The following is a 72,089-nucleotide window of genomic DNA, read 5'->3' as shown; positions in this document are numbered from 1 at the left end:
TAACACTCTAAATATATTTCCACTTGTTTCCACACATAGTCATATACATGCACTCACAGACATGACAATGGATCTTTAAGATAGACAGAAAGCTTAACCCAGGTTGAAACTTGGCAGGTTTACAGTTATGCACATGCACAGCCTTAGAGATGAAAGCTATAGGACTAGATTGTTGTTTCAGATTTTTTTCAAGGTGGTTAAGAAGCTGTTTAAATCTACATGGAATTGTTTCTCCTCCTGGACTTAAATAACCCTATTCAGGCACTGGGGAGACAACCTTGCAGGAAAATCACAACTTTATTTCCTCCTGTTTTTCCTTTATCGGTGACCGTTTTCCCTCCTATTCAACTTTTCCATTGTCTTTATGCCAACGTGATCTAAGCTGACATTAAGAGTGACAAGAGGCAGGCAGATAAGAAAAGGGAAATAATGAGGTTGAGGTGTAAAATTAATCTCATGGATCCTACAAATAAACCCTTTACATAAAATTCCACAGACATAATTACACACACAGCACATCTCCTCTCATTTCCAGCCATCACCCCCACATTGTATTTGCATAAACATGAAGCTGGACATGAGCAGGACAATCCGGACAATGTGGAAGCAACTAACGGGGGGAATTTCCAACCTGGCGAGGCTGCTCAGCAAAGGCACTGATCCTGTGTTAGTGCTATAGTTTAATCAGTGGTTCTCAGCTTGTGTGCTTAAAGTCTGCTGAATCTCATATGCACCCACCTACCCACCCAGATATTGGTTCCTCTTCTCACATCAGTGTGATTCTTGCCATAGCTTCTGTCATGGGAATCACACTGTATCTGCAAAGTTCAGCCTATCTAGTAGGGGGCTACTCAGTCCCCCCCACCATATAGCTGAAATTGAGACCCTGATTATCAAAGACTCTTAGAGGTGCAGATTCTTCCGTTACAACAGGCAGAGAATTGATGCTGATTCTGGTCACCTGTTACTTGGGCTACTGGCCCCTGGTTCTGTTCCATTTTCAGTAACCAGATCACCATGACACACAAACTGATTTGTTTTCATACTTTCTAAATACATAAATCACATCCTACTATTGGCTGCTAGTTGTAGCTCACACTCCGAATTCCTCAGTTCAAAGAAGTACCTTCGGACAGTGGTTCCATCACACAAACCCATTCAGCATCCTTTGGGTCCAAGGCAGTCCCTCCTGCTTCAACAGCCCACCCTCCTAAGCACATTCTGCTGAAACACTGACTCTGCCTATTGCAGGCTGGGGAGACATCTATGGGATGTTCACTGCATTGCTGGCCAAGACCCTGAGCGCTTCCTCATTCTCTACATTCCACAATCTCAGCCTTGATTTATTTGCTGACCGAAAACTGCAGCACTTTACCTCACAAATCCTTAAGCCCCAGCATTTTCTTTTTTTGTACTCTTGCTTAAGACTGAAATTAATCAATGTAAAAGCTTAAATTGCCGTTAACAATTGATGTGCTTCAATGCCATGGCAAGAGGAGCATTATGAACACTGATTATGAATTACCATTAAAATTAATAAGTAATTTTAGATTTACAGTGTACACTGTGCATGGTGAGTAAGCTTCCCTTCTGGAAGTGTTTGTGAGCTATTGCAAATGTCATGCTAATCCATGGTTTAAGCTTCTGTTAGGCCCCAGAAAAGTTACTGCTGATGTATGACTACAGACAGGCTTGAATAGTGAATGAAAGGATGTAGCTGCTTTAGTTTAGTCTAGGCCTGATTAAACTCCCCGGAAATCCAGCTGTTTTGAAAGAACTGCAGTGGCTGACAAATAAGCCTGAATGCCATGGGATTATCTGGTGATCGTCAGACTCCATTAAAAACAACTTTGAATGATAGGGCACATTCTGTAGCAAAAAATGTCAACTAAATACAATGAAAAATGACCCCCACAATGTCAAAATACCAGGTTTCTATTGCATTGTGGGGAACATTTGGTCCCCACAATGTAATATAAACCTAATCACACAAGTCTACCTCTATCTTCTACAGATTCCTGAAGTGAACATATGTAATGCTGTTATTATGGCTTGGCATGAGGTTTGGCTATACAATCTATAGGGACACGGATTTAACTGCACCGCTCTAATTCTAAAACAGCATCATGTGAACTTTATTTATCATTAAATAAAACATAAATTAAAAAAAAAAATAGTCTCAAACTAAATACTCATACATCTATATGACATGTTTTTTATTAATATTATAAGAAAGAACTCCAGTGCATAGAGGTAAGGAGCATGCACTGATTACAGTGCATTGCCACACCCATCACAGGGATGAGAACCTGAGTGTGGCAGGCAATACCTCAGCACCACACTAGTCCGAATGGACCACTGTCAGTTTTCCAGTGGCTGGAGTGCCAATCCTGCCACCAACTCCCAAATTATTCCCTGTAAGTTGGAGGACGTCCTAATAGGGCTGGATGTAGATTAATGTCATACCCAGGACAAAGCAATTGCAGGTTATGGGCCTAATGGAGTAGAATCACTCCAGACACTCAAAGGATTTGAACCAGTAACTTTCCGATGGCCAACGCAGAACTCTAGCCTCAGAGCCACAACTTCACCAACAGAACTTGAACTTGAATTAAAAAAAAAACTGAAGCATCCCCGCTCAAAATCATAAAAAAATATTGGACAAGTGAAAACCAACTGGGGTGTGCTTATTTCTACATCTTGTCCAGTTCCTGACTGAACTTTTCAAACACATTAAAAATCAGCTATTTGTTTTTATTCCTTTCATTGCACTTAAAGTATGTGTTGTTTTTCTCCATTACTGCTGTGCCATCTGCAAATTTAACCAGTTTATTGTACAGTTGTGCTCAAAAGTTTACATACCCTGGCAGAATTTGTGATGTTTTGGCCATTTTTCAGAGAATATGAATGATAACACAATAACCTCTCTGTCACTCGTGGTTAGTGGTTGGATGGAGCCATTTATTATCAAACAATTGTGTTTGCCTTTTTTACATCATAATGACAACAGAAAAGATCCAAATGACCCCGATCAAAAGTTTACATACCCTGGAAATTTTGGCATGATAACATAGACACAGGTTGACACACACAGGTGTAAATGACTACTAAAGGTAACCATCCTCATCTGTTTGCTTGTAATTAGTGGGTGTGTATAAAAAGTCAGTGAGTTTCTAGGCTCCTGACATGAGTCATCCAGTGACAGTTTGCTGGATTACTTCTATCCCCTTTTTTGAATATGGGCGTTATATTAGCATGCTTCCAATCAGGAGGTACCACACCAGCAGATAAGGATTTCTGGAATAGTAAAGGTTGGCTAATAATATCCCTCATCTCTTTTAGAACTATAGGTAAGATGCCATCGGGGCCCTGCGATTTATTTATTTTGAGCTCAGCTAGGCTTGGTACCACATCAGCCTCAGTTATACATATATTGGTCATAGAGGACACTGTATTTGTACTAAATGGTGGTAAATTACTCGTGTTTTCTACTGTGAACACTCATGTAAAATAATCATTAAACTCATTTACTATATCAATTTCATTTTCAATTATAAGGCACTTACTATCCTACAAATTAGTGATTTCAGCTTTTAGAGTTCTTTTGGAGTTAAAGTATTGGAAGAAACTTCTAATGTCACCCTTAGCCTCCAATGCAATCTTCCTTTCTACATTCCTCTTAGCAAGTCAAATGTTATTTTTTAACTCAACTTATACATTTAGAAACTCCTGCAATGCAATGCAAGTTAAATATTACAAGACAAGGAAATTCTGTTTCATGACAGTGAGAGCCAAAGATGATGTTTACGCAAGGCCTTATTCTGCCTGGCTCTGCCCGCGATAATCTACCAACCGTTGTGTTTTCTGGAAACCAACAACACAGTGGGGTTGCCTGGAGACCCACGCGGAAGCATGTGGTGCCGTTTTCTCCACTTTTACAGAATGATTCAGCTTCACTTCCCTTCTCTCAGAACTAAATGCAACACTCCCTGTTGGAAGGCAGCCAAAACAAATAAGCAGGCAGAAATTTTGCTGCAAAGTATTTATGCAAAATGGGTTATTCTTGGAAAGTATTATTTATTACATGACCAATGTATGAATTTAACTTTTCCTCCAAAGTCTGTGTACTGAACAAAACTATTTGTAGTCATTGTCCTGGAAAGAGATGAAATTCTATGGATTTCTATAGTGGGTGGAAACAAGGATCAATTTAATTACAGCCAATCGGCCAGAACTTAACTCAGTCTAATGGAATTTGAGCAATTTCTCTGGACCGTACCCATCACTAGCAGGAAGCGAACAAGTAACTACAGATCAGGCCCATAGCTCTGCCACACCCACAGACTTCCAGTGGCATTTTTAGCCAAATAGTGCCAATCTGTGTTGCTGGCTAGTAGCTGTTATGGATCTAGCAAATGACTCCTAGAGCCATAACCGGCCTTGTGCTGTCCGCCCTGCTGGCCTTCCTGTATCTGACCCCCCCAGTGGTACTAATCTGTGCAGTGGTATTATTCTGCACATTCAGCCCTAGTTCTTACTTTCCTCTCATTTGTAGGTTGTGCAGCTAAAAACTACTTAGAGCAGGGAACATCAACTTTCTGAAACTGAGAGCTACTTCACGGGTACTGAGCCATATGAAGGGCTACCAGTTTGAAACACACTCCTAAACATATCTAAACTTCATGTATAATAAACATGTTTTAAATGCTTTTTTTTAATATTGTCATTTACCAATCTTTATAAATGCAAATGTGGTTAAAGAAGAATAGTAACAGGATAAAATTACATTTTAGACGCCGGTCACTGGTGAGTTTTCCATGGGCGACTGATGTGGTCCTTGTGGGCACCATGTTGGTGACCCCTAGGCTAGAGAGTGTCATCTTACCACCGGACATGGCAGCAAGCCTGCATACTTTAGAACAAGTCTGTGTATCAAAATTACTAGTAGATAATTAGGTGAAATTGCTAACTGCCTTAGCAATGCTTGATGTAAGGTTACCCGTGACAGTGTTTTGTCATTTTCCATTGTGGGTGGATTGATTCAGAGCAAGCAAAACAGCAGTTCCTTTTAGCCAGTTTTTCCATTCCCAGTTTTACTGCTGGATATTTAAATGAGCAGAGACCATTAATAAATCTTGATTATTAGGATATTAGCCTTCAGCTTTTCCTTGAGCAGTTCTGCTTTGCCACCAGCCTGCCCTGCGCCGCCTTCTGCGGCATCACAGTCCTTGGTGCATTGTTTCCGTTTTAAATGCACACACAAATATGGGTGAATAGCGGAACGTCCTGTGAAGGTCGTACAGCAGAATATGGTTCACGTGGGACTCATTCCGCAGGTCTGCCAGCCAAATTGCTATGGATATCTCCAATGGAATGGTTTGAAAAGCCTTAAACACTAATTAACCCAATGGTTTACATTTACATATTTAGCAAATGCTTTTGTTCTTAGGGATTTACAGGTGGGTGGCACGGTGGCGCTGCTGCCTCACAGCAGGAACATCCTGGGTTCAATCCCAGGGTCGGGCGTAACCCTGTTCTCTGTGTGGTGCGCATACTCTCTCTGTGTTTGCATGGGTTTCCGCCGGGGGCTCCAGTTACCTCCCACAGTCCATAAGTGTGCAGGGCAGGTTGGTTGCCGACTCTGAATTGGTCTTGTGTGTGTGTGAGTGAGTGTGTGGGTGTGTGTGCGCGCGCGTATGCCCTGCGGTGTGTTGGCATCTGCCCAGGGTTGGTTCCCACCTGTGCCCCTTGTTCCTAGAATAGGCTCCAGGTGACCCCCAGTTGGCATTAAGCAGTTATGGTAATGGATGGATTTACAGGTGAGGATCAGAGGGCAGATTGAGACAGTATCCATGGAGAAATTTGAGTTAAGGGCCAGAAAGAGCCTAATGGTGACATTACTCTGTCAGCCATGGGACCAGAAATCCTCTGATCACAGGCACACCCCAGCATAACACCCTATGATTATGAGATTATGCTTCATGTGCTCCTACAAGCATTCCTTCTAGCTTAACTTCTTGGTTGTGTGGCAGCCCAATAAAGTTAGATAGAGCTGCATGCAGCAGGCTGCTAATTTACGCTGCACTTGCTGCATGGACGATGCTGTTTCTCCACTTTCTCCCCCATCACTGATTCTCTCTGAAAAAAATCCCCCTACTGCGCTCCATATGCTTTTAAGTCACATATTCAAGCTATAAATCTGGAAAAGTGTTTACACTGAATGAGCTTCAGTTAAAAGACTAGTAGACCATCTAGGGCAGGGGTATCAAACTCCATTCCTGGAGGTCCAGAGCCCTGTGTAGCTTAGTTCTTTTCCAGTTCCACAACAAATGATTCAGCTCAAGAGCTGTGTGGTAATTAGCACAAGGAGTTGAATAAGGTGTACTGAATTTGAACGGAAACTCAAATGTGCAGGGCTGGAGTTTGACACCTCTGATCTAGGGGGATCTGAAAGGGTCAGAGGTACTTGCTCACAGCATCACATGGGATGAAATTACTACTACTGGTATTACTGCCAGTCAGATACAGCCACACAAAAAGCAGGGACCGGCCTATGGATAAGCACACGCCCACTTGTGTAAAATACACACACCCACGTTCATGAACAATGTGTCAGAGTAACAAGGGTCTACTACATCGAGCCATTTCGGACACTCGGAACCAAATGCCCAGTGACTGCCAGGGGCAGTATCACCCATACAAGTTACCAACAGTGATAATGGACTAAAGAACGGCTACACACAGAATGAGCTGCAGACACAGCTTCCCAGGCTGGGGGGTCCCAGTGTGTTTAATGGACTCTGTACACAGAGGCGTGCCCCCGCTCCAGTCAGCTTCCCATCAGGGCTTGCTCTGCTGTTGCTGCTTCTTCAGGTGAAGCTGGTAGCACTGCTCACAGGCGATGGACAGCCCCACCACCAGCGACACAAACTCCTCGAAGTTCACCTCCCCGTCGCCATTGGCATCCAGGTCCTTCATGATCTTGTCCACGGCAGCGGGGTCTTTCTGGGACTGGAGGGGTAGAGTGTTTGAGAGAGCAACTCAGTGCTGGCAGGACATTTCAGGCGTGCTGAACAGTGGACTGATGTGGGAATTGGGCCCCAGTGCACTGCACTGACCCCTGGGTTCCATATCGCAATGACCCAGGGTCACCACAAGGGGAAGTGTCACAGGACCAGTGCAGTATTTCAAAACACGTGGTGTCTGGCCAAAGACAAGAACCGGCCAAGACCAAGCGAGAACTCACCTTGAGGAACCCTGCCAGCTCGTTTTCCATAAGCGACCTGAGCTCCCGCTTGGACAGGGTGGTGCTGTTCCCTTCCTTGGAGGCATACCGGTGGAACACCATGATGAGCGACTGCATGGCCCCTTCCAGTTCAGACGGCATGGCTGCAGACTGTGGCAAAACTGTCAAAGAGGACAAGTGATCACTAAAACACCTGGGGACAGGGAGACCCTCGCCATTCCATAATCACCAAACTCATTGTTAATACTCTAATACAACATTACAGCAAATTACCAGTCTGTTCACTTTTAATCATAAATTTTTCAATACTTTATAAATTAGGGTTTAGTTATTGCTGACATTTCCAGGAGGGGATTTTCCCCCTTTATGGTTCCTCCCCAGGTATATTTATGTTGGGGAGTTTTTTTCCTTGCCATTATTTCCTCTGGCTGACTCACTGGGGGCTTCAGGCAGGGACAATGGAAAGTGTTTTGAGACAATGCAATATTGTCAAAATGTGCTTTACAAAAATAAATTGAATTGGAATTGAATAAACCACAACACAAGTACGTTTTTGGATTTGAGATGGCTTGGGATAGGGTTAGGACCCCCACAACACTGCATAGGACAACCAGATATAGAAAATGGATGGATGGATGGATGGATATTTATGCCAGAAAGGTTGTAGACACAGGCAATGGACTTGGAAGGATGCTTAACTTATTTTTTCTTTTGGTTTTTAATGTTAAAAGAAATCTTTGCTGTGCAATAAGCATTTTCTTAATTTTTCTTGTCAGGTCGCTTAACGCGACATGATATACTATTGATACATGATACCATGACATGATATACTATTTTGTTCGACACGAAGAAACACACAGGAATGCACACGGGGAGATATACCGAGAGGCACGCATCAGCCTGGATCACACCCTGAGTTACAGGGGGCGGCCGCTGTGGAAAGACGTCATGCGGGGGATTTTTTAAAGAACTTTTTAAAAGGGTACCAATCAAAAATAACTTTTGCGATTTTCACCTCAGCCTTGGTTAAGATATACACCAGTAAAATAACACACATATTTACATTTTAATGTTGTTATCATGGCATGTCATTAAAGTAACTTTAAAACAATCCCAGAAATTCGTCTACGAAGCAGTTCTTGAATGTAAGAAATGTAGCTACAGTACTGCAATGCTACGTGTTAAAAATGGTAAGACGACTTCGGAATGAGAGGTAGAGACACACAGGTCGATCTGAAATGAACAGACATCACCTGAGTGTGTTCATTTTAATTCAATAAAATGCCCATAGGCCTTTCCCCCTCTTCTTTCACACGTAAACGAGGACCGTAGGGCATATTAGTTACTTATCGCCACGTAACAATACAATCAGGATGGGTAAAGCAAGATCCACCTATTGTGACAAGAACGGCATCGCTGAAGTTTGAGTTAAGCATCTATGGCGTGTCTACATATAATTGAAAAGCAACGTAATAAAAAGCAGAGAAGTATAATAGCATACATAATATACTTGTCTTACCAGAGAGAAGGTGAAACGTTGCAGCAGAGAGGAGATGAACTGCGCAAAAGTTGTAACATCCAGGGGCGGGTATTTATAGGCGGACACCGCCCTGTCTCAGCTTAGTGAGTAAGGGAAGGGGGTTGAGCAAGACCCCGCTGATGTCATCGACGCCTACCTCAAGGGTGGGTGTTAACTGTGTGCTTAGGCTGTCGTTCTCCAGGACTTCAGAGTTAAAATAAACTTCAGACAAAGTCTAAGACATCCACACAATTGTGCTCAGAGCCCAAAAAAGTCCGTTCTCTGTCTAGCTTTATTTGACGCATCTATTTGCTTGTTTACTTGTTTCTGTGCTTCGGCCATAGAGAGGATTATTTGTTTCTCATATAACTGCAATGATGAGCGCTTAGGTAAAACCTTTTGAGACACTAGTTTATATTTGCTCCGGGCACCTGGTGAACAATGACTTCGCTGTAACTGGATAACCGTGCGTGAAAATACCTGCTTGATCATGTACTGGAGACTCAAGTAGAGCGTATACCAATTCACTCTCTGGACGCGCCAGATAACCATGTCTCTGATTACGTCAGTCGGTATTGAATGTAGCTGAAGTGATTAAAAACTGGTGTGAGCCTGTCGAAGACCTGTGTAGTCATGAGTACCACCGAACTCAGAACTCATTAGCGTGCCTATAGTCCACGGGCAGCTTTTAAAATTAATCAGAAAGCTTTCTCACATCCTCTTTCTACTTCTCAATTAATACCACTCCTAAGTAGAATTAACATTGCTGGTGCTCAGAATATTTACGCTTTTTATTCTAATTTGTGTTGTATCCAGATATATAGTGATTAGGGATTGATAATTAATCAAATTTTTAAATACTATAAATAATGAAATGAAATTATACCATTTCAAATATTCAATTATCAGTTACATAAAATGATGAAATGACTTTTTATTGTTTTCATGTTCAATATTCATGGCGTAGTCATGAATAGGGAATCTATAAAGTAAACCCGGTGACCAAAAAACTCCCCGAAGAAGAAGAAGACCCTTTTACGAAGTATTAATGTAGCTCTATTAATCATGACTATGTGAAACATCCATCCATCCATCCATCCATCCATCCATCTTCCAGCTGCTTATCCCAGGTCTCCGGGTTAAGTCAACCACACAATTTACTAATGAAATCTCGCGGCAGGTTAAATGCCATTGGACATATTAGATAATGTTTAGTGATAACTGACATTACTGTAAAATGAAGAGATTACGCATTTAATGGAAATTGTGGCTTTGATTTAAACTGCAGTTTAAAACTCAGATTAGTAGAAAAGCACGAAGCATATTATGAAGTGGCAATAGTATGATATAAAACATCAGTACATCAACTTACTAACAGTGAAAAATATCACTTGAAAAAAACAGGATATTAAATTAAAATACTCCAACTGATAGATAGTGGCATTGAATTATTTAACTTTGACAGTTTGCATTAAGTCTTATTATGAACAAACTATCTCTTGATAAAGTAATTAAAGCAATCGGTTCCGTAGATATAACTGTACTATACTTTATGTATAGAGATTTATTTTGGTTATATTACTATCATTCTATTGTTGAATTAAGACAACCAGATACAAATTGTGTGGCGCGGGGGGGGGGGTGGGGGTTGGGTTTGGGTTGAAATTCGAATTCAATCAATGATCCAGTGTCAAAGGTACCACAGAGAATGTAAACAAACACCAAAATAAATCTGACCTCCTGACCTAGATTACTTTTCAGGACATTACCAGTTCAGAGAGAATATGCAGATAATTTGAGTATAGCTTCCAAAAAATGCATCAAGTATTACAAACCTGCAGTCAGCTGAAAATCCTCAGAAAATTAAAATAAAATAGAAGACTTTTTAATGTTTGTTGTCATTTGCTGTAATTTAGCATATTCTTATCTTAAAGACAAGTACTCCTGTTCACTGATGTAATTGTCATGCAAGTAGAGTTCGTGTTATATGGTTTAAATCTACATCATTATCTCTTAATGATATACATGTACTGTTATTATCTCTGGAACAATTTCTTTGTATTACACTGGCTTTCATGATTAAATTGTGTATTATTTTGAGTCAGGTTATGATTAATGGAACAGAATTAATTTACCAAAAGACTGATCTGTTTTTCAATACTTTACAGGCATCAGTAAAATGTAATTTCATGAGTCCTTTGTCCTGGTTATTTTTCTATTTATTCCAGATATTTCATGCGACTTTATGGAGCTGTGATATTGTACTTTTATATATTTCAATCTAAAAACTGTGCAATTACGGAACATAAGAAAACAATGCAACAGAACTAGGTTTTTTGTTGTTTAAAATTAATTAAGATACACACACATGCACGTGCATTCACACACACACACACACACACACACACACACACACACACACACACACATACCTATCCTTATGGGGCCTGCTCATTCACATCTTTGGGAAAAATGCTAATGCTAACTATGACAACCTTAACCCCCACCCTGCCCTAACCATAACCATAAGTAACCAAGCAAAATACAAGTTTTTTTGTATTTTTAACTCTTTCATAGCCGATTTTTATAAAATAGAGTTTTCCCTTATGGGGACCAGGAAACTGGTCCCCATAAGGGAAAAAAACGGAAATTTATCACGTTATGTGGACATTGTGTCCCCATAAGGATAGGTATACCTGCTCACACACACACACACACACACACACACACACAGACACACACACCCCTGAAAGGGGATGATGAGATAGAGAGGAGCCCCTCTGTCTCATTAGCTTTACTGTCTGTGACCACTAGAGGATGATGAGCCCAGTAAGCCTGGCAATCCCAGCTCTTCAACGTATGTGATGTGCAGTCACAACGCATTACAAATTACAATGCATTCTATGTGTTTAGCAAATTAACCTACATTAGTGAAACTAATGCTAAATAAGGCAATACATTTCTATTAATCCCATTGCATTTTGGGAGGTTTGCAACCACAACTTAGTGGTTAGCCATGTAACCTTGTTCTTTCAGCAACTGGGGACCTATTCATGCCCCCAGCTCTCTGCATGTGGATAGAGAGATTGTGTGTAGGTGTGTGTATGGGTGCATTTGTGTCCCCATTACTTCCAGGATTTTCTCTATTTTGCTCCAGGCTAACTGTGACCCTGCATTAGAGAGGAGCTTCTGGAAAATGGGTGAACAATCTTTAAATAATCATCATATAGAATTTGAATAAATTTCACAATAGAATCAAAGTAACTTTTCAGACAGACGCTCTGAAATGCTGTCCAATGTCCATGTGCATAAATAACGCTCAAATATTTTTCAGAAAATGTGGTGGAGGACGATTCGGATAAATGAGGTTCTTCTAAACCCAAAATCAGACCTTTTAGCTTCCACTTCTCAAGTGGCAGTAATTGATACAGGCATATTTGAAATTCATATAGCATGCATGAAATTAAATCAGCATAAAATTTATCCCAAGATCTTAAAAAAACTGCTCTTATGCTGCCTTTAAAACTGAACAGTAGATGGCGCTTCTGATCTGCCTCTCCCTGAACATAAAACACCATGGTTAAACTGACACAGCCACTGAAATCCTACAGTACATGATAATTATTCTACAGATAATTACCCTTTAACCACCTCAGTGGTCTGTATCTTTGTCCTAGTTATAATCTCATTATCGCAGTCAGATTCATTCCCTTTGTTCCTGGGCCCTTTTTGTATTATCATTCACCTGTCCCACCCCCTTTCAGGCTTTATTTATCTGCAATATTTCTATTTTAAATATACCTTTGAAAATAGCATTATGGAACTGAAACAGAATGCATGATAATGATACACCATCACAGGACTATTTGTTAATAAAGCAGCTCTTTTGGCCACTATGTTTGTTATCAATATACAAAATGCAGTAAATGCTGTTTCAAGGGTTGAATAGCAGAACAGTTCTCACACACTTCAAAATTTCATGCTGAAAGGAAGGCATCCTCAGATCCAGTGGCTTGCCTGAAATACATTAGTGTCATGGACAGACAAGGAGAATTACTGGCATGGTGGAAGTGGCAGTTTATGAGAACAAGTTTGGGTAAAACACGTTTTACAGCCGCTACAAACTGACAGGCAGGGAAAAAGCAAGAATCATCATCAAGGTCCAAGCCTGGGTCATTCTGCAGGCAGAATGGCAAAGGATTGGCGAGGCAGACAGAACTGAAGTCAAGAGGCTCGAAAACCAAGAATCGGTAACACAGAAAACAATCAAAATCATAATCTACAAGGCAAGAACCAAAGGCAGGAAAAAGACCAAAAGCCAGAGATCAAACACAACATGACTGTTCAACTGCAAACCAAGTTATCAGTCGGGTGGGGAACCGAGACAACAATTAATAAGGTTGTTAAATGTCCATACAGGTAGGTGCTAATACTGATTGCCTGATAGTGATTAACATGATCTGCAGCTTGCAAGTAACGGAAACCAGAACTGTGTGAAATGTAGTTCACTTAGACCAAACTGTGACAGTATGGCAATTAATTTTTGAAAGACTTAAAAGTCAATAAAAAATAAACATGAGAATATGTTTGGCTTCAGTATTGGTAGGGATCAAATCAGCCCAGAACCCCCAACCCCAAAACACACACGGTACTCCCATAATTATTGGTAGGGATCAAATCAGCCCCGAACCCCCGACCCCTAAACACACACGGTACTCCCATAATTACTGGTAGGGATCAAATCAGCCCCGAACCCCCGACCCCTAAACACACACGGTACTCCCATAATTACTGGTAGGGATCAAATCAGCCCCGAACCCCCGACCCCTAAACACACACGGTACTCCCATAATTACTGGTAGGGATCAAATCAGCTCCGAACCCCCGACCCCTAAACACACACGGTACTCCCATAATTACTGGTAGGGACATTTCCTTAACATCCATACCCAAATCTATGCCCCTGAAAATAAGGTAAAATTTTTAAACTCAAAGTGAAAGGACTAGTAGATGAATGAGTTAGAAAAAGTACAGGAAGTTCACAGGTGTGTCAGCAAGTCATGACAACAGCATTGCGACATTACATGTATTAGGCTTATTGCTGTGAAATACTTTGCATATTTATTTAGATTTATCTTTTTGGAAAAATCATATAATAAAAACATATTATGCTACTTTAGTTAAGTAAAGTTTCTGTCAATAATCACAGATTCATGAGTTCATTGCCATGGTGAATCTGTATCTGTATGGCTTTAACTATTTTGGGACCGATATCATACGATACTGTGGAAAAAGGTACAGTCCTTTCCAATACATGTGTAACATTTCAAACTGAACTTCTACAATAATGTCACACAGCAGATACATATTGTATTGTAACTGTGTTATATTTTCTAAATGACATTCAAGAAATCGTGCCACCCAGAGCAGAATACGGGGCTGGGAGACACATGTACACACCTCCCGGTGCTAATGGTAACCAGGCTAATCAAGCCCCTCATGCCTGCTGCCAGAAACCCCAACTTAAAGAGAGTTTAGTCTTTTTCTGGACTATCATTTAACTCTCTGGAACTGTTTCCCTAATTCAATCTTTACTATGTTTGTTTCATATGTTACTACATATGATTTGCAGGTAATAATCAGGCTGCTTAATCTCACATACATCTATGCCAGGGATAGGCTACTTTATCCTTAAAGGACCAGTGGGCAGGTTTTCGTGGTAACCTTTTGGTCAGTTATTAAGACCCAGGTGTGAGGGCTCTTCAGCCCATCAGTTGCCTAATTAGTAATCTAATTAGGGAGTTGCTGCCAAAACTTGCTCATACAACAGTCCTTTCTAGATAAGATTGCCTAACCCTTTATATGCTGTTTTTGGTCTCATGTGGGCTCCTGCAGGCTCGTGTATCTATTCATACTGTCCTGGGTATTTACTGTATCATACTGCACTTGTCTACATAGCACTCCAGTCTATTTTTACCTCTTGTTTTTCTTATGTTATACACTGTTCTCCTGCAGGCAAACAGCTTTGTCTCATTCTATACTCACATATAGATTGGATAACAATAAAGGTGACTTGACTTGACCTGAAACAACATCTTTGTGCCAAGGGGAACATTCAAGTGTAGACATTTGAGAGCAGAGAACGAAATGAAGGCCAGGGAAACTAGAAAGCCTGTGTGTGACATGCTTCAGATGAGAGCTCACCACAGACATTTCCCACTGAGCAGACAGAGCACTGAGTGGTGAAAAAGTGCAAGAGCTGGAAGGAGCAAAGAGAAAGGCTAAGATTGTACAGGTAACAGTGTCATGCCCCAGCTAGATTATGAATAATATGACACCTCATCCCAGGAAGCATGATACTGTAGTATTCCGCGTGAATGCTGAAGAAATATTGGATAAGTCAGAATTATACCAAAAGATTCACAAATCTCAAAATTCAATATTTCAGTGTACACAGTGGCATCATTAATGCAAGAAATGAAATGAGAACCTTCACAGTATTTTACTGTAAACTGAAAAAAATTTGTTTCAATGCAGATTTTACTTTGTATTTTTTTACATGTATATTAAATACACCTAGTTTTTTTTTTTTTACCATAAATTAACACTGACTTAGCAGGTTATGCAGATAAAAAAGTCAAGCTGGTGTTTTGATAAATATATGCAAGTAATGGGATGGCTTAAGCTCACAGTTTTAACACAAAGTCCACGAGTCTTCCTAGTAGAGTGGATATGTGTGGGTTGTTGCCTTTTAGTTGATGACTAGACCAATTTTCTTTGGTGAGACTTTGCCCCGTCCAACCTTGGTGTGTAAAAATCAAGTTGCGTAACTCAGATTAACAACACAATAAAAGGTAGCAAATGCAAAGATGTGCAACAGCATATCATCAAAAAAGATTAAGAAAAACAATATAGGTACTACAATTATCAAACCTTTGGATAAACATGAGTATGCATGCTGCCTCTTCCTGAAATTGAACATTAAAGTTGCAGAATGTGAAAAATAAAAAGATGTTTGGCTGGATCCACCCACATATGACATGGCCCTCAAGACTGATCATCCAGTGCTGAAAACTGGTTCCTGCTGCTTCACCTGAAACTTAGAGAAGAATGTATGGATTTTTACTCCATGTTTAAACTCAAGTGTGCTCAGTGGTGAAAATATTTTGTCATGTGTAGTACTGGTTGAGAAACATTTTTTTTATCTATTATGAATATTCTGTCCATCTCTTTCTATAATACCCTGAATCAATATTTCTGTAACAGGCACTGTGTCTCATTTGAACTGCCCCAGAAACAACAGGTAGCACAAAGAATCACCATGGTACAATCGAAAATGTTTCGAAGTGCTTTTGTTATAGCTTTGTGTCTGTCCAAGTTGAAGTAGGGTGACCAGATAATCCCTGTCATCCCGGACAGGATTTGTAAACTGCCATTTTAATTAAAAGGATCTGGATTTCATGTAAGCACTGAATATGTGAGGCTTTTTTCAGAGAACCGTTGCATCCCTGGTCCACACTGTCATGCCCTGCATTCCTTTCCCCTCGTTAATCTTGCCTCTCGCTACAGCCCTTGTGTGGATCATCCCAGGTGCCTCTCGTCTGCTCCCTTATCAGTGATGTATATAGTGCCTCCCTGTCTTGAGCTCCCCAGTCCAGTCATTGAGTTACTGCCTGCATGTGCTCCCAAGTCTGCCCTGCATCCTTTATTCTCGCCTGATTTTCCATTTCTTGTTTTGATCCCTAGTGGTCCAGTTCCTTTCGATTGTTTTTGTTTAATAAAGGCCCTTTTGGTTTTCCCCATGTCTGCTTTTGCCTCCATCCTTGCCTGTGACGTGAAACACACATTAACTCGCCTGACTGCATTATGGTGAGGGGTTCTTTTTCAGTGGTTGGGTTTGGCACCTTAGTTCCAGTGAAAGGAATTCTTAAGGCTGCAACATTTGAAACCATTTTAGACAATTTCATGCTCCCAACTTTGTGAGAACAGTTTGGGGATGGTCCCTTCCTGTTCCAACATGACTGCGCACCACTGCATAAAGCAAGGTCCATAAGGACATGGATGAGCGAGTCTGATGTGGAGGAACTTGACTGGCCTGCACAGAGCCCTGACCTCAACCTGATAGAACACCCTTGGGATGAAATAGTGGAGACTTGTCCAACATCAGTGCCTGACCTCAGAAATGCAGTCCTGGAAGAATGGTCAAAAATTCCCATAAACACACTCCTAAACCTTGTGGACAATCTTCCCAGAAGAGCTGAAGCTGTTATAGCTGCAAAGGGTTTAAACTCCATATTAAAGCCTAAGTACTAAAAGTTGGATGTCATTATACTGTAGTTCATGTGTGGGCAAAGGCAGGTGTCCAAACACTTTTGGCAATATAGTGTATCAGGGTAGCTCATTAAAGCAAGAGCAGAGAGAGAACTTTGATGCACAACATGTGAAAAGGCAAACACAAAAAAGCTCAATAGGACATATATATAGCTCATATGACAAATTTGAATGAAAGAATAGATCCACACTTGGGTGTGGGAGATATGGAAGTGTCAAATCTGTGCCCTGAAGGGCAGAATACATCAGCAAATATGAAGACACACCAGCAGATGTGAAAACAAACCAGCAAATAGACAAATATGCCAGGAAATATGAAAAAGCTATGATATTAGCGACACTTGAAACGGAAAGAGTATGTACCTACTGATCATCACGTGCTTATTACTGATCACACAGGAATCTTATCAGCGGAGCGGAGTGGATGAGAATGGAAGCCATCATCCCAAGCAGGGATGTCACCGGGGATCGAAGTTCATGGTCCTGGGCGTAGAGCAGGAGGGCCGAGTAGGCTATTCCTCGCACAGTCCCTTGAAGCTCCAAATAGCAAGCTCGGTTTGGCTAGCATTCTCCGGTGTCGGTGTGGTAAAATCTGGGTAAGTTTTACTCAAGCACCACAGTAACATTAAACAACGTGGGTAGAATGTTCTTAAGCGACTCACTATCCGTTTATCAGTCATATTCCCCGTCACAAATCTAAAGCTGGTGTTTTACCAACTTTGCCTAACTTTTTTTTTCGATTACTGCCCACGCCTCCCTTCTCCCTGCCTCTCCCTACTTGCTACTCCCTCTCTCCTTCTGCTGATTGGATCATCCCTCCAGGTACAGTTTTTTTAACTAAATTATTTTTACATATAAACATAAATTAAATATTTTTTTAACAATATGATGCTGACACTTTAACAGTAATTAAACAGAATAAACATCAACTTAAATACATCAACTCCTGAAATCAGCCATCCAAGATCCCCATACTACAAAAGGATAAGCATTGCTCAAATATGATTCGAGTTACGGTTAGCTAAATGAAAGGCACACATCCAGGGATGCTATTACTAGTGATAGACAAAATGACACTTCATGAACCATTTGCTGTATTTTTGTCCCCACTAGATGGTGCTCTTGGTTTGCATTGGGGTAGGCTTTGTGGACAGAAAGCACCATCCAGTGGGGACAAAAAGAACAGGAAATGGTTCATGAAGCTTCATTTGGCCATTTATAGCTTGTACTGACACCAAGAAGGCCCCACTGAACAAATAAAATAAATACTTTGCAGTTTTTCCCCAACTGCTTAAACCTATATTTTGAAAAGTCAGCTAGATAATCAGTTGCTTTAAGTCAGTCCTGAAAATGATCACATTATACTGCCAAAATTATGAACTGTGAGCAGATCTTCAAACACAAATCCCATTTGGAAAGCACACTTTTCACCATACAACCAATCTGAAAACACTCCTCTCTAATTAAATACAAGGTGTCAAAACTCAAACGCAGTTAGCACTCGGCTAACTCAGAAAACACTGCGTGTCAAATTACTTCACACCTGAATCTAAACTACTGACTGCTTATACATGAATCTGTTTGTGTGTTTACTGTGGTTGTTTTTGAATAAACCTACAATGGATAATGGACAGTGAGCTGGAAGAGGAAAGGGAAGACAAAGAGAAAGGCAAAGAATTGCGATATTAAATGATATTCATACTACTGTGGTTAATCATGTGCTTGTCCATGATTTGAAAATGAAATAAGCTGGGTGACGATATACAGTTGCTTCCATAGTGTGTACCTTCAGAATAGAGAACAAATAAATCACTTTACTTTTATGGCATTTAGCAGACTTATGTTGCATAATTAAAGGGACAGTCTCCTTGGATCTGTAGAAAAACATCCATATTGCAAGTCCCTTTTGAAAGGAATTCAGACCGTATTAAAGATCCAGTGCCTGCAATATATACAATTAAGATCATTGCAATCTTATACAGTATATACCTGTAGTACCAGATCAGAAAATACAATAAAATACAATACTAATTTATTGCACAAAGTTCAAACTTTTTACTGTACATTGTGCTTATCTCAGTCATCCATCCATCCATCCATTTTCCAAACCGCTTATCCTACTGGGTCGCGGGGGGTCCGGAGCCTATCCCGGAATCAATGGGCACGAGGCAGGGAACAACCCAGGATGGGGGGCCAGCCCATCGCAGGGCACACTCACACACCATTCACTCACACATGCACACCTACGGGCAATTCAGCAACTCCAATTAGCCTCAGCATGTTTTTGGACTGTGGGGGGAAACCGGAGTACCCGGAGGAAACCCCACGACGACACGGGGAGAACATGCAAACTCCGCACACATGTGACCCAGGCGGAGACTCGAACCCGGGTCCCAGAGGTGTGAGGCGACAGTGCTAACCACTGCACCACCATGCCGCCCCCTTATCTCAGTCATTTCTTTGTAAAGAATTTGTGAGCCTGATGCCAATGACACTCCACATGAATACATCTTTCTTGATTAGGCTGAATTTAACCTTACTATAAAAGAAGAAGGACATTATTGGGTAGCATGCCATTGTGGAAATTCTTGGGCAGCAGGGAGGTCATGTGACCATGTGTGCAGCCATAAGTGAATATGGAGCTCTCCACCCCCATTCCATTCCGGGCCTTACAACATAGCACATCTGTTAAACTTCCTAGATCACCTTTTTGAGAACAAGTTGAACAATGACAATAAATCAAGGCTAGCATTGCAGAGTTGATTCTAAGTTGGCTTTGCTTTTGGGCTGGAAGTCTGGGATTTGCACAGATGAATGAGTTGTTATAATATTGTGTTTAAACTTCTGAGAGAATGAGAGAACATTCAGGAAAATGTGCTTAAACAGTTGGGAACACTGTAATAAGTGCATCTCTCAACAAGGTTGACATTCTCCCCGCAGACAGACACACTACTGATAGCTGTGCATAAGAAGTCATTAAATGCCTAGATCTTGGTCTTTATTCAGGACACCCACAATCCCAGACACTCAAATTACTCGCTCAGTCTCTCAAGAGCCCCAATCAGAGCCTCCATTGACTCCACTAAGATCACCGCATCGTTGACAAAGTCAAGATCGATAAATGTTTCTTTACCAACAGACGCCCCACAGCTGCTGAACCCCACGACCCTGCCAAACACCTAGGTCATACAAGCATACAACAGAATAGGAGCAAGAACACTGGCAAACCCTATAGAATCAACTGGGAACAACACACTGCACACTCCCTCCACTCTGCACAACACTCATAGTACCAGCGTACAGGCTGGCCATGACGTCCAGCAATTTCGGGGGGATCCCACAAAGTCTCAGGATGTCCCTCAGGGCAACTCGATCAACTGAGTGAAATGCTTTACGAAAATCAGCAAAGGCTGCAAAGAACCTCTGCCGATATTCATGCTTATGGTCTATGGTAGACTTCTTAGGCGTAAAACCAGACTGCTCCGGTGCAAGTGATCACAGATCCTGTGACCCACAGCGACCCACAGCCCCTGACCTTTCAGAAAGTAAAAGGAACATGAAGCCACTCTCACCCCAGTCTCCAGACCTATGGGGACCAATACAATCCTCATAGCCAGCCCTGTCCCTGCCAGTGGTTGCAATGAAGCCACCCATGACCAGAGGAGTGTCACCTTATGGGCACCCTTCAATCATCAATTGAAGTTGTGAGTAAAATGTCTCCCTCAACGAGACATCACTCACCGCGGTCAGAGCATACACTGAGACAAATGACAAGACACGCAAGGAGTATGCAGCAGGTGATGCCTAAGCACCACACCAGCCCCAGTCCCCAACAGGCCTGACCCTATTAGCTCTCCACTGATTTGAACTCATCCAGGGCTGAAGCTCCTGAAGGCTTTCCCCCATCCCCTTCATGGTGCGTGCAGCCTTCCTGCAGGCGGCTGCAGCAGAGCTACTCCTGCAGTGAGCAGAAGGGTACTGTGTCTGTTTAAATCAAATAGTTGTGAATTGTTTTACGGTGGCTGGAGTGTCAATCCCACCATCAACCCCCAAAACTTTTTTCCCTGCAAGTTGGAGGACCGCTTGCAATGCCGGATGCGATTTAAAGTTACACCCAGGACACTCCAAGACTTGCAAATGTTTAAATGCCATTGCTGTTTCAGGGTCTGAAGATGTCAGCTCTACTCCAGATGATCTTGAAACAGGGGTTGGATGCCAGACTCATCTGACTCTGTATGATTTGTTAGCCATAGAAACATGGAAGCCCGCTAAGCCATGTGCTGCCCCCAATAAACATACAAGTAATATATTCCACACGCATAAGTTTGTACAGGCTAGGCAAAATGCAAAGACCAGTGTTATAAATGCAAACAAATATGTTAACAGTACACCCACATGTGTGAACTTCTCCATCTTTCTTGGCAGGGAAACCAGTTGTTACAGGAGTAACGGAGGCTCTCTGGGAGTGGTTAAACAAGTGAGCAATTATAACAACACATCAGCAAATAAATAGATCTTGAAACAAATACGTCGATCTGCAGTTTACCTATAAAAAATATTCACTTATGTGCAATCAGATCAAAATTGTTGTAATGATAATGAAAACAGACACATCACTGTAACATAACATTACAGCTCAGAACAAAATAATGGCTTAACAGCTTTTCTTAGGTGCTGAACTGCATTTATCAATCCATCAGTGCGTGTTGTCAATTCTAAACACTTATGAGCAGAACAGCACACATTTTTGCAAAACAGTGAAAACTGTCTCATTGGTTTCACGTCAGTTGCCATTCCTAATGAACTTTTGCAAAACAATAGATAAAGTGCTTATTTCTTAGTACAAAAATCAAATGAAAGCATTTGATCAAGCAAACCTCAACAAAATGGCTGCAGCTGCTAATTCCCAATCCCAAAACACTTCCTCAAATTAGGCCAGCCTTGCAGTTGCTTAACTATTGCCTGCAAATCCAACTCTAAACCAATTACCAGATGCTAACACAATATAAAAAAGGGTTCTGGTTGTTATGTAGTTTGACTTTAAACAAATGTTCATGGGATGTACGGGCTGCTGTAATTGCACACCTCATAATATTCATTCAGGAAGTATATCAACTGTTGATAGGGGCTTTGAAGGTCACAACATAACCATGTAACATATACAGAGTGCCATTTAGAAGGATCAGTGACTGGAGGAAGGAGCTGAGACATCAGTATGTACAGGTAATGAGTCATCTTTTAGTCATAGCCATTCACTGTAAATTTCCTGTAATTCCATGCATGCAGAACCTGTGATTCTTTTCATATGGTCTTTCATGTGTTTACCTATAAAATGTTTGTTGTGATTTCAGAGGATCATGGAGGTGGAGTCCAGTGCTGAACCACCAATATTCCTGTACGTGGATGAAGCTCGTTTCAATCTGGCCAAAGCTAGAAGTCGTGGGAGGAACGTAGAAGGACACAGGGCAACAGCACCGATAGCAAGGCAGAGAGGTACAAACATTACTGTACATGTAGCTTTATCAGACAAGAGAAAAAGGGTAATGTTGTGTTACCTGGTGAATTTAAACATACTGGAAAATGATATAATGGAAACTGATATAAGTTGTATCTGATGTTTGGTAAAGTAAAATATGTCAGATTAAGTTGGATGTACAGCAACTATTTTCAGTAAATCGTTATTTGTATCTTTCCAGTCACAGAGCACTTCATTTTGAGACTTTTATAAGTGAGAGATGATCCTGTAACTTAATAATGCAGTTTGGGGGAAATGGTAAAGTTTACCAATTTCCTTTATTATGAAACCCAAAATTGCATTTTAGGAAAGTTGATTTTTGTTTGTATATGCTGTCAGTGATAGTTCTCGGTCATACTTGCATAAAAATCGGAAATTGCAATCGGTGCATCTCTACTCAGAAGTACGACATGGTTATTAATTGACTACCAATTAATAACCACACTTTATTTATAATACTAGGAATATATAGTTTAACAGACGTATTGTTCTGTTTTTTTCGGATATCATTCAGACTAATGTTGTAACGGCGGGCAGAACGAGACCCGACAACAACAAACGATAAACCGATTTCTTCAAGATAAAACAAACCTCTTTTTAATTAAGTCCTGAAAGATTTAACGAGCAACGAAACCAAATACAACACCGAAACACAGGGAGGTCAGACACCGGACTCTATACACATCTAAATACTAAAGACACGCGAAGATCATACAGCGTTCACACAAGACACAAACACACGCGCGACGATAGGGAAATACAACAGGAGCATTTACAAATACACACAAAGGGCTATTTATGTGTGCTCGCAGCATCCATCCGCGGAGACATCTTTCCGGCGCTACAGTATACAACCAGTCTGCACGCCACCACGGTGAACTGGTTAACTTTCTACTCATTACTGAAAGTGTTGAGGGATGGGTAATGTATCGACCGTTAAATTAACACAAATGAATAGGAAAAAGTATAACCCATAGGTGCCCAGTTTAGAAAAAAAGACGAAATAAGGGGTGGAAGGCGAAAAAGACAGAGGTACACATAATACAATATAATATTACAGTCCAAAAACATGCTGAGGCTAATTGGAGTTGCTAAATTGCCCATAGTGTATAGTGTGTGAGTGTGCTCTGCGATGGGCTGCCCCCCCCCCCCCCATCCTGGGTTGTTCCGTGCCTCGTGCCCATTGCTTCCGGGATAGGCTCCGGACCCCCCGCGACCCAGTAGGATAAGTGGTTTGGAAAATGGATGGATGGATGGAAAATGACAGTGCCGGATAGTGCAGTTTTGGTAGTGGAGGGGCGGGCGCTGGGTACACACGTTTTTCACTGGGGCGGGCGCTGAAGTTGTGGTTTGTCCAGGGCTCCGTGGCGCGCCGTACAAGATTGAAGAGGAAATGGACCGGCTCTTATTAAAACGTGGTACAATATGCCAGGGAGTAAAATAGTATTTTTAGTAGCAGAAAATAAGAATTAGCTCGTTATTGAATCAGTAACTAAAACCTCAGATCTGCAATTTTAAAAGAATGGATTAAACACATGAAAAATCAAATATCGCTTGTTAAATCACACTGTTTCCCCACATGAAAGGGAAAATATAATCATGCAACTAAGCGCAAAAAAGAAAAGGAGGAAAGAGCGAAACGTAACACGGAAATGCAGGCTCTCTGTTTCCCTCCTCCGGAGGGCATTGGAATCGCCGTGCCTGCGTGTAACACACCCCCTCGATAAGATCGGCCTTATTAGGGGGAAGGAGCGCTCCTGCCATGGCGCCCAGGAGCCAGCTGAAGGTAAGTGCGGACGCCGGACGCGCTGCACAACGGAGGATCGGCGGCCATGCGCGGAGCCTGCTCAGTTGGGACAGACGGAGAATGAATGTGCAGGCGCGGCGTCATTTTCAGCCCGCAATCTTTTCGGAATAAGTGCAGGCGGTGGGCCGGAGGTTGACATTGCTGAATGACAGCGAGATGGATATGGGAAACAGGTCGTGTCACTTTGATTCATTAATTTATAACAGATCGATGTTCTTTTCTTTACCTTTATTTTAATGTGTCCAAGTGTAGATGTGTGTTTCTGTGTCACTGCTACGTATTTATTTCGGGCGAAATGCTACTGCAATCAATAGGACGGTCGGGAATTTTAGCGTACGAACATCGTGCATCAGCTGTTGCATCCGAATCGGTAAGCCCATAACATTGAATACAGCTATTACTCGGAAAAAGACGTAATTATTTAGGAATGTCATCTCTCATCTGTCCTCTTAGAACGCCGGGTACTTTGATCAATGGGATGTTATCTACTGAGGAGCTTTACGGTCCTTACATTCGGCTTCTATAGTGTGAGGGCATCAGGGACACAATTCACAAACAAGACGGGCTCCTTGATCATTATTAGCCTCTGCTTTTCCTACACGACGTGTTAGTATTGAAGCCGGTGCACAGCCCGAACAGTGTGCAGTTGCAATACATATTCTGACAGCATTTACAATAGTTTTGCCTGGGTATTTTACATTTGTTTTTACAAGAGTAGTCCAGTCGTCATTCTGCAATAAAATGTAGTGTATGTTACTAATTTTCCCCAAAGCCTCAATTTTGAGGATGTTGAAATTGCTATTGTTTTTGAAAAAATAATTAACATACATCTTGCCGCTGTTAACTGAAGCTACAGTGGACACCTTTCTAGGTCTTTCTGCTGTTATAACTTTGAAGACAGTAGGGGAGGAGCTTGTCATGCAGACAACCTCATTTTCACGATCAGCCTACTTTACCATCACTCTGCCCCCCTCACCTCCATGTAGAGCAGGGCCACCATGTGGCACTTATTCGTGTCATGTTGGGCAGGGCCTCTGGTATTTATCTGTACTATGTAGAGCAGGGTCACCATGTGGTATTTATCGATACCATGTAGAGTGGTGCCACCTGGTGGTATTTATCTGTACCATGTAGGGCAGTGCCACCACATGGATTTTTTTCTGTACCATATAGAGCAGTGGTCACCAACCCTGCTCTGTCACCCTGCAGATCTTAGGTGCAGCCCTTAATTTAACACACCTGATACAAACAATCAGGCCCTTCAGCAGCATCTCAGTATTCAGCTATGTCGAAACTATGTATCAGGTGTGTTAAATTATCCACCTAAGCTCTGTAGGTAGGTAGATCTCAGGAATGTGGTTGGTATCCACTGATATAGAGCAAGATGACCATGTGGCATTTATAGTTAGGCCCATAGGTATTTGGACATTGTTGCAATTTTTGTAATTTTCCGTCTGCATACCATCACAATGTATTTGAAATTAAGCAGTCAAGGTGTGACAGAAGTATAGACGTTCAGCTTTAATTTAAGGGGTTAATCAAAGGATTTCCAAGTAGCTTTCAGAAATTACAGCCATTTTTCACAGTCCCTCCATTTTCAGATGCTCAAAAGTATTTGGTCATGTGACTGACAAGTAGTTTCATTGCCAGGTGTGGGCTGTTCCCTTGTTAGTATATAAAGGGTTTGGAGTTGATTCCAAGTACTGAATTTGCATTTGGTAGCTGTTCACTGGAACTCAACAGGAGGTCCAAAGAGATGTCCATGCAAGTGAAGGAGGTCATCATTAGGCTGCAAAAAACAAACCAATCAGAGAGATAGCTAAAACTCGTGGAGTGCCCAAATCAACAATTTGATATATTATTAAAAAGAAGAAAAGCACTGGTGAGCTTTGCAACGCCAAAAGGCCTGGGAGACCACAGAAGGCAACTAATGTGGATGATCGCGGAATTCATTCCTCGGTGAAGAAATACTCCTTTATAACATCTAGTTAGGTCGTGAGCACATATGAAGAGGCAGGTGCATCACTGTCAAAGTTTACAATCAAGAGACACATATTGGTGTCAGTGGTGGCCTGATGGTTAGGGAAGTGCTCTTGTAATTGAAAGATTGCTGGTTTGAATTCCCAACCAGCAAGGTACCGCCCACAAGCACTGCTCCCTGGGCACTGAATTAGCTGTCCCCTGCTGTGTCACAGTGTCACATATGGGTTAAATGCAGAGGACACATTTCGTTGCTGTGCACTGTGTGCTGTGGTTTGTCAACACTGATCAAAAATTCTAAAAAAAAAAAAAATTTAATACAAAGGGTTTACCACTAGAAGCAAACAACTAGTAACACTGAAAAACACGAAGGCCAGATTAGGCTTTTCCAGAAAACATCTTTAAAAAAAAAAAAAGCCGTGCACAGATGAAACCAAGATCAACTTGTACTAGAATAATGGGAAAATATGGAGATGGAAAGGGATAGCTCATGATCGTAAGCACACCACATTGCCTGTCAAACATGCTGGAGGCAGTGTTATAGTGGTACGGCATGGGCATGTATGGCTGCCAGTGGAACTGGGTCACTGGTGTTTGTTGATGATGTGAGTCCTGACAGAAGCAGCAGGATGAAATCTGAAGCACAGAGTACTGTACCCTCTGCCAAGATTCAGCCAAATGCTGCAAAACTTTACAGTACTAATGGATAATGACCCAAAACGTACTGCTCAAGCAGCCTAAGAGTTTCTCAAGGCAAAGAAATGGGATTTTCTTCAATGGCCGAGTCAGAGCATGAAGGCAGAATGACCAACATCGAGCAGCAATGAAGGCGGCAGCAGTGAAGGCCTGGCAAAGCATCTCAGGGCAGGAAAGTCAGTGTATGGTGATGTGCATGAGTTCCAGACTTCAGGGAGTCATTGACTGCAAAGGATTTTCATCCAAGTACTAAAACAATGCATATATTTTACTGTATATTATATTACTTTGTCAAATTACTATTCAGCCTCTGAAAATGGAGGGATTCTGTGAAAAATGGATGTAAAGTTTAATGCAATATTTTTGTTAAGCCCCTTAAATTAAAGCTGAAAATCTATACTTCCCTCACATCTTGATTGCTTCATTTCAGATCCATTGTGGTGGTATGCAGACAGAAAATTACAGAGGTCCATACAGTACTGTGCAAAAGTCTTGGGCAGTCTAAAGAAATGTTTAAAGCTGTTTATCTGGGTAGCAAGTCTACTTTGACCTACAACAAAAAACACAATTTAACATTAGAACATGTGCAAATTAAGAGTAACACAATAAAAATTAGTAGTAATTTCTTCTAAAAAGTTACTGATATCGAGTTGGATGGCTAGATGAACACCGCTTCAGTTCCCAAACTTCTCCTCAGGGGCACCTCAGCCGTTCCATGATTTTGTTAAATTTCACCAACAGCTCAATTAAATAATGAAATGTATTGGTTTAAAAAGTCAGTGAGAGATTGACTAGCTGAATGAGGTGTGCTAGTGGCCAAGTCAAAAAATACATGGCTGCACTGGACGGTCGCTACAAATACTAGGATGATTTTAACAGAGGTTCTGAAAAGGAAAAGCTGACACACTTTGACAGGCATAATATCATATAGTTTTACACCAACACGAGAATAATCTAAACATCATTTTCTTTGCCTGCCTAACACCTTTGCACAGTTCTGTTAGTATTAGGACACTGATGCAGTCTAACAGTATCTGTACCATGTAGAGCAGGGTTACCGCATGGCATTTGTCTGTACCATTTTCATATATATTTTTTTTTTTATCTTTCTGTGTTCCCCGTCTTCTCCCCCTTCTTGTGTCTCCCCGTTCCTCCCTCCCTCCCACTGTCTCCCCCGGGATCTTGTCCTCTCTCGCGACGCTCCATTGAGGCTAACACGAGGGCCTTGGAGCAGGAACTGCAGTGCCCGCTGTGTAAAGGCCTGGTAAAGCAGCCCATCCTGTTGCCCTGCCACCACAGCGTCTGCCTTCACTGCGCCTCTCAGCTGCTCATACAGAACGGATACCCGGCCCCAGACATGTCCCCCGAGCCCAATTCGCCCGCATCAACGCCCAACAGCCGCTCCCCACGCCTGGCCCGGCGGCCCATGCCCAAGTCGGACCGCGTTGAGCGAGTGCTCCGAACAGGTTTGCGTTTGTGTGTGTGACAGTACACCAGCAGATCTAAAAGTCAATGAAACTGCTCCATTATTCTGTTACTGTAAGGCAGTGGTTCTCAAACTCGGTCCTTGGGACCCACTGCCCTGCTTGTTTCCCAGCTATCCCTGCCCCACACACTGCTGATTACCTGGATCAGGGGTGTTCAGTCAATCAGAAGCTGAAAGACAGCTGGGACTTGTGTATGGGGCAGGGATAGCTGGAAAATAAGTAGGGCAGTGGGTCCCGAGGACCGAGTTTGAGAACCGCTGCCGTAAGGCATCTGTGTGAGATGTGAGAAGTTTGAGCTGCTGCTGAAGCCCAGCTGTCAGTCTGCCTCCTTGCTTGTGGTAGCCCTTACTGTCATCTTTTCAAAATCAGGTCTGGAATAAGCAACTGATCTATGAGCAGATTTCAGTGAGGGTGACTCAGGATGTCCCACGTGTCCCCCGCCCCCCTCCAGGCAGCGGGACATACCCGGGCCGGAGGCGGAAGGAGCCCCCACCCCCCGTGGTGCTGTTCCCCTGCCCGCCTTGCCAGAGGGATGTGGAGCTGGGGGAGCGAGGCCTGGCCGACTGCCTGCGCAACCTGGCTCTGGAGCGCATTGTGGAGAGGTACGCCCATCCCATGGCCCTACACTAAGTGTCTCTTTGAGCCAACTACTCAGAAACCCTTATTACAGGCCTGGACGGGGAATAAATATGGCTTTGGTATCCTCTAAGTGAAAGAGCCAAGAGATAAAAATACTTTTCATTTGTAAATACCCTTCCTGTTGATTGTAGCTAATCCTGTGTATATAATTTATATAAGAATGTTTTTTTTTTTTGTGCAAAAGGAACATGTCAATGTAATCATGCAATTAGATCTTTTGGGAAATGTGAGAATTGGAGTTTGCATCCATTATGTATGCCTGATTGCCCTGTATTGAGGAAAATAAAATTGTGTCCAATCCGGTTTTGAACCAATATGGGACGTGCTTTATCTCATAGTTTTGGGGAGCATGACTAATGCCCCCCCCAGCACATTTTATCGAAAGTGGCAACCTTAATGAGGATTGACAGTTTGATCGATGAGGTCCATCTCCCGTCAGCCAGACACAATGACATGCAAAGGGCATGAGATTCTGAAAAGGCTGGTTAATGTGATTTAATTCTTGTGTCGTCTGGAGCTGGAATGTAAGGGATGCCAATGGAGTGAAAACTCTGACATCAAAGGCATCTACATATACAGTATGCTTTCCTGCTTCTAGGATGTTCTGGCTTTTATTTCATGTTTTTATTGGAACATACAGTAAAAGTGTATAATGTGATGTAAGCTTCTCTTCACATTAAAAGGTAAATTAATCTAAATAAATAAATAGACAGATAAGTGAATAAGTATCTGATACATAAACATGTAAGTGGTAACTAAAATTAAGTAACAATGTAAGTGGTAACTAAAATTACCACAAAGCGTAGTTTTTGTCCATTAAATAAGCTACAGGAGAATAACTTTGGAACGGGAGACATATTGTGCATTATTATAAAGATAAAGGCACAAAGATGTATGCATATATAGGTTATTACCTGTGGAAATTAAAGATGCCACAGAACAAAAATCTGACGTTGTATAATTGAATAACCTTGGTGTTTGTGATGCTGTGCTCTCACACATGCCTGTTGTATTTCACCTGCCTCTTCCTTGTCATACAGTTAAACCTCGCGCTCCTGCGCAATGCAGGCGTATTATTAATTCATCCACTGCTGCTCAGTTTTCCGCAGTTTTTTACTCAGCGATTAATCACACTGAATTTCGGTGTTCTTACTTAGACGTGGAGGCAATGTCCTCTTGCTTTGATCCAGTCTGTCTAAATATATTGGATTCTGTGGCTCCGCTGAAGTTAAGGCTCTCCAAATGTAGATGTGAGCCCTGATTAAATGAAGCTATGCGCGTTGCCAGCCGCAAATGTAGGAGAACTGAGTGAAAGTGGAAGAAGGACAAGCTTCAGGTATCTTTTTAGATATTGAGAGACATCTGGCGCTGGTATCAGAGAACTGCGAAAGCTGCAAAAACCAAGTATTTTTCTGATATTTTTGCCTCTAGTGTACTGTTTAAAACCATAAATTCCCCACAATCAGTTTACATGGGAAATTTGACTGAAATGTGTGAGAACTTCTTGAATTTCTTTGTTAATGAGGTGTCGAGCACCAGGTCTCTCATGTGTCCCTCTTCCTATGACCCCTCTATCTATGTCACATGTCCAGCTGTCTTTGACCACTTTGAGCCTGTCACTTTATCATATCTGGAAAAAATTATTTGTCATATGAAGCCTGCAGGTTCTCCCGCTGATCCAATTCCACCACATCTTTTTAAGGAGGTTTTTTTTCCCACTTTTGCACCTTATGTACTCAGTATTGTAAATGGCAGTTTAACCAATGGGATTATACCTGTGAGTTTTAAGCACACTGTGGTTACACCTCTGATTAAAAAGCCTGGCCTTGACTCCCCTGTACTTTAGGCCAAACTCTAAGCTCCCTTTCCTCTCTGAAGTTTTGGAGAAAATAGTTTATTATCAGTTGAAATCATTTTTAGATGAGTACAATATTCTTGAAGTGTTTCAGTCTGGTTTTAAAAGCTGTTGTACTGAATCGGCACTGATAAAAGTTTTAAATTAGTTTTTTTGTAGCCACCAATTCTGGTTACTGTGTTGTTTTGGTACTGCTGGACCTAATAGCTGCCTTCGACACAGTGAACCATCAGATTCTCCTGTCTCACTTGTGCAATTGCGTGGGCATTCAGGGTGGTGTTTTAGAGTGGTTTAGGTCTTAATTAACTGAGAGTGGCGTCAAGTCCATATTGGTGCCACTGAGTCTTCTCCAGCACCTCTTATGTGTGGAGTGCCTCAAGGTTCAATTCTCGGGCCTCTTCTCTTTGTACGTACTTCCTCTGGGTTAAATTTTTCGTAAATATGACATTGCATTCCATTTTTAATGCCGATGACGGTCAAATCTATATGTGTGATGCCCGGCTTGTACGATCCTCGTGTGTGCCACGCCCCCTGATTATCCACGTGTGGTTCCCTGATCATACCCAGCTGTGTCTTGTTATTTTGCTTCGTTTGGTGTATTTAAGTCTAAGTCTTGCTTCTACCCCTTGTCTGTCATTGATGTTAGTCGGTGTCGAATGTTCCGTGTCCTGAGTTTCCCCATTAAATCCCCGTTTACCCTGTATCTTGGTTGTTTTGCCTGCTTTCGCTCGCTCTCCGAACCACCCGATCGCCCATCGACACATCCCGGGCATGACAATATGCCACTAAACCAAGGAAATGCATACTGTGTTAGTCAGTTACTGGGGTGTACTGCAGAAATTCAAGCATGGATGTCATTCAATTTTCTACATTTTAACGAAAACAAGTCTGAGGTTATGTTGTTTGGAACAAGTGGTGGTATGAGTGATAGAGTTAACATTGACTTGGGTTCATTAAGTCAATACTTGACACATACAGCAAAAAATTATTTGGGTGTCAGACTGGACAGTGAAATGAAATTTGATGTACAGATCGGCTCGGTGGGTAAAATCAGCTTTATTTTTTTAAATTGAGACAACTGTCCAGAGTAAAACCATTTTTCTCTCTGCATCATTGTGAGATCTTAATCCAGTCGTTTATTACAAATCATTTGGGTTACTGCAATGCACTTTATGTTGGGCTTAACCAGAGGTCACTTGACCGACTACAGCTGGTCCAAAATGCTGCTGCTCGGCATTTAACAGGTACAATAAGACACGAGCACATTCCTCCAGTGTCAGCACCATTGTACTGGCTTCCGGTACGTTTTCGTATTGATTTTAAAAAACTTTTATTTGTTTTTAAATGTCTTTATGGCCTTTTCCCACAGTATCTGTCCGAACTGCTTCAGCCGTATGGTCCCCCACGTGTTCTCAGCTCGGCAGATCATTCATTGTTAGTTGTCCCTAAGACAAGGATGAAGCTTAGGAGTGACGATACTTTTTCAGTAGTTGCTACAACATTATGGAATGAATTGCCCTTGAACCCCAGGCAGGCCGACTCCATTTCTGTTTGTAAGACCTCTCTTAAAACTCATTTTTTTTCTCTTTGGCTTTTAAATCTGTCTGAGATGTTGGCTTTTTGTTTTAGTGTTTTATTTGTTATTTCATTTTTATGCCTGTGTGTAGCACTTTGGTTAACTGTTGTTTTAAAGTGCTTTATAAATGAATTAAAGCTAAAATTATAGTTGAATAAGGAGAGTTCAGGGCATGGAACCGGAACCATGAATGTGAAACACTACTGGTCTCTCTTTCAAATATAAATCCTGCATATGTAAAAAAAAAAAAAAAAAAAAAAAAGGTGATACAACAGGCCGATTAAAAATCCTAGACTGTTACATAAATACACCCCCAAGCTTAACATATACTAGCCCACTTTCAAGCCCCATTGATCTGCACATCCTGCAACATACACTTTCTCTCTCGAGAAGGGCAGGCATGTGCGGTTACCACTAGTGCACCTGGCAAGGGAAAAATATATACTGACAGTCATTGATTTAAGGTTATTTATTACTAGTAGGCTAAGAAGATAAGTTCTGTTCAGGGGTATGTTTCTGAAAGACTCCCATTGGCAACTTCTGAGTTGGAACCATTCAGCTGCCTATGGTCCCAACAGCATAGTTGCTAACGTTAGCAGCTATGTTTTTGGGAAACGTACCCCAGGCTAGCAGTAAACAACATTACAAAGTCTGTGATACTGACAGTGACAAGTGGCTTATGTACTGCCTGTAGCCTACTTTTGGTTAGCTAAACAAATATATAAATTGGAAAAAGATCTTAAAATTGATTACACACAACACATTTACGAGCTGCTCAGCTTGCTGTTTGGAGTTCTTGATAAAAATTGCATGACTATCATGACTAAGCACTGTTAAATCTTTTGTTGACAGATGCAATGACTATGCTAACATGCCTAGGCTGAAATGGGAGTATTACAGTTACGTGTGGCAAAGCAGAAAGAGGACACTCTAAAATAACAATAAGAAGTACAGCATAGTACTTATGTGTGTGTATTTGTGTGAGGTACGATATATAATATGCATACCCTTAGCATAACATAACATTTCTGTGAAAAAGGCTGTGTCCAGATAACTGAGAGATGATTCACAATCTGGGCACCAGTTATATAAAAGGATGTTTGTTTTGCTTGATGTCTGTCAAACTTTGCTGAAACTGTTTGAAATAATCCAGAATCTATTTCCTTAATTTTTCATAAAAATTTATTTAAGAATAATTATTCTTATTTAAGTTAAGAATGGAGATGGGGTGTGTGAGGGTGTACCTCCACAGCACAGGTGCTGATGTTTCCCTGGCCTCAGGTACAGGAGCGCAATTCACATGTGCGGCGTGGTCGTCATGTGCCAGTTCTGCAAGCCGCCCCAGACCCTCGAGGCCACCAAGGGCTGCGCTGACTGCAGGGCCAACTTCTGCAACGAGTGCTTCAAGCTGTACCACCCGTGGGGGACACCGCGGGCCCAACATGAGCACGTGCCTCCCACGCTGACATTCAGGCCCAAGGTGAGCTGCGCGGGCATGCAGACTGGTCTTGTGATTTGTGTGTGTGTGTGTGTGTGTGTGTGTGTGTGTGTGTGTGTGTGTGTGTGTGTGTGTGTGTGTGTGTGTGTGTAGGTTATGTGTATATTACATTGTGGGGAACAAATGTCCCAACAATCTGATAAAATCCTGTTATTTTGATGTTGTGGGGATCACTTTTCAGGTCAAAAGTCTTATATTTTGTATAAATGAATGAAATGTCCATGGGGCAGCAAGGTGGTGCAGTGGTTAGCACTGTTGCCTCATACCTCTGGGACCTGGGTTCGAGTCTCCGCCTGGGTCACATGTGTGTGGAGTTTGCATGTTCTCCCCATGTAGTCGTGGGGTTTCCTCCGGTTTCCCCCCACAGTCCAAAAACATGCTGAGGCTAATTGGACTTGCTAAATTGCCCGTAGGAGTGCATGCATGAGTGAATGGTGTGTGAGTGTGCTCTGCGATGGGCTGCCACCCATCCTGGGTTGTTTCCTGCCTCGTGCCCATTGCTTCCGAGATAGGCTCCGGACCTCCCGCAACCCAGTAGGATAAGCAGTTTGGAAAGTGGATGGATGGATGAATGGACTGTCCCCACAAAGATATGAATACAAGTGTGTGTGTGTGTGTGTGTGTGTGTGTGTGTGTGTGTGTGTGTGTGGGTGGAAGAGCATGTGAGTGTGAGCAGGAGTGTGCATGTGCAGAAGGGCATGCGGGGTTAGATCCCAGAGTTTACTGTTAATTATGTTTGATTTCACCTGCAGTATGGACAGCTCTCCTAATCTGGAGACAGCAGGTCCGATGTACGTAATGAAGTAATGAAGCACATGGACAATGTGGCAGCATGTTTCCTTTTTCCTCTCCATGTTATCTCCATGCCCCCCCCCCCCCCCGCCATAGATGCTGACCTGTGCAGAGCATGACCAGGAACGGCTGCACTTCTACTGTAAACCCTGCCAGCGCCTCCTGTGCTCCCTCTGCAAGCTGCGGCGAGCTCATGGTGGCCACAGGATCGTCCACATCAGCCATGCCTACCAGAGCCTCAGGGTGGGCGGCGGCCTGTGAGAGGACAGGCCCTCACTGCTGTGCGCAGAAAACTACTCGCTTATTACAGTGTTTACTCGAACAGTCACATGCTACAGTGTGTGGGAAAACTAATGACATATTACAGTGTTTACCCGGACAGGCTCTTGCTGCAATGTGCAGAAAACTCATCACTGATTAGTGTTTACTGGGACAAGCATTTGTTGCAGTGTGCAGATAGTAACTTATTACAGTTTTTATTAGAACGGGCGCTCATTCCCCTGTGCAGAAAGGTAATCACATATTACAGTGTTTACTGGAACAATCACTCATTCCATTGTACAGAAAGCTAGTCCCTTAATCAGTATAGTATGTCTTTGGACAGACACTGTTAGTATCTTATTTACATTACATACTACACTGTTGATTTTCACTCCATAATTTTTTTTCTCAATCCAAATTAATATGTAGACCTGTGTTTTACATGAATGGGAACTGTTTCTGTACAAACAATATGATCTTTGACCCCTTAGGACAAGATTGCCAAAGGACTTAACTATGTCTTAGCCAATCAGGAAACAGTGCATACCCAGCTCAGCCAACTGGAGAATGCCATCACTCAGACTGAGGTAAAACACTCATACCCACCTACCTGTAGTCAATATTGTATGATGAATATTCAGAAACACTTCTGTAATCATTCCTTGTTCCTCCTCTGGTTACTGCAACCGCCCCGTGCCTGGCTGTGCTGTACATCCCTGACCCAGCTTTAATTTTCCTTTTATTTATTATGTTGTCCTTCTGTGTATGTTACTCCACCCCCTTCTCTCCCATTATTATTACTGTAATAACACACTATTGGAGTTAAAGGTGCCAAGGAATGTTTGTGTGTTTGTTGGCTGTGCATGTGGCTTGATATCTTGTTGTATATCTGTGTGTATGAAAAGACCTGATATCTGACGAAGTGTTGTGATGTGGCTCTGGCTGTCCAATAAAGCTTGTATTTTTTGGATTTGCGTTTCCCATAAATGGCTGCCAAGGTTCTTCTATGATTGCAATATTGTTTCTGGTTAAGGCAGATTATTTTTCGATGAATATGTATTCTGTGGTTTGTGCATTGTGTAATGGGTTTTGGATTGCTTGTTTTCCGGTTTAAATTTTCTTTCGGCAACAGTTAATGCAACTTGTCAACTTCCATTTGGAAAACGCAGACTAAATGCTCTAAGGTCACCTAGTATACAGAGTCAGAGGGTAAAACGATAAGTGCTCAGCGACTGTGGCTGATCGTAGCGAGATGGCTTGAAGGGAGTTTCTAGTGTGTTCTCTATGCGTTGAATATGTGTACTAAAGGCTTTTAATCCCATTTTATACGTTTTTTTGCTTGCACAGTGTACTCTGTGATTTACCTCATACTCAAGTTTTTTTTTTTCCCAATTTCTCATTTGGAAAGGATTTGATGCAAGGGCATAGGTGTGGTTTCAACATTGGTATGGATCTAATCAACCCCAAACTCTCCCCCCGCCCCTCTAAAGACACGGTCCCTAACCCTAATCAACCCCGAATTCAACCCCCTCCCCTCTAAACACACGGTCCCTAACCCTAATCAACCCCGAACTCTTCCCTCGTCCCCTCTAAACACACGGTCCCTAACCCTAATCAACTCCGAACTCTCACCCCGCCCCTCTAAACACATGGTCTCTAACCCTAATCAACCCCGAACTCTCATCCCGCCCCTATAAACACACGGTCCCTAACCATAATCAACCCTGAACTCTCCCCCCGCCCCTATAAACACACGGTCCCTAACCCTAGTCAACCCCAAACTCTCCCCCCCGCCCTGCAAAACACGTGGGCCCTAACCCTAATCAACCCCGAACTCTTCCCTCGTCCCCTCTAAACACATGATCTCTAACCCTAATCAACCCCGAACTCTCACCGCGCCCCTCTAAACACACGGCCCCTAACCCTAATCAACCCCGAACTCTTCCCCCGTCCCCTCTAAACACACGGTCCCTAACCCTAATCAACCCCGAACTCTCCCCCCGCCCCTCTAAAGACATGGTCCCTAACCCTAATCAACCCGGAATTCTCCCCCGGCCCCTATAAACACACGGTCCCTAACCCTAATCAACCCCAAACTCTCCCCCCGGCCCTATAAAAACACGGTCACTAACCTTAGTCAACCCCGAACTCTCACCTCGCCCCTCTAAACACACGGTCCCTAACCCTAATCAACCTGGAATTCTCCCCCCGCCCCTCTAAACACACGGTCCCTAACCCTAATCAACCCCGAACTCTTCCCCCGTCCCCTCTAAACACACGGTCCCTAACCCTAATCAACCCCGAACTCTCCCCCCGCCCCTCTAAAGACATGGTCCCTAACCCTAATCAACCCGGAATTCTCCCCCCGCCCCTATAAACACACGGTCCCTAACCCTAATCAACCCCAAACTCTCCCCCCGGCCCTATAAAAACACGGTCACTAACCTTAGTCAACCCCGAACTCTCACCTCGCCCCTCTAAACACACGGTCCCTAACCCTAATCAACCCCGAACTCTCACCCCGCCCCTCTAAACACATGGTCTCTAACCCTAATCAACCCCGAACTCTCACCCGGCCCCTCTAAACACACGGTCCCTAACCCTAATCAACCCCGAACTCTCCCCGCGCCCCTCTAAAGACATGGTCCCTAACCCTAATCAACCCGGAATTCTCCCCCCGCCCCTATAAACACACGGTCCCTAATCCTAATCAACCCCAAACTCTCCCCCCGGCCCTATAAAAACACGGTCACTAACCTTAGTCAACCCCGAACTCTCACCTCGCCCCTCTAAACACACGGTCCCTAACCCTAATCAACCCCGAACTCTCACCCCGCCTCTCTAAACACACGGTCCCTAACCCTAATCAACCCCGAACTCTCACCCCGCCTCTCTAAACACACGGTCCCTAACCCTAATCAACCCCAAACTGTCCCCCGGCCCCTCTAAACACACGGCCCCTAACCCTAATCAACCCTGAACTCTCCCCCCGCCCCTCTAAATGTCCCTAACACCCATGCCCAAATCTACTACGTCAGTCTGAGATAACAGTTCATGCAATCTGAAGAGCAATTTGTTGTTGGCTATTACCTTTTTAATTTGTTCTGTCGATGGGGCTGGTGATAGATTATTATTAGTGTTTACTTACTTTTAGATTTAATTACCGATTTTAGTTGAAGGCATTTGATCTTATGTGTTTCTTCAATGTCAAGCTTGTGGTTTCAGCTCCTGTGGCTTGTAGAGTAATATCAGTTGAATGCCAGCTGCTGCAGGGGTGCTGGATGCCCCCGCTCTCTCAGTCCAGGCTGTCCTCACTTACACAGGACCAGTCAAAAGTGTGGACATGCCAAGCCGTCTACAAAGGAGAGTGATAGTGTCGCATCTGAGGACCTGCCCACCTGACCTAAACACGGAAGAGATGGTTTTGAAGGAGTCTGACTAGAGAGTGAAGGAAAAGCAACCAACAAGGACTTAGCGTATATATGGTATGTGGGAACTCCTTCAGGACAGCTGGAAAGGCATCACAGGAGGTCACCTCATCAAACTGGCATAGAGGAGACAATAGGGTCAGACAGTCTTTGTGCAACTGGGGATAAGGGCTTTGATCAAGGGACCAGTGGTGGGATCACTCTGCCAACCACAGAATTTGAACAAGCAACTTTCAGAATACCAGCCCTTAGGGCTGCACCCCCCCCAACTATTTAATTCTGTTTTTTGTTTGGTCAGTACATAGTTCCATATATGCTATTCTATAGTTTTTATGTCTTTTATAATTATTTTAAAATGCAAAAAACAACACAAACAAACGGGGTGGGTTTGTCAACTTTTGACTGGTACCATGTGTTGCTTTAGACAAAAGTGACTGCTGAATTAATAACTGCCCAGTAATAGATCAGCCAGGGCGTATGTATGTAAATTAGCCGCTTCTTGAACTTTAATTTTCTGATGAGTAACTTAACTGCTTTGATCTTCGGTTTTTGATTTTTTTTTTTTCCAATAATTTTTAGATTTCGTTGTGTTTCGAATGTCATATTTCTTGGTTTTGTTCTGATGGTTGGAAATAATGGTAACACTTCTTGATGAGACGCAAATACTTAATAACTCTACTACTGATTATTAATGAATCCTGACATGAGATCACTATTTAACTAAGATTAGTTTGTGGTTAATTAATACATAAGTAATAGCATAATATTATGTTATTTGTGCTCTAACAAGTAAAGTGTTATCGAAATAATGTTTGCAAGCTGGACTGCCTTGTTATAGGGAATTGAATGCACTGGTGCATGCTATGTTATGTTGTAGCCTGAGATGATTGTAATATCTGTATTCGGGGTGTGAAGTTTTCCCAAACCAGTGGTTTGTTTCAGACCTCAGTGTCTGAGCCATGGTTCAGTTTGTTTTCTGAGGGGGGAGGGAGGAGGGTTTTTTGGGGGTGAATAACAAAAAAAAAACGGGGAAAATATTTGGGTTTTATTAATCACTAACCAACAGAACAACATTGAAGAACATGTTAGATTACCTTAACTTTGCATAAAATAACTATGTAAACAAAAAAAAAAAATACTGTTCTGTCCTGGAGAACCACGTCGCTGACGTGAATGGTCCTGGGGGGCGCGAATGTGTCTGGGGGACGCGAATGGGTCTGGGGGGCGCGAATGTGTCTGGGGGACGCGAATGTGTCTTGGGGACGCTAATGTGCTGCAGAATCGAGTGACTTTCCCAGGGATCAGATGAGCACAATGACAGACTTTTACTTGATGCAAAGATTGAGAAAACGGCTTAAATCATAAATATATCCGACCACAGTGGGTGTAAGCTGAATATTCTACATCATTGGTCCTCAGGGACCCCAGATGGTCCATGTTTTTGCTCCCTTCCAGTTCCCTGCCAGACTAGGTTGAGAAACACTGGCCTACATCATGATACGTGCTTTTCTTCCTCTGGGTAGCTGAACAGCGCCTCTGCACAGGAGCACCTGGCGCAGAGCATGCAGGAGCTGGCAGGGGCCCTGGCTGGTAGGCGTCTGGAGCTGCAGCAGGAGCTGGATGGTGCACGGCTGAAGCGGGGGCGGGCCCTGGCGGCACAGCTAGCCATCAGGTGGAGCCTGCTAGAGAACGCGGGCCTGCTGGCCTTCTCCCAAGAACTGCTGAAGGAGGCCGACCCCCCCTGCTTCCTGCAGGCTGCCCTGCCCGCTCACTGCAGGTGGGCCATACGCCTTCTCTTTGCACCCCAGCCCGTGTCTCACTGTATTTGTTAAAGCGAAGGGAAATTAAAGTTCTTTCTGGAAAAAAGAAGAGAAAGGGCAGCTCTATACTCTGTCGACTGTCTGTCAAGTGACAAAATGTCCCCGATATTATAAACAGTCACATGCAGGATTGCCTGAGGTAGACAAGTGGAAACGCTGATTCCGGCATTGTCACACAGCTGCAGGGATGCATGCACACCTTACGGAGTACAGTGTTACAAACTATACAGACAGGCACCAAGAAGTATAATGTTATAAATGATACAGATTTCTGTCTGTTTTTGGGGGACTGGGACTGTTGTTCTTTATGCATTGGTTAATTTCCTCCCCCCATACTCTGACAGGCTGATGAAGGCGATCGAGTCTCTGCAAAGCTTCTCAGTGTCTGCCGATCCTTTTCTGCGACACTTCCAACTGGACATCACCCATGAGCTGCAGCTTCTCACTAGCCTGGATTTCACTGGGGGTATGAGCATGAGAGAACAAGCGAGTGAGAAAGAAAGAGAGAGAGATTAAAGAAGTGAGACTGATGAAGGACATGAGGTTGTGGGCTGGTAATGTCATACATTATACGTGTACGATTCAGTTTGATCCAAGGTGACTTACAGATATCATAGTAGGACCTGAAATATGATGGTACCCTGTGAACTGTTCAGAATGAACTGTATTTCATTGGATTTTGAATTTTTACTTTATACACTTTCTCAAATATTTGAATATTCAACAATGCTAACTCATCTCTAATGAGGACTTGAGAAAGGGATTGGGATTGACTTTACAGGATACAAAGAAAAATCAAAATAGAAATGTACAAGTTTCTTAAGGATGAGGGAGGCTAAAGGTGTTAACCCTAATAATCCCAAGATTATTAGGGGTCAGAATAATGGGTTGGCCTAGAGGGTCACCCTGTTGCCTTACACCTTTATGTTGGGGGGGTTTAAATCCCATCTGCATTGTTTGGGTATGTTACATACATTCAGTATGTTAGTATTGGAACTGGAAGGTTGCTGGGTCAAATTCCAAGGTAGGAAACTGAGGCCAGTGTTGGGCCCCTGAGCAATGCCCAAAATTTCCCCATGGTAATCAATGAAATATCGCTATTCTGTTCTATCATGGCTGAACACACAGCCATTTTGACCAGAGGTCATGGCTCAGCACACAGGTTTATTTGTAGTTACTCATACATACCTGTGCATATGGTGAACAATGGGAAGAGTGAGAGGAGTCTGCAACTAATAATATAATGTACAACCCTGTGACCTCAGCAACATATGAGCAGGTTTTTAAACCAGATTATAAAGGATTGAAACGTCCTGAAAGTGTAAAATGCTTTCATGGGAAAACTGATCAAGAGTCATCCAGACATAATCATTTTAAACATCTCCATCTAAGTAAATTCTCAGCTGCACCGGTGTTAGTAAAAGATGAAACTATGGTTTGCGGTCTTTTAGCAGACAAATTGTTTTTCCTCATTGTTTCGACCCTTTAAAATGATACCCTGCTGAAAATCAATAGGACATAGTCGATACCTTCCCTAATGCTTCAAACAAAAAACCAAGAGAGACCGCAGAGCAAATGTACTTAAATTTGCTCTGAGGGGGATACCTGTCCTTTTCATAGCCAAGCTCCTGACAGATCTGCCCATTCTGAAACAAAAACGTTTGGGTTTGACACAAATTTGCACAGAATCATCAGGATGTTGATAAATAAATGATGAATTCATTATCACCTCTTATTGTTTCAGCCCCTCTGGCACCTGTGATTGATACCCAGCGCACTCTGGCCTATGATCAACTCTTCCTTTGTTGGCGCCTGCCCCCGGGCTCTGCCCCCGCTTGGCACTATTCCGTTGAATTCCAGAGACGGGAGCCCGGGCTACGGGGGGCCATTGGGAGAGGCCGGCGGTCCTGGCAGCGCCTGCACGAGGTGACCGGCACAAGCGCAGTGATCGACAAGCCAGAAGCTGGCTGCGTGTATGCGCTGAGGGTGAGGGGCTGCAACCGGGCTGGCTTCGGAGACTACAGTGAGGAGGTGTACCTGCATACCCCGCCGGCACCTGGTGAGTGCCGGTCTCACCGTCCTCTTGTGGAAATGCACCCTGAGTGGTACTTATCACCTCCTGCTTCCTGCATGCTGTGATTATTTCACCATTTGTGACACTGTGTGTGATGCTGTTTCCTCTCCAGGATCTTTAAGTGTTTTGGGACAGATTTGTTTGGGAAGAGCACTATAATAGAGTAAGAGCATTGTGTAAGAAACACAACACTACACAAGAGTAAGAGCATGGTGTAAGAAACACAACACTACACAAGAGTAAGAGTATTGTGTAAGAATAACGGCACTACATATGAGTAAGAGTATTGCGTAAGAATAACGGCACTACATAAGAGTAAGAGCATGGTATAAGAATAATGGCACTACATAAGAGTAAGAGCATGGTATAAGAATAACAGCACTACATACGAGTAAGATTATTATGTAAGAATAACGGCACTACATATGAGTAAGAGTATTGTGTAAGAATAACGGCACTACATATGAGTAAGAGTATTGTGTAAGAATAACGGCACTACATACGAGTAAGATTATTATGTAAGAATAACGGCACTACATACAAGTAAGAGCACTATACAAGAATGAACTGTATGGATTTGAATGGCTGGTCCACTATGGGTATCCTCCTACAGCCTAAGGATTGATGAACTGTGTCCCTATTTATAAAGCGTCTCAGGATTAGACTTTGTTCTACCTCAGAGGAGGACGTGTGAAGAAAAAAAGCTTCCTACACCCACTGAGCTAGGAGTAGGAGTTTGTGTTTGAGGGAAAGTAACACCATGAATTCAGGACTCCTGGAGCAGATAAATGGCTTTGAGGACGGCATTTTGTAGATCTCCTTTGAAATCGCGGTGACGTGTATTTCTTTATTGCATAGTAATAATAATTATGATTATAATGGTGGTGATGATGATTTTGACCATTACCGTTACCCACCTGTTACCTGTCCTACTGATGTAACCGATACTTTAATATTGGCAGAGAGCACATGAGTTCTCCTTGTAGATGGAGCCATGTACTACATTGATGACAAATCATTTTCTGATATTACAGCAAAGAAATTACATAAAGAGAGAGTAGAACATTAATGCACAAAACCCACTACTACTATTACTATTATTCAGGGGCATTTCTAGCAATTGAAATGATCAGGGGAGGAGTCAACTTTACCTTGGGTTTGACTTTTGTTTTTTTTGAAGGAAGATTGGCATCGGGGGTAAAATACTTGGGGCTATAGCCCCAAGTGATCAGACCTAATGATGCCCATGCTGTTACTACTGCTACTGCTAATAATAACCATTGTATAGTACAAAGAATTCTGGAAGACGAAGAGGTATTGCTTTTGTTGAAAGATATCCATCCATCCATTTTCCAAACCGCTTATCCTACTGGGTCGCGGGGGGTCTGGAGCCTATCCCGGAAGCAATGGGCATGAGGCAGGGAACAACCCAGGATGGGGGGCCAGCCCATCGCAGTGTTGAAAGATATTACAGCTGAAAAACTAAATATAAAGCTAATTTCACCATAGTGATGGAATTAAGGTTTAAATCTGGACCTGCTTTTGAGAATACCACCTTAGAATTCTCGAAAGAAGATATATTCAAGCGTGTAACGCACAGGATGCGTGGCGTGTGCGTCGCAGAACTGCTGCGGTGCGGATCTGTGCATTTCCATAGTTCTGTCAATCAAAACCTGTAAAATAGAACCAGGGGCCTGTATCACGGCTGGATTACTTGCTTAGCCAGATAACTTGTCGGGTTTAAGGTAGTGTGAGCTAAATTCAAGTGAATCAAGGTACCTTAAATCTGACACATTTATGCGGCTAAGCAAGAAATCCAGCTGTGTTACAGGCCCCTGTTCTTCACTTAGTTCAGGGTACCCTAGTTTAAATCGATCTTCATTCACTTACATTTAGCACAGACTACCTTAAGTTCAACGGTTTATCCCAGATAGACTGTTACAGGCAAGCTCACAACAGACAGGAACAAATATGACTTTAGGGTTTACAAATGTTAAACTGTTAAACTTCATTCATTTTACTAGCTAAAAAATGGTAGCGGATTTAGAGTTAGCAAAACTAAGTTTAGTGGAAGCTAATTGGTCTACTAATGGTTTGTAGAGTTAGCGAAAATGCTAATCTGCTAACTAGCGGTTAGTGGATTAGCGCAACAATGCCCACCACTGCCATTCACTACCAGTGACTGTAAACAGCTGGTTTTCCAGATTTCTGTATGGGAACTTTAATTAATATTTTATCGTTCGAATATGTGATGAATGGACACTGTGTGCGGTTATTAATAAATATGTATGTAAGTACATAATTGCAATGTCAAATGATGCCCGTTGTCCCTCGTAGTTTAATGCATAAAGCACACATTACCAGACATGTCTGTGTCATCTAGCTTTATACTTATTAGTCCATTTATTCTATCTTTTGTACTTCGGACTGATACAGTGCAGTTATTAACAGTGATGTAAAAGTACTTCATGATACTTATTTTTTTCCTTAATTTTTTTTCTCCTTCCTTGTTCCCTTTGGGGCTCCATACAGTTGCATTACGTGCAAGCCTGGTAGCAAATATTATTCCATCCCTGTAAACCCAGATATCTCTTTATAAGTTCTGTGTCATCCAGCGTCTCCTTCACGTTCCTTCTTTCCCGGAATGTGCCTGCTGATCTTTGCCTGAATGCCATCGTTTGGCAGCTTGTAGCGGGTTAGAACTGCTCTGGAACTGTCCTAAATCTGCTTGATTTGGGAGTGCTATCTTAGGATGAGAAAATTAATAAAAACACTCCTACTATTGAAAGTCAAACCAAAATCAAATAAGTAAGAGAATTTTGGACCACTTACAACCGTCTTCTTACTCAAAGATGCTTTATCAATATGGGCACTGGTGTCTCCCATTGTTTGATTGTGTCCTGTGGACTGGCACCCCATCCTGGCTGCATGCCTGCAAGAAGCAATGTCAGACCTAAGATAGGCCTCGGACCTCCCGTGACCCTGACTGACTGACTTACTGATTGATTTATATTGATTGGATTCCTGGATGTATGGTTGTCAGATAGATGGATGGACAATGACCTGAACTGGTAACTCTTCTGCTAACCCTCTTTCTTCACCCCCTCGTCAGTGTTGGGCTTCCAGCTGGACGCGCGCTGGGCCCTGCATGCCGACCACCTGCAGCTGAGCCGGGAGCAGCGCTGCGTGCGCAGTGTGCCGGGCCTCTCACTGCTGCAGGCCGCCGGTGAGGCCCTCACTTCCTGCCCTCTGACCTCCGACCTGCTGGTGGGCAGCGTGGCTGTCACGGAGGGCAGACACTACTGGGCGTGCTCTGTGGACCCTGGTTCCTACCTAGTCAAGGCAAGTGGGGACAGATTTTTGGGGGGGAAGCAGCAGGTAGGGGGCAGTATTCACTGTATGACTGTACCAGTTTTAAGCATGAGAAGATTCTGAAGTGAGCTAATAGCAGTAATCATTCATTAGAGTGCTTCACACGTTCATACTCTGGTTTAAGTCTCTTTTATTGTCTCTGTGCTATTTGTTCATACTCTGGTTTATGGGTCCTATACTCTCTGTCCATTGACCTTGTGTTCCTTCTCAATGTCACTGTCGTCCAGGTGGGGGTGGGTCTTGAAGCCAAATTGCAGGAGTGGTTCCAGCTGCCTCAGGACATGGCAAGTCCTCGGTGAGACTGGCTGGGCAGAACTTGTATACATTGTATACACCTATATACATTCTCAAATGACTCAAGCTAGCCTAGGCACTCTGCGCATGCTCCACCATTCTCCACCATGCCCTACCATGCTCCACCATGCCCCACTCTCTCATAGGAAAAAATATATATATATTTTTTTAATGATTATTCCTTTTCAAGATTATTTAGTATATGTTTAAAAACCAGTTAAAATCACTCCGAGACATGAGAAACTTTTTTGTTTCACAAATACCCCAATAAGGGGCGGCATGGTTAGTGCAGTGGTTAGCACTGTTGCCTCACACCTCTGGGACCTGGGTTCAAGTCTCCGCCTGGGTTACATGTGCGTGAAGTTTGCATGTTCTCCCCATGTCATCGTGGGGTTTCCTCCGGGTACTCCGGTTTCCCAATTGCCCGTAGGTGTGCATGTGTGAGTGAATGGTGTGTAAGTGTGCCCTGCGATGGGCTGGCCCCCCATCCTGGGTTGTTCCCTGCCTCGTGCCCATTGCTTCCGGGATTGGCTCCGGACCCCCCGCGACCCAGTAGAATAAGCAGTTTGGAAATTGGATGGATGGAAATACCCCAATATTTATTACAACAAAATCTTGCAATATTTGAAAAATTTCCAATACCGTGCTGTCATAGTATATTATACAAAATACCTAATTTCTTGTTATGCCAAACTGATCGCAATTAAAGCTTGCATCACTTCATTGGTCCATGCATCCATTATTATTATTATTTATTTATTTATTTATTTATTTATTTTTACGTCTGTGACATAATAGGTCAACTGGAAAAAGCCCAACAAGCTGAAAGGAGCCATATCACCGCCTATTGTAGCAGAGTCGGACATACTTCCATCAATAAATCCATTGTCCATGTAAACTGGGACAAGGACAGTAGTTTGATTAAATGGCGTAGTCAAGCTACAACCGTAGCTCCACTTAGCTTTGCATGTAAACGTACTTTGTGATACAGACAGCCAGGCAGTGTCACTGTGTCACACTCATACAGGCTGCGTCACCGTGATACAGTCAGACAGCACTGTATTCGTCTAGCTTGTTCATCATTTAGCTTTCTTTGCATCTCCTCCTTCCAACCAGCTACGACCCAGACAGTGGCCATGACAGTGGAGCTGAGGACAGCCCAGATGGCCCACCCCCCTTCTGCTTCCTCACAATAGGAATGGGCAAGCTCTTCCTGCCCCAGGCCTGCATCGGCGACTCAAACAGCCCCAGCAGCTTGGCCCTGCCCCTACCCTCTCGGCTGGGTCTCTGCCTTGACTTTGAAAAAGGCCGCGTCGTCTACTATGACGCTCACACACTCCGCCCCTTGTGGGAGGGGCCGGTCGATTGCACCGGCCCTGTTTGCCCAGCTTTCTGTTTCATTGGTGGAGGGGCACTACAGCTTCAAGAGATGATGGCCAATCGCATCACAGAGCCAACCACCCCAAGAAGGGTGACGATCCAATCTCATACATCTAGTCTGAACAACTGAGATGCAGTAATTCAGTGGATTTTAACATAAAGTTACCTCAAGTTTTTTTTTTTTTTAATAGAGCTTCCATGAAAATATTACTTTTTAATAACAAAATATTAATTTTATTGTCATTTTAATGCCTTTTTTGTTTTTAATAAGAACTTAATAAGAGCTTTCTCTGGGAGTTACATAAAACTTATTTATGCTTGCTACTTACATGAGTGAATTTGATATATTTGATTATATTGATATTCAGGTAATGTTCATCTTTTAATATCCGCATCTTAGGCACTGTGTACACGTGGTTCTATAATGTGTCTTGGGTGGCTGGATCACAAATGGAGAACGAAATGGAGAACCAAGGTATCCAGTTTGTGTTCAGACTTTGTTCCTGCCCCACGTACAGTTTGTCTGATGTCTTTGTCTGGGATGCATAAATCCACATTAACATTTTCATTACAAAGCATATGTAGTCACATGTTTCCTAGACCACCTCAGCAAGAGGTTTGGGTGATCTGATCACAGTGTGTCTTGGTGCTTCTTTACACTTCTATTTAGCTCTGTCCACTTGCGATCCCATCATCCAAGATATATTTTGAAGCCAAGTGTAAACAGGATCTTAAATTCCTCATTATTACATGAGTTTTGTTTCGATGAGGCTGTGGAAAGGAGACATTCCCACTCCTTTTGCAGAACTGCATTCAGTATTTTCACTTACACATTGTCAGTTAACCTATCTAAATGGTTGGTGTTTGTAAATTAGGGCAGATATCAAGTGCTTGAGAGGATTTAATTTGTATTTTCGTTCTCAGGCCTTTTTATATCACAGTCATCATCAGGGGTGGACAGTAACAAAGTACATTTACTTGAATACTGTACTTAAGTCCATTTTTCAAGTATCTATACTTTTACTTGAGTAGAAGTTTGTTTTGGAAACTTAAGATTTTAATTCCACTACATTTGAAAGACAAAGATTGTACTTTTGACTCAACTACATTTCTATGAAGGTTCTTGTTACTCAGGACCTTGAAGCATAGTCTAACATGCGAGACAAAGGACTCAAAGATGGGTGTTAGGGGTGTTATTTACAGCACCAGGGAAACAAATGAGACTGCAAGGGGTCAAAACAAGAAGGCTAGTATGGGGAAGGACATCAGCAGACATGAGGAGCGACATCAGTGACCAGACTGGGGCTGACGAGACAAACAGGTTCTTAAATGCAAAGACTAATGAGGGGTAACAAGCAACAGGCTTGGCTCATCAGGGCCACATCAGGGAGGAGACAGGAGGGTCAGGCGGACATGATGAGCAGGATGTAATAGCTTTGAAGACAGCGGGTAACAGCTTTCTAACATGCGATAGGTCATGTTGTATTCATCATAGAAGAAAAAACAATTACAGTAAACTACTCCTGCACTATCAGTCATGTTGCTCTTGGGCAGTTATAAAGCTGGAGGTGTGTTAATGGGTTGACTTTTATAATTTTATTCTAAGGAAGCAATCTACAGAAATTGCACTGTCTGCCTGATGCACACATGTGCAAGAACACACACACACAAACACACACACTAGGTTACCTATATCTTTGTAAGGACCCTCCATTCATTCCCTTGGGCTTAACCCTAATTCCATCTATGACAACCCTACCAGCCCTTAACCTTAACCATAAGTAACCAATCAAAATACAAGACTTTTAGCATTTTTTTTCTTAGTGGGGACCAAAAGAATGTCTCCATGAAGTCAAAATGACACGCTTTTATCATGCTGCGGTTCCCACAATATAGTATATACATGACCACACACACACATACGCACCACCAGAGTTGTGTTAGAATGCGGGTTTGTGGATGTCGGGTATTAAAAAAAATAAAATTAAATGAAAACAACAATGGCTGTCCTTTTGACAATTTGACAATTGGTTGTAAAGACATTATAGCATGTTCCACAAGCTTTTATTTCTACAGGTTCTACAATCAAGTCAGTGCAATTCTGTAGGTTGTTTCAGTCATTGGGTTCACTAAATGAATTGTGTCAACAACACAACAATGCATTGACATAAAAAATAAATGTACTTTTGCATACTTAAGCATTTTTTAAATGAAGTACTCCAGTACTTTAACTTCTAAGTAAGAATTTGACTGAACAGCTTTCACTTATATTGAAGTAATATTTAATTATGAGTATCAAAACTTTGACTTAAGTAATGTAGTTGTGTATTTTGTCCACCTCTGATCATCATATTCTTTCTTTTTGTTTCCATGATACTTACACTTTACAGCAATAAATGTGAATACAATATGAATGTAGACTTTATTTAGTCTTCTCTAAGGTAATTATGCTATAATAAAATTTGTAATTATCATATATTTAACCTACTGTAATGTAATATAATATTAAACTATAGCAATTAATTAACTTTGTAATTCCCACTATATACACATTTTTAGTTTATATGGGCAGTATAGAAAGGCCGGCTAAGATATTATCAGATCTATGTAACCCCATGTAATATGACCTGTGTAATACAATACAGGCACTTTAGTGCTAAGTTCTTGTAGGTTTACCTCTAGTTGTGAGACAGCTAGATAATGCTTTAATCATTTGCCTATCTAATAGGGGGTCACCTAGGTTTCCCTCTTTTCAGTTTTTGTGTGTGTTTTTGTGTTTATCTCCATTGTGTGCCTCTATGCTTTGAATGAATGTGCCAGCATGTCAGTATGCGGCTTGTGTGCCTAATGGTAAAAACTATTCACTTATTTCGAATTAAATGTATTTTTTAAACTTGTCGTGTTTAAACTAGGCTAGTTTCATTCTCATGGCTTATGTGATTTTACGAAACGGAATGTTTAATTACTGATTTTTTTGGCTCATTTTAACAAGCAGCATAGTATTTAAATGACTTTAGACTGTTGCATTTCATTAAGGACAGGCCATACTGATGGAATTGTTGTAAAGCCAAAAAGTATATAGTAATAATAAACAAAATGCTTGAAAGGAACATGGCTAAGCTGAGAGCTTCCTTTTGAATGCACACGTATATAAGGGTAGGGTGGGTCTGACTTTCAGCCCTGGGGTGACATGATAGATACCAGCCCAGGGGATGGGTGGGTGGGTGCAGGGGCTGTCCTTATGGTACCAACACAAGGACACAAGGAACTCTACTTTGACAATCTAATAACTACTAACATTTATAGGCATGTCCGAATCCATTTACCTATTTTGATGCTGGAAAAAACAGACTTTGCGTCATTGAAAGGTGCAAAAAGGTTGTCCTAACTCTCTTAATCATTCAGGCATGATGTGGGTGTAACAAGCAATAAACCAATCAGAATGACGCGTCATCTAACCTGGCAGTGGCACATGATCTACAGCAGGTTGCTATTACAATGGTGCGTCTGCCTGGCAAGCCAGATGACTTTTCACCCGGGGAAAAGGGAGCTGCTCCCGTGCGAAGTGAATATGTGCGAGCACATCATTTTCGAAAGCACCGCTGTTCCACCTAAGCCTTTTGAGAAGGAGCAGGGTGTGTGTCCTCATTTTCTGGCATCATTAGCCCACCCACTCAGTGCCATAAGCGGTATAATGATGTCAGATGATCGGGGAAAAGAGAAGCTCGCTGCTGAATGAGCACAGCGGCTGGGAACAGGGACTTAATTATGCTTGTGTGTTTTTTATTTTAATTTTCAGTCTGCAGTTTGCAAAATATAAAAGTGCAATCTTTGCTGAAACAAAACACAATCTACCGTTTTTTAAGGTCTTTTAATATGCTCAAATAAAAGGCAATAGGGCTGTGTTTTTCTACATCTCACAGTTTATATTCCTTACCAGGCTACAGACGATTCAGCACTGCCAGCTGATCCCTCCGTGCCCGCGCTGTGGCCGGCGTACTCTCCTTTGTTGGCATCGGCACATGCACTTCAGTATCATGCCTTCTGAAGTCCTCTAATGCAGTGGTTCTCAAACTTCTTCTGTCATGCTCCCCTTTGGAAGCAGGTGACCTTTCATCACCCCATGTATCCACCCTACCCTTCACGTTTGTTTTGCTGTCTAAAAAAAAAACCCAAAGGCACTGATTGCTATTCTCCCCCTTGAAAAACGTATATTTAACTATGGTCTGATTTGTGTTAAAATGGAATAAACAATAAAGGATGCCATTAAACTTGTGTCAGTTTCATCATTTCAGAGATAGTTGTTTTTTTGTTTGTTTTTTGTGGAAAGGTACCAACAAATTTGTCCGTGTGTGTGTGTATGTCTGAATGTATGTGTGTGTGTGTGTGTGAGTGTGTATATATATATATATATATATATATATATATATATATATATATATATATATATAGTCAAAAGCATTGGGATACATCTCTGAATCATTGAATTCAGCTGTTCCAATCACTTCCATAACCACAGGTATATAAAATCAAGCACCTAGGCATGCAGACTGCTTCTATAAACATTAGCAAAAGAATGGGTCTCTCTCAGGAGCTCGGTGAATTCAAGCGTGGTACCGTGATAGGATGCCACTTCCATTTGTGAAATTTCCTCACTACTAAATATTCCACAGTCAACTGTTAATGGTATTATAACAAAGTGGGCAATTGGGAACAACAGCAACTTGGCTGTTGGTACACAGTAAGCCATGTAAAATCAGAGCGGGGACAATGCATGCTGAGGCGCACAGTGTGCAGAAGTCACCAACTGTCTGCAGAGTCAATAGCTACAGACCTAAAAATTTCGTGTGGCCTTCAGATTAGCTCAAGAAAAGTGTGTAGAGTGCAGTGGTGTAAAGCACGCCGCCACTGGACTCTAGAACAGTGGAGACATGCTCTCTGGAGTGATGGATTACGCTTCTCTGTCTGGCAATCCGATGGATGAGTCTGGGTTTGGCGGTTGCCAGGAGGACGGTACTTCCTGACTGCATTATGCCAAGTGTAAAGTTTGGTGGAGGGGGATTATGGTGTGGGGTTGTTTTTCAGGGGTTGGTCTTGGCCCCTTAGTTCCAGTGAAAGGAACTCAATGCTTCAGCATTCAAAGTCATTTTGGATAATTTCATGCTCCCAACTTTGTGACAAAGTTTGGGGATGGACCCTTCCTGTTCCAACATGATGGTGCACCACTGCACAAAGCAAGGTTCATAAGGACATGGATGAGCAAGTCGCAGGTGGAGGAACTTGACTGGCCTACACAGACTCTTGACCTCAACCTGATAGAACATCCTTGGGATGAATTAGAGCGGAGACTGCGAGCCAGGCCTTCTCACCCAACATAAGTGCCTCACAAATGCTCTCCGGGAAGAATGGTGGAAAAATTCCCATAAACACGCCTAAACCTTGTGGACAGCCTTCCCCGAAACGCTAAATCTGTTATAGCTGCAAAGGGTGGGCCAACTCCATATTAAAGCCTATGTATTAAGACTCGGATGTCATTAAAGTTCATTTGTGTGTGTAAAGGCAGGTGTCCCAATACTTTTGACAATATAGTGTATGTCATTTAAAGCAGCGTTTCTCAAACTTATTTGTCCTGGGGATCAGTCATGTCAGGCTTTGGGGCTGCAGGGCCCTGCATAAACAACCGCCCCCAACTCCCCGAGGATGCGTATCTGCATAGATAGATAGATAGACAGACAGACATGTGCACAGATATTATTACTGTAGATAAATAGAATTATTATTATTATTATATCTGACCTGATCTGACTGAATTTTGATTGGTGCAGAAGCGAGGCTCCGCGGACCGGCAGGAACCCACTCACGGACCGTCACCGGTCCGCGGTCCATAGTTTGAGAAACGCTGATTTAAAGGATTATTTAAATTATCATTTAAATGTCAGATAAATCACTTTAAATATCTTTTAAATAAATGTAATTCAGATAATTATTTATGCATTAAAATCTGTCAGTTACCCATCAAACTAGCGTGCATGCTCTAAACAATACGTTACAAGCTTCACAATGGCGGTATGATTCGCCCACAATACATTTCCATACACAGTCCGGGCAGCACTATCATCAGTTCCAGAGATGTACAGTAGGCGCCGCCATTGCTCTATTACAAGGCAGTAGGCATTGGGGGATTTCGCTCAAATGTGACTCAAGATCAAAACTCGAGACTTTATTGTCAAAACATCCATGTATAAGTACAGCATGCATTGAAATACCGTTTCCTTGATGTAATAAAATCCATCTCCATAAGGGTGTATCTTCGGGTATAATACAATCTTGCTGTTATTTTCATTACTATTATTTTTGGTGCTTAGCTTACACTTTCATCCAAATGAAATTACATTATATTTAAAAGCAAATGAGATAAAACTCCTTGCCATAAACTAACGATGGATTTGAACTCGTTCAATGTTTTTCCATGTAGGATTTCAAAAGCCTCATAAAATTTGCACGCTAAGGACTTGACAACTAAAAGTGAGGGGAAAATACTTGTCTTTTCATTGTTGTACATTATGGGATGATTCCTTGTTTTTTTTTCATTTGAGTGATATCACCTTCTCGGTTTTCTTGAACCAAATTTTTCGACACTACAGAAATTTTATAATATATAAACAATCTCTTCCCATTTTATTGGAAATACGGCAGTAAAACACTGAAAAGAATCAGCTTAAATAGGACTAACAAAAGAGTGAGTTGACACATTAGGTAAGTGGGGTTATCAGATGGTGTTTAAATTATGGCTGAGTTGGTTAAACAGGACTGTTTGACAAACTTCCTTGAAGAGCAATGCTGTGTGCAGCCTTTAAGACGGGGCAGAGAAAGAGCAGGGAACACGAAAATGTTTTAAGCAGAAAAGCCATTCATCTCTTAAATGCCTGTGACCTTTCACCCTAGTGGTTACTGAGACAACAGTAGAGGGTTTGCACCTCCCCCCACCTAAAAGGTCAAAGGTTGACAGGTGCCTTTGGGAAATGGCGGGTTACGTGTACTTGGACTCAGGGGTGAACAGCAATCAAGAATGGAAGAGGTCTTGTATTGATTCCAAAAGACAAAGTGCCCCCATTCCAGGCTGTCTTAACCGCTTGCCAAACAAGGAGCACTTTGATTCCATATACTGGTAAACTATGACTAGAACAGAGGTGTCCGATCAAAAGCAGTGCTTTTGGTTAATTCCTAACTTGCATAGAAAAGTGATTTCAATGAATCTGAAAAGCTACTTCAGCAACAATGAACACTGATAAATATTCAGTCAAGCTTGCTAAAATTAATTGCCATTCTTCCTATATCTCATCTATCTTTTTAAGTATTTTCTGTGATTTATACTCAATAACTTTCAAATCATGAGACAAGGAGTCATTTTCTATTGTTAACATAACGGGTTTTCAGTTTTTTTTTCTCCAATTGCCTTGAAAAAATGCCTGTACTATGCCTTGAGGGAACTTAGAAAAAAGTTCGCTACCAAGTGAATCATGGAAGACTAATCGAGGACAAATACGGGAAGAACAAAAGAACCACAATAATCATGACAGAAATATAAACAATTAAGTTAGCACCCCTTATGAACAAAGGATGGAGTGAGAAAGGAAATAACAGACCAATGAAGTGCCAGCTAGTCGTTGAAAAATAGGAAGTTAATTGTAAGAATGAATTTCAGAGGAACATTCCAGACTTTTTGGTCAGAGTAGAAAATCTGAATGCAACACCACATGATGGCAAAACCGAGATACACACCCTGACAAGAACATACAACACAGCCAACAATGACAGTTATGTACAGTATAGATACACACTAACAGTTACACATAACACAACCATATATCTGCATGCTAAGATGCTACAACACACAACTCTACAGTGCTAACATGATCTGCATGGCACACATTAAAAAGATCTATTAGTACACTAAAATATTTGCAAAATCAGATTTAATATCAAATCCGATTCCACAGTGCTACTAAGTTTAACTAAAAATGCTTCCTTTGTTTTGCTGACTTGTCTTCTTTACTCAGCATATGTGACCTATTAGCTTGGACCCCCCTCCCCGAAAGGTCAGTTACTCAGGACTAAAGTGATTCGTATGGAAAGATGTTTGCACTATGTAGATATTGCTCTAAAGCAGAATTAGCCTTTTAGGTGTGCAGGTCATATATGATGTTCCAGATAACGCCGTATTCAGGAGTAGCTTGGTGAGGTCATATTTCTGCATTGCAATTCTTCAGTGTGATTTTTTAAAACTTTCAGGCTAATTGTTTCCTTATCTGTCTCATTCAGGGTAGACTCTCTATTTTCCCAGATTTAGGGTTTTGGTGACATCCCCAAATTTATTACATATCAATCGCAAGTCCACACCTGCTGAAATCTATTTTATATTATACCACTGGCTTTACCAACACTTCTCCAACTTTAATTTTAAGTAGGCCTATCTGCAAACATACATGAAAGTTAGGCATCTGAACTACATGCAGAGAGTAGAAGAATTCATGGTGGTGTGTGTGTTGGGGAGGGGGGGGGGGGGAGTTGCATTGATCATATTTGCGGACCAAAAAGTCCCCAATCTGTGGTAAAACCTGATACTTCCTTACTTTTGGGGGCATTTTTCAGGTCGCCATTTGGATAACATAAATTTTATAAAAATCAGTGACTGCAGTCAAAAAAGTAAAAATGCCAAAAGTCTCATACAGTGGACCGTTGACTTACAAACTCAATTCATTCGTAAGGGCTGGTCGTAACTCAAGTTAGTTGTAAGTCAAGAATATTTTTCCCATAAGAAATAATGGAAATGCTCCTAATGCGTTCTGAACCTCCTAAAGCACCCTTTACCTAACGTATTCATAATAAAAAGGGTTGTATAATGCACGTAATTTACCAGAAACACCAATAATTTCCCTAGTGTACTCATCACAAAGTTGCAAAATGTGCCTAGCCTATCAGAAACAACAATTTCATGCTGTACTCACCATTCAAGTTAACATCTTTGGCTTGCAGGATGGGGGGAGGGGGAGGATGAAGTGGAAGGTGGTTATTGTCTGCTTCACCATGTCTAGCTATGCTATGAACCCCAGTTCTCGCTTTAAAGTGTGAAACCACCTCTTACTGGCACGAAATGTTTCACCATTGTCACTCATTGATGGCTTATCCTTTACGAGATCGGCATTTATAGCCCTAGCTTTTTCACAAATTATAGGCTCAGATAAGCTATCACCTGGCATCTGCCTTTCGTTTATCCACACTAATAATAGCCTTTCTACCTTCTCTAACTTTGTTGATTGTGACTTACTAATTTGAGTAACACCTTTAGCAGCACTAGCTTCCTTATACAAATCTTTTCTTTGCAAGATTGTCGAGATGGTGGATTGCGACATGCTGTACATATTACTGAGATTGGTCACATGGACGCCACTCTCATATTTCTGCATAATTTCCTTCTTCTTTTCGATTGTGATTGCTTTCTTTACCATCAGGTCAGGTCAGCTTGGGGAGCAAGCGCTGGTGCAGCGCGTTACTGCACCCACCACACAGCAAAACTCCTAGGTATCCGTGCCAGCGATACCCCAGGCAGATACACGGTCCAGTACCAATCTTCGGAAATGGCCACCCAACTGCCACAGCCAGGTGTTACGTGGGCGTCCCTTTGGCCTGGTCCAGCCGCTTGGGTCCTCAGCAATGAGGATCCTGTGAGCCGGATCACCCTCAGGGAAATGCATCACATAATGCCATAACTGACACTCCCTTACAATGCAGGTAATGTGCCTCATTGGGGACTCCTCTAGCAACCGCTCGTTCAACACAAAGTCAAACCAGTGGTACCTAAGTGTTCTCCAAAGAGACACAGTACCAAAGGAGTCCAGTCCCTGTCTCAGCTCACTGGATAGCATCCATGTCTCTCAGTCATACAACAAGACAGGGAGCACCAGGACTCTAAAGCCTTGGACCTTCATCCTCTTGCAAAGATATTGGGAGCACCACACACCCCATTCCAGTGACCTCATGACCCCCATACACTTACAATCCGTCTACTGACTTCATAGGAAGAGTCACCAGAGACATGAATGTCGCTGCCTAGACAGGTAAATCTCTCGATAAGGTCGACATTCTCCCCGCAGACACACTACTGATGGCTGGGCCCAAGAAGTAATTACATGCCTGGAATTTGGTCTTTATCCCGGACACCCACAATCCCAGACACTCCTCCCTCAGTCTCTTGAGAGTCCTGATCAGAGCCTCCATTTACGCCGCTAAGATCACAGCATCGTCAACAAAGTCACGATCAGTAAATCTTTCTTCACCAATGAATGCCCCACAGCTGCTGGACCCCACGACCCTGCCCAACACCCAGTCCATACAAGCATTGAACAGAGTAGGAGCAAGAACACTGGCAAAACCTAGAATCAACTGGGAAGAACACACTGCACACTCCCTCCACTCTGCACAACACTCATAGTGCCAGCGAGATGAGAGTGTCAGTGAGATTGGGTGGTTCACAGCTGATCGGAGGGTCAGCTTCAAGAACCGTGGACCCAGAGATGTCCAACATCCTAGTCGGAGGGTCAGCTTTAAACAACTGCTCAAAGTAGCTGGCTCAGCGGGTCACAACTGCAGTGTCATCCATAAAGACCGTTCCATCATTCGCCCTGACTGCAAGTCTCTGAAGAACAGATTCAGATATGCGTAATGCTTCAATTCCTCTGTAAGCAGGACATGGGTCACTGATTACAGATAGTGTGTCCCCTGCTCACAGATTTGTCTAACAAACTCCTCCTTATCTGCCCTCAGAACCCTCACAGCCGTCCTTCTCAGTTCCTGAGAAGATGTGCACTGCCACTCCTCTCGATAATATCCAGGGTGCCCTGTGGGATGAAACACCTCCTGCGGGACATCACATCTGGGGCTGTGGTTAGCAGCACAGGGGCACCACAGGGAACTGTTCTCTCTCCTGTACTGTTCACCTTGTACACCACGGACTTCAAGTACAACTCTGAGTCGTGCCATATGCAGAAGTTCTCTGATGACACTGCAATTGTAGGCTGTATCAAGGATGGGCAGGAGGCTGAGTATAGAAGCCTTGTGGAGGACTTTGTGGGATGGTGCAGAACCAACCAGCTACAGCTGAACATCACCAAAACAAAGGAAATGGCAGTGGACTTCAGGAGGTCTGCCCCTCCATTGCTGTCTGTCACCATCGACGGGGTGAATGTGGAGACTGTCAGTACATGCAAGTACCTGGGGGTCCACCTTGACAATAAACTGGACTGGTCTGCCAATACTGAAGCACTTTACAAGAAAGGGCAGAGCAGGCTCTACTTCCTTAGGTGGCTGGGGTCCTTCAATGTCTGCAGCAAACTCCTGCTTATGTTCTACCAGCCTGTCATGGCCAGTGTCCTTTTCTATGCTGTGGTATGTTGGGGAGGCAGCACTAGGAAGAGGGATGCTGGACGACTGGACAGGCTGGTGAGAAAAGCTAGCTCTGTGGTGGGCATGGAGCTGGAGTCACTGACATCAGTTGCAAATAAGAGGACCCTGAGCAGACTGCTCTCAATACTGGACAATGACTGTCACCCTCTGCATACCACTTTCTCCAAACAGACGAGCATGTTCAGTAGTAGGCTCCTGTCTCTGATTTGCAAAACAAACGGTCCTTTGTCCCTAGGGCCATACAGCTCTTAAACGTCACATGGAAGGGTAGGAGTGTCATGGACTTAAGTGTTTAGCCCTATACAGCACACTGCCCTCTATATCATGCACTGTACAAAAAATCCCATTATTTTTATGGAAAAAAGCTGGCAGCTGTGTGTTGGGAACTTTTTCAGAGACCAGTAGACGTCCTACATGTGGTTACCAGAATTATTCTGTTAAAAAATACTGTACAACTTTACAGAAACATCAGTCAATTTTACTGGCTTTCAATGTAAAACATCCACCAACTACATGTAAAGTTTACTTGGTTTCACTGTAGAATAACCAACGATTAGATGTAAATTACTGTATACTGAAATAACTGGTACAACAGCAGCATGGCCCTGCTAAATTAAGATAGATGTTGAATCTATAAATTTACTATGTAAAATGTTACAGTGTTGGTATGTGAAATTAACAGGCTTTTTTGTAAAGCTGCTTACATGTTTACTGTATTTTTTTACAAAATTATTTTGATAACCACAGTTGTCAGCACTTGCTTGCTCGGGAAAACACGCTCTTTATTAGCAGTCCGGGGGGTATTCCATGAAAGTAGCTAAAGAAAGACAGACTTTCCCGAAAAAGTCAGACTCAACCAAGCACCAGCTCTAATCTTAGCCTCATGTTGTTCCATGAATGCAGTTCAGCTTTAACTAACCAAGGCTCATTCAAGGCAGACTTGCAAGATGGCGCCACGTTAGGCAGCCGGTTACCTCAGCTCCCAGCTCGTTTCTTTCTTTTTTCTTGTTTGGCATATCTGTATATAATGTATGGATGTATGTATGTATGTATGTATGGATGTAGGTGCATAGAACGGGTGTATATATGTACATGCCAATACCCAGCACTACCTCAGTAGGAATTGTATATATAGTAGTTAAACAGTTGATATTTATTACAACCCACTACCCATATTTCATACGGTGTATGGGTGCACATAGGCATTATTATTCATTATTATTATTATTTGCTCTATCCTTTTATATTCTTGCTGGCTGTCTGGAGTTGCGTTAACATGCAAATTTCCCCACTGTGGGATCAATAAAGTCCTATCTTATCTTATCTTATCTTATCTTATAGTCTTACTTAGTGTGCACACCCGAGATAGTTAAGAAGCCTAAATGAATGGATGAAGGATAGATTGACTAAATGAATCAGAAAGCATGTAAAATGAGAGCGGTGTTTCCTTCCGCTGCAGAACAAACGCTGCTGATGGAGCTGTATGAAAAATACAAAGATATAATTGCTAAAAAAAGGCAATACTGTGGCCATAAATAAAGCCAGGGAGTTGGCTTGGCAATAAATTGCAGACAGACTACATGAGTAAGTTACATAAATGTTACAAGTGTCTAATACAGTGGCACAATGGTACAGTGGTTTATGCTGTCACCTTACACAGCAAAAGTTCCTGGTTTGATCCCCATAGCCAATGGGGAACCTTCTGGGTTGAGTTCACGTATCATTCTTACTGTATGATGTTATTCTGTATTATTCTATCTACGTAAAATTCTTTCAATCGCATCCATGTGAAATATTCTGCACAAATAACCATATCTTGTCTTTGCTATTTTAGTAATTAACTTTCAAAGTAGACAGTGACTAAACAAAATACAAAAATATCTTCCCGTTCATATTATGTTAACAGATTTTTTTTTTTCCAATTTTAGTCATTGCATTTCACGTTTGACTTTTGTAATATGCCTACGCTTTTATTTTACAGTAAAATCCCGTTAAAACGCACGCGTGACTATTAATAATCCCGACTACGTATCTGCGCTTGATACCACCGACATGCCGTGCGCCTTGTAGGCGGAGCCTGCATGCCCCTTATAGAGAACAAAACTACGCTAGATATCACCGGCATGCCACACGCCTTGCACATGGAGCCTGCATGCCCGTTATAGATGTTTTTCGTATGACGTCACGACAGTCTGTGCACACAGCATGTCGGCCATCTTGGAGTAATCGAAGAGGTTCTTGATACGGTCGGACAGCGTGCACTTTAAAAGGGCAGGGAACATATGAAGAAAATGGTTAGTTTCTGCGCTGTTGTTGGTTGTATGGTCTATGATGAGAGTGACATTGACTGGGCATCAAGCTTGAACCTTGGCCATGGAAAGTTGAAATGCACCAAACCTGTGGGGAATGAGAGGGGGAAGAGGAAAAGAGAAAGAGAAGAGAAAAGGAGAAAACTAGAGGCATCAGAAGCATTACTGTCATTGATGAAGAGGGCAAAATGAATGAAGAAGTAAATATTCCTGTTGCAGATGAGGAATGTGGCACATCAGCACAGACAGACATGCAAGGGTCATTACTCAGCTGAGGATGGAGAACTTTGATTTGAGGGAAAAAATCATGTCCTCAAAATTGTGTGAAGAGACGTTTCGACGTGATGAAGAAAAAGTAAAATTATTTACTGGATTGCCCAATTTCAAAGTCTTAATGGGTGTGTTCTGACTTTTTGCTACAGACGCACAATAATGCTTTGACAAAGTTTCAACAATTAATTTTAGTGCTTATGAAACTGAAGCTGAATCTTCCTCTTCAGTATATTGCTCATATTTTTGGCATTTCCACTGGCACTGTATCAAAAATTTTCTCCAATACACTCAATGTCTTGTTCATCAAGTTGCAGCATCTGATTTATTGGCCAGATTAGGACGAGCTTAGGAAAACAATGCCAGTGGAATTTAGGAAACATATTGGACTTGACACAGCAGTAATAATTGACTGTTTTGAAATATTTATTGAATGACCTTCCAACCTAAAAGCTAGGACCTTGACATGGTCTTCCTATAAGCATCATAACACAGCCGAGTATTTGATCGGTATAACTCCCCAGGGATCTATTTCCTTCATTAGTAAAGGATATGGAGGGCGAGTCTCAGACAGGGCAATTACTAATGATTGTGGAATACTTGTTTTTGGCAACACTGTATTGGCAGATAGGGGTTTTAATGTTGCAGACAGTGTTGCACAGGCAAGTGCAGTTTTGAAAATCCCTGCATTCACAAAAGGAGCATCACAGCTATCAGTAATGGCTGTTGAAACGACACGACATTGCTTGAGTGGTCCATATAGAACGGCTCTTTGGTTTGATGCGAAACAAATACAAAATATTGCAGGATACGCTCCCAATTGATTATCTACTATCAAATGACGGTACGCCTGCAATCTACAAGATTGTCAGTCTGCTGTGCACTATCAAATTTAAGCAAATCTGTTGTGCCTTTTAATTGATGTTCATACAGTCAGGTCCATAAATATTGGGACATCGACACAATTCTAATCTTTTTGGCTCTATACACCACCACAATGGATTTGAAGTGAAACGAACAAGATGTGCTTTAACTGCAGACTTTCAGCTTTAATTTGAGGGTACTTACATACAAATCAGGTGAACGGTGTAGGAATTACAGCAGTTTGTATATCTGCCACCCACTTTTTAAGGGACCAAAAGTAATGGGACAATTGGCTGCTCAGCTGTTCCATGGCCAAGTGTGTGTCATTCCCTCATTATCTAATTTACAAGGAGCAGATAAAAGGTCTAGAGTTCATTTCAAGTGTGCTATTTGCATTTGGAATCCGTTGCTGTCAACTCTCAATATGAGATGCAAAGACCTATCACTATCAGTGAAGCAAGCCGTCATTAGGCTGAAAAATAAAAACAAACCCATCAGAGAGATAGCAAATACATTAGGTGTAGCCAAATCAACTGTTTGGAACATTCTTAAAAAGAAAGATCGCACCGGTGAGCTCAGCAACACCAAAAGAGTTGCAAGACCACGGAAAACAACTGTGGTGGATGACCGAAGAAATCTTTCCCTGGTGAAGAAAAACCCCTTCAAAACAGTTGGCCAGATCAAGAACACTCTCCAGGAAGTAGGTGTATGTCTGTCAAGGTCAACAATCAAGAGAAGACTTCACCAGAGTGAATACAGAGGGTTCAACTAAAGATGTAAACCATTGGTGAGCCTCAAAAACAGGAAGGCCAGATTAGAGTTTGCCAAACAACATCTAAAAAAGCCTTTACAGTTCTGGAACAATATCCTATGGACAGATGAGACAAAGATCAACTTGTACCAGTGTGATGGGAAGAGAAGAGTATGGAGAAGGAAATGAACTGCTCACGATCCAAAACATACCACCTCATCAGTGAAGCATGGTGGTGGTAGTGTCATGGCGTGGGCCATGTATTTTGTAGTTTTCCAAATTTTCATGACCTTTATATCTGTAACTATAGCCTGATTTCATACTTATGCACTGATACATGGCTAAACAAACTCATTATGATTAGTGAATAAAGATGTACAGAGAAAATGATTACTTCTTACGACTTTGTCCTTTACGTTTGAGGCGTGGTACACTGTTACAGTCAGGACAGTAAAACTTTCCCTTGGCCAAGTTATAATCCAGGGAGGTAACGGTGGCTCATTAAGTTTCTGCGAATGGAGCACCCTATCCATGTGTACGCAAAGGTCACGTACAATGCATAGGCCTACATCACGAACCCATCCGGATACAAACTGGTTGTATGCATCAAGGCATTTTGTAGTACACCACATAATTAACGATGTCATAATATGACACATCCGCATACTTCGACACTTCGTCAGTCCAGGCTGATTTTTCGATCAATTTCGCTTATCATTTTATCTTCATATCTTTCACTTTGTATAATTTACTCCTATAATCTAACAAAGATTTTGAAGACATTTCTTAATGAATGTGAAACAAATTCTAGACACAAAATACATGCAGTTCGTTTACCTTGAGCACCTCCAACATGGTGGCGGTAAACAAAGGAAGTCACGTGTTCGAAAAACCATCTATAGCGAACAAAATTACGCTGAATATCACCGGCACGTTACGTGCCTTGTAGGCGGAGCCTGCATGTCCGTTATAGGCGAATAAAACTACAGCTAAAAGCGGCCCTGGGGACCAAATTGTTTGTTCATTTTAAGCGAAATTCCGTTATATGCAAATCCGCTATATCAGATGCTTTTTCGGCATGTTCTTAAAGGCGCATGGCCGGGACCAGCAGGCCTCGTCCATTATGGACGATATTCCGTTATAAGCGAGTCCACTTTAACGTTATTATGCATGATTTTTATTGGCTTTATTATATTGATTATGTTGCAATCTCAGCTCTGTTCTACATATTATGGAAGTATCACGCAGAGGATTATTTCAGAAAATGTGGTTTTTATTCTCTCCTTTCTCGTCTTATTTTTACTCGCAGCACTGACCTACAGGTTTCCATTTTTTAATATACACAAGACTCATTCTCCCGCTAACTCAAACAAACTCATGTCATTTTGGTACACCTTACAGGTTAACAGAAATAATTCAGTCAGATAATGTAAAATATTATGACAGATGAGGACACATTCAACAGATTACATGACATGAGTAGTAAGATCACGGAATTTCGTCCGATGGAACGATCTTTTGGGAATCTGTCCCTACACATCTGACGTTCTTTGAGACAATGCTTAACTAATAGAGACAGTTAACCTGGTCCAGCGCAAACTTGTTCACTCGCCTAAGTTACTATGGTAGTTCAGCGGGGATTCATTTAAGATACGTTAACGGAACTCCCACTTAAATTAGCCACACTTATGGAAATAAATCAGATTTCCCCTTAATCCTGCTTCGTAGAACACCCCCTTGAAAAGAATTACATCAGACACCTAACAAGCACCAAAACAGTCATACGCAGGAAACACGAGGTTGTCAGACGCTCAACTGTAAGACGCCCACACAGTGGGAGATTTACGTCAGCTAATTACACAGGAAGATCGGACAGGGTACACACAAGACACAGGTAAACACACGCGCAACAACAAGGAAATATAACTATTAACAATAACAACAACAATACAAAGGCTACTTACAACTGCATGCGGGGCATGCTGGGACATGCACCCCACGGGTGTTTCAGTATTTTTTATCACCTCAGTGAAAAAATACCTTCTTATCAACTGACCAGAGGTGTTGCCACGAGGTGAAGTTCTGACGGAAGCCCCGGATGTACCATCAAAACCAGAAGATTAGAGTTGTGTGGGCTATTTCTTGTTGGTTTGTAACACACGAAGCAAAAAGCAAGTGTTGATATATCATTAAAGTTTCATTTAAAGTTTTCTCATCTGTAAAGCACAGAATATTAATTTGTAAAATGTAGCACGGCTTCTTTCAGTATTAACAAAGTTGACATGATTAAAAAAAAAATTATTTTCACACCATTGTGTTGTAATTTTAACTTTATTGTATTGGTTTTTATATTACAGTTTATATGCGTTTAAACTACAGTAATTTGTTGTACAAGATACATCTTCTGGATGCACTGGGACGCATCATCAGTGATGTAACCTGGGGTCACTGGGTGTTTTGGGTCAACATCAGACACCCTCGCCCAGGCGACCCAGGCGACCCAGCTGAGGTTGATCAGACCTCAGCTTGCGTCCCAGAAGCAACCGCCCATGGATCAGCCCTCTTTATACACAGCCACCTTGTGGCCTTCTCTGCGGCTTCACTTATAGATCGAATGGCCCTCTTCTTAGCCCTCCTGTTAGGCCCAGTTGTTTGAGGACTTTGCAGAGTGTGCAAAACATCAACAGCCCACTTCTATTGGCTAGTAGTGAGTCTTCCAGCCCTCTTCCCAGCACTTCTCCACTGGCTCCTGGTACTTTGCACATTTCCTTTCATTTGTCTCTTCCATCCGCTCTTCCCAGGGCACTGTCAGTTAGAGCACAATCAGCTGTGTTGTTGCCTCCGAGATGATGATTATATCTGGCCGGAGTGATGTCGTAGCGATATGCAGGGGGAACTTCAGCTGCTTCCCCAGGTCGGCTTGCAGCTGCCAGTCAGAGGCTGTGTGTAGGAGACCTGAACCTCTTCTTCGCTGTCGACAGGGTTCCTCTCCAGCTTTGACAAAGGCGATTCTTGTCTTTGGGGCAAGATGGTGTTTGCCAGGGATGATGGCATTGCATCTGCTTTCTGCCTCCGCCTTCAGTGTTTCCCTGCAAGTTGGAGGACCACTTGCAGGGCCGGATGCAGTTTAACGTTATACCAATTAGAGAAATTAATTATATAAAGTACTGCACTGACCGAAATTACATCCACAAACACGTGTCTGGGCTCAGACTAACGATTACGAACGCTTCTCGGGCATCTTGGGGCATCTCGAGTTTACAATCGCACAATTGGATACACATTTTGGCCTCGACCAGCATTCAAGTTGTAACTGAAGACTTCGTACCAAAAGTCAGAAGTCAAAACTAAAACTTTGGTCGTAACCCAAGTTATTCGTAACTGGAGGTTCCACTGTATTTTGTTTGGTTATTTACGGTTCAACGGCTCAGGGGTCAATGGCATCATTGACGATGCCGCATATCTTTCTCGCTGTATATCCCCAGATACATCCCCATCAGCACCATAAAAAAGGGGGGGGGGGTTTGGCCAGGTGTGAATGGCTCATGCATACACATGAAAGTTACTACATATTCAATGAAAGGAGCCAGAAATAGTGACATGAGTTCAGTTTTTCTTATTTATTTATCCAACTGAATGTTGCAACTACACCATTTAGTCATCTTCATGTATCATCTGGGGCCTGTACTATGAAGCGGGGTTACTGGTTTATCGGGGTAACTTGTTGGATTTAAGGTAGTCTGGGCAAAATGTAAGTGAACGAATATGAAGTCCATTTAAATTGCGGTACCTTAAGTCCGACAAGTTACCCCAATAAGCCAGTAACCTCGCTTCGCAGTACAGACCACAGATACCTGGGATCAAAACAAACTGGCACCATTGCTTACCATGTACTTATATAATGTTTCTGCAAGTGTTCCAAACTGCATTTTGCAATGTCTGTACTTTGATGACAAACTATAAACTTCACATAAATATGACGTATTTACAAAGTACATTAAAATAAAGATGAGTGTAATGCCAAAACAAATATATAAGAAATAATTTATTTGCCATGAATGAAGTTTATGACATTGAAAGAAATGTGTGACCATGCCCCAGTCAGTGAATGTGTTTTCCCTACCCCGAGACCCCCAAGGGTTAAGGGTAGGGCTGGGTAGGGGTTAAGAATCTCGTGATTGGGATTAGGCTTATGGCCATAGAAATGAATGGACAGTCCCCACAAAGATATGAATACAAACGTGTGTGTGTGTGTGTGTGTGTGTGTGTGTGTGCCTGGCCCAGAAGTCAGTGTTTATATCAGGAAGCAGAGGGATCCTGTTTGCCTGGCGTGGCCCATTTGTTGTGCTAACTAAGTGCTTGACTGTCGCCTTCCTCTCTCTCACATACACAGTCTCCCACACATATTTACCCAAGTCTTTCTCTGCCACTCTGAAGAACATGCTGAACAATATGCATCCTTTCATATTCTCAGTGTGGAATCTGGGACGGTCATCTCAGCCCTGGTCCCCCTTCCCCCATACCCTAGACGCACTGCCTTGGTTGAACATTAAACACATATTTATCTCTCCCTTTCCGCTCTACTGAGAGAAAAATATTTTAAAACTGAGTATAATTAAATATATTGCCATTTCCGCAAGTGTATATACTGGTATATTAATATCAAATAATCCTTTTCATAATTATGAAGACCAGGATATTCAAGATGCACAATTCACTAGCAGAACTACAGTAACCTGTGTCAGTATTGGTGTTTAGGCAGCTGTCACTGTCTCCCTGTTTTGTATTGTACACTTTCCACATATTCAGTACCTCACCACTCACCCTCTGCCCATCACCCCAGTGCTCACTGTCCCAAATCTTTATCATCACCCCTTACTCACCACCCCATCGCTCACTGTACAAATTTTCATTCACCACTACTCACTACCTTGGTGCTCACTGTCCAAATTCTCACTCACTCCCTACTCATTACCCCAGTGCTCCCTGTCCAAATTCTCACTCACTCCCACTACCTCAGTGCTTAGTGTTTCAGTTTTTTCTCATGATTTACTTAGTAGGCTGATCCCTCCACCTGCCCGCCCAGGCTTTGATATAAGTAGGCCCTACTTGCTTTGGTATGAGTTGCCGACTGATCTGCTGTCTCCCAACTGTTGTGTCTGCCAGAGCTGTTTGTGTGTAGGCTTCCTGTGTGGCCATAGTGAGGGAGTGAAAAACAGAGGCTTTCACAGAGCAAAGCGCCGTTCCCACAGTGCAGCAGTCACGCATACTGTTACTCTCACTGAGAACAAAGGAGCACGTGAGCCAGAAACAAGAAGGAACTGACTTTTCTTTGTCCAAATAATGTTTATGCCTCTGCCTTTCGCACACTGACCTCCGTATCCTGTACGCCCCTTTCTTTGAATATGTGGAAGTTTCATACTACATCCCCACACTGCATCCCCACACTGCATTAGCGTCTGATTACACTGCTTCTTAGGTAGTAAATAATTTAAGATTATATTCATTTGAAATGTATTATAGTTTGTCTACATCACAATAAATATACACAATTATACACAAAGTATGACATAGTCATATACAGTTCCCTCCACCAGTGAGGTCAATTCCTTTATTTTTGCTGTACACTGAAACAATGAATATGAGACAGTAAATCAGTAATTCAGCTTTTATTTTCGGGTATTTACATCTAGATATATTAAACAATGTTAATGATATCATCGTTTGTAATGGGACACCAAATTTTTAGGTGAGCAAAAGTATAGAAACAGATTAAAGTGAACAATACTTAATATTTAGTTGCACATCCTTTGCTTGCAATAACTGTACCATGTAAAACAGAATATGCGTGATGTCCTACTATATTAAACAAAATACTTTTTAAATTTCTTTTCATGCCATTCTGATCTTTTTGTTATATCAGTTCTTCCGACCATCTCAGGATGTCCCTCACGGCAGCTTGATCAACTGAGTCGAACGCCTTAGAACATCGAAAAAGATTGGCAATATTCACATCTCCATGGGGTGCACATCACAGAGGAACTCCCATGGACGACCAACACCATCTCCCTAATCAAGAAAGCCCAGCAGAGACTACACTTCCTGCGGCGGCTGAAACGAGCAAGCCTCCCCCCTCCCATCCTCACCACGTTCTATAGAGGCACCACTGAGAGCGTTACTCATCGGGGTGCCTCTCCCATCACTACAAGACACATTCACCACAAGGACCACAAGGACAGCTCAAAAGCCTGCAGCACTGTGCAGGACCCCTCACATGAACTGTTTACCCTGCTGCCATCCAGGAAGAGATTCTGCAGCATCACACCATACTGCCCCCCAGGGTCCTCCAATCTACCTCAACCCTCTCTTAACCCACCTGACCTACACTGTTTTCAATTTTTTTTTTAAACTGAGCTGCTACACCCTCTGATATTATACCGATATCAAACTATTTATACTGTATTTATACTGTATTTTCACTCAAATATCACACTGTATTTATACTGTATTTGCACACAGATTTCATATTGTATTTATACTGTATTTGCACAAAAATCATATTGCACAAAACAATCTTATTTTGTACTATGCTCCACAAAGCTGTTAGCATTTACTGCCATTGTACTTAAAATAGTTCTCAGTTCATTTGCACTCTTCTTTGGTCTCTGACGACTTAGTTAGAATTGTCTTTTTTTCTCAGTATCTCCTGACTACTGTGTCAACTTACACTATGTGTAAAAATTCAATTATATATATATTCTGAGACTGAACTTCGCCATCTCGTTTTTCTGTATACGTGTATATGGAAAAATGACAATAAAGTTCACTTTGACTTTGACTTTGATTTGTATTTGATAAGAACCGTCAGTGCCAGGATGCAATCAACGGTAGATTCACCACCCATGCAATCTCTGCAGAACAGATTTGGATTTGTGTAATGCCTCGATTCCTCTGTAATGAGTCTAGTGACCCATGTCCATTTGTGTCACATGCTCACAGATCTCTTTAAAAAACGCTTCCTGCCCTCAGAGCCCTTGCAGCCATCCGTCTCAGTTCCCAGTACAAACTAGAGTTGCCATCAAGCCGTCTGCTGCGGACTGCTCTTGATAATATCCAGAGCGTCCTGCATATCGCACCTCCTGGGAACACTGGCAAGATTAACACAATCTTCAGCAACTTTCAAGGTCTTGTCACGGCAGTCACACCCATTTCTGCAAGTTCCTCATACAAACTGTGTACAAATTCACAGCCTGATCTGGGAGTCTGGCCAGGTCCAGCCTCATTCTCCTAGTAGGTGGTAGTCTACTCGACTGAAGCTGAATCTTCAGAGTAGTAACAACAAGTCTGTGGTAACAAACTGGGCACTGGACCCTGCAGTTTTGTAGGAGCCTCCAGTGTCTGCCCACAAGGATATGAACGATCTTCTTAACAACACCACCAGTACTGGAGTACCAAGTCCAATGATGCAATTCAGAGCACTGAAACCAGAAACCAGCGATCCACAGCCCCTGACCTTTAGCTAAGTCATGGAACATGGACCCACTTTCACCACTTTCATAGGGTGGTGGATTGAGGAATTTCTCAATAGTTCCTGGAGGGTAGCATCAAATACTAACAGCACAATAGAGTTACTGCAGGATAGATCATTTGTGATACACTTAAAAAGGGTAAGAAGGTTTAAAAATCGGATTATATATTATCAGTGCCTCAGTATCAAATTAACATGTGCATTAAAACATTTAGAGAATTACCCCCTACTAAAATATCATATTTAGGAAACATTAACAGATAAAGTTAAAATATTGGATATAGTTAGCAACGCATAACATTACCCATGAGAAGCCTATTAATGGTAAATTACGTTCTCTTAATTCTATTTCATCCAACGTTGTGGAATTATACAAAAAAGGCTTCGAAACATTTTTTTTTTTGCAGAGTGACAGCAGTTAAATATTAGGTATAATATATTAGCATGTGATCACAACTCCCTGGGTTTTGCAAGCTTTTCCCGGTCCCTTACTTTTAATAAACCAAACATTAAATTTCCCAAAGGTGTGGTCTGTAAATGCAGCATTTAAACATGATTACCACACTTTTTTTGCAATCTTTAGTTACACTGAAATTTCTCCTGCTGACTTGAGACAATCGTTTTTTTTCTCCTCTCCATGTCACTGGAGAAACTGTACAATTCTACAGCTTTCTCTCAATGACTGGAGCATCCCCACGTAGCCTAGCAAACCATGGTGGAGATTATATGCAAAGAAAACATAAATCCAAAGCAATAAACAGCAGCAACAGACACTGTAACCAAAGTAAGTGTAGAACAGGGGTTGGCAACCTACGGGTCTTTTACCACATGGCTAAGACTCTTCTTATAATGATAGATGAATTCACATTTTCATGTCTTAACATATTATGATAATACTTTTGTAAAGATAAATCATTTATTTATAGGTTAATATTATTATTTTTCGTTTACATATTTACTTACCTATATGTGAATGAGGCAGTCCGTCGCACGCTTCTAGGTGTTACGTCTTAACTGCATAATTTACATCTTCATTTGCTAAAACGAGATTACGTCTCTGATTAAATGGTATGCTTTCTGGAGTTTTCTTAAGAACCTGAGATTGGATGTATGCTTCAATGTTTATTGGGATTCATAATTCTTTCAAATACTTTTTTTTAATAAATCGTCACCATGCCTTCCCAGGTCTTCGTAAAAATTATTATATTTTCTCTGATTTTCTCTGATTTATAGCCAGCTGAATTCGGAGTGGTGAGTACATTTTGCACTGCTCGGTCAGCAGAGTTACAAGTAGTGAAGTGGAGAACGAAGAGCAGACGACTACAGAGCCAAAC

General features: G+C 42.1%; 2 protein-coding genes across 3 annotated transcripts; one reads left to right on the top strand and one right to left on the bottom strand.

The window, feature by feature from the left end:
* Window positions 1-6,763: 6,763 nt before the first annotated feature.
* LOC125724487 (protein S100-A1-like) lies at window positions 6,764-8,920 on the bottom strand. 2 transcript variants are annotated; one of them, XM_049001213.1, is made up of 3 exons: window positions 8,766-8,920; window positions 7,247-7,407; window positions 6,764-7,011 (listed from the first exon to the last, which is right to left on the bottom strand). In XM_049001213.1, exons 2-3 carry the CDS (start codon window positions 7,385-7,387, stop codon window positions 6,841-6,843), a joined length of 312 nt encoding a protein of 103 aa, XP_048857170.1. In that variant the 5' UTR covers window positions 7,388-7,407; window positions 8,766-8,920; the 3' UTR covers window positions 6,764-6,840. The 2 variants fall into 2 exon arrangements, with proteins under 2 accessions (XP_048857170.1, XP_048857171.1); XM_049001214.1 differs by having other exon boundaries at window positions 7,247-7,396; window positions 8,766-8,897.
* A 14,920-nt stretch (window positions 8,921-23,840) lies between these two features.
* LOC125724456 (tripartite motif-containing protein 46-like) lies at window positions 23,841-50,680 on the top strand. The gene is made up of 12 exons (XM_049001154.1): window positions 23,841-24,397; window positions 28,305-28,560; window positions 29,033-29,183; window positions 33,933-34,131; window positions 35,038-35,184; window positions 35,694-35,789; window positions 40,154-40,407; window positions 40,795-40,916; window positions 42,195-42,509; window positions 45,637-45,866; window positions 46,124-46,191; window positions 47,307-50,680. Exons 1-12 carry the CDS (start codon window positions 24,374-24,376, stop codon window positions 47,698-47,700), a joined length of 2,256 nt encoding a protein of 751 aa, XP_048857111.1. The 5' UTR covers window positions 23,841-24,373; the 3' UTR covers window positions 47,701-50,680.
* Window positions 50,681-72,089: the final 21,409 nt, after the last annotated feature.

This window comes from Brienomyrus brachyistius, unplaced genomic scaffold (assembly GCF_023856365.1).
Source record: "Brienomyrus brachyistius isolate T26 unplaced genomic scaffold, BBRACH_0.4 scaffold56, whole genome shotgun sequence".
Classification (NCBI taxonomy): domain Eukaryota; kingdom Metazoa; phylum Chordata; class Actinopteri; order Osteoglossiformes; family Mormyridae; genus Brienomyrus; species Brienomyrus brachyistius.
Note: the sequence above shows the minus strand (reverse complement) of the source record. Positions and strands in the feature narration are given on the sequence as shown.

What these genes read in the sequence shown, in the direction of transcription:
- LOC125724456 (XM_049001154.1), top strand. Translation starts at nt 24,374, where the DNA reads ATGGCGCCCAGGAGCCAGCTGAAG. An exon ending in TGAGCGAGTGCTCCGAACAG is followed by an intron (nt 28,561 to 29,032) that starts GTTTGCGTTTGT and finishes GCCCCCCTCCAG; the next exon opens with GCAGCGGGACATACCCGGGC. An exon ending in CGCTGACATTCAGGCCCAAG is followed by an intron (nt 34,132 to 35,037) that starts GTGAGCTGCGCG and finishes CCCCCGCCATAG; the next exon opens with ATGCTGACCTGTGCAGAGCA.
- LOC125724487 (XM_049001213.1), bottom strand. Translation starts at nt 7,387, where the DNA reads ATGCCGTCTGAACTGGAAGGGGCCATGCAGTCGCTCATCATGGTGTTC. An exon ending in AGCTGGCAGGGTTCCTCAAG is followed by an intron (nt 7,012 to 7,246) that starts GTGAGTTCTCGC and finishes CTACCCCTCCAG; the next exon opens with TCCCAGAAAGACCCCGCTGC.